Genomic DNA, 72089 nt, shown 5'->3' with positions numbered 1-72089 from the left:
TGTGATGTCAAATTAGGTCTTAACTTTTTCCCCAAAGTTGTCCTAAGAATGTTTGGCTGATTTCAGGTATACAGGTGTAAATCAGAAGTAATTCCAGCCACTGACTATAATTATGCCAGTGGAAGTGAGAGCAGAATCTGACCAGCTGTCTCCTAAAGCAAGTCAGAAATTGGATTATCAGCAGAAGCAGCAGGATTTTCAGAGTCAGGCTATGATGTGGCTTTTTTTAAAGTGGGCCATATGTTCACAGTGTGTTCTGGTATCTTTCTCACATCTGCATACATGTTGCACAATAAGAATGAGTGAATATTATACAAATGAAGTTACACGGATACCTGACAACTGACTTAAGATCATGGGAGTGATTAAACCACTAGACGTGAGCAAGGCATTGGTTGATATGATGATACAATTTTTTGGTTCAGTTGTTGAACCGAAAAACCAGGAAAAGCATTTGTTTGTTTGAACCAAAATTGAATTTTTTTTCTTTTTCTCACTGAAATGAAAAACAAACAAACAAACCAAAAGACAAAGGTTGAACTAAACATTTTGTTCAACCCAAAACAACTTTTGTTGTTTTTTTTATTTTGTTTGGGGAGGGAGTTGTTTTGTTATTGTTTTTTAAAATTAAAAGTCGCTAAATTTCAAAATGAAACATTTTGAAATGAAAAGTCAAAACATTTAATTTGAAAATGTGGAACTGAAACGCTGCAACTTTTTGAATATTTATTTTCACCAAAACTATTGGCCAAAGACGACCCAAATTTGCAAATAGTTTTAGTTGACCCAAAACTGCATTTGTTGGCAAATAAATTATTCATCAGAAAAATTTCACCCAGCTCTATTCACCACTTTTTGGCATGAGAGTGTGAAATGCCCCCCTCTGCAAGAGTGAGAATTCTCCCATACAGGTGGGCAGTTTTGGTGTTTGGACTGCTAGTTGGTGCTAGACATTGCTCACTGAGGCTGGGACGGTCTTACATCATGTATCCCCTCTCTTGGAGTGAGGTACCTAAACCACTTCTTGTGAGAAACAATTACATGCCTGCCTCAGTCCATGCTAAATGGCCAGAGAAGGAGATGCTGCCACCTCCCTCATAACTTCTACCTGGTTGATGGAGCACTCACTAGGGATGTGGGAATCCCTGGTTCAGTCCTACGCTCTGCCTTGTGCAGGGAGGGGATTTAAATAGGAATCTCCCACCTCTCCGATGAGTGCATTAACCAGTGGGCTATGAGATAGTCTGATATGGGTTTCTCTCAATCTCTCCTGTTGAAGCTGTTCCATTTTGGATAAATTGTTAGTCATCGGAGTGGGGCACTGGACCCTTTGTCTCCCATGGGGGTACCTAAATGACCAGGATAGAGAGTCGTTTTCTTGCTCTGGCCTAATGACTCTAAGTATTTATACCAAGTGGAACAGCTTCAACAGGAGAGAGAGAGAGACTCACCCTGTGGAAAAAATAATATATGTTCATGTAATTAACAACTTTATCATAATGCATCCATTATGGATAATGTTCATCCATAATGCACAGGCAATCTGAATTCTGGCATTTCCTAACTTTTGAATGCTTGACTTTACAACCTTAATAATGTTCTTTTAATGTAGTACTTTGGGATGTGATTTCCCAATTTTTAAAAAACACCAAAAACAGACATTTCATTATGTGGGCCCACACTGATGCCCAATTTGGGTCACCAGCAGGTTTGGGATCCACAACGCAGACCTCTACCACTTGAGCTAATGGAGTAGCCAATAGCACTAGAAGGCTGTTGTTATCTATATGGACCAGCCACTAATGAGCAATGAGACACATACTTTGTCATTGGGTTTCACAGATATAGGCATGAAAGAGGAATGTGGGGACTCAGGACTCCTTTCCTCCCTCCATTCCAGGTTTGGGATGTGAGGGCGTGTGCTCTAGTGATTATAAACACTTCTGTTCCCAACCTGTCTCTGTTCCTCTCTGCTCCCATCCACCCCCTGACACTTCCTTTTCAGTAGCTAAAATGTTTCTAAAGGAATATATAGGCTTTTATTGTTATTTATTAATAAAAGATTGGGCAAGTATTGCTAGAACATTGGCTACTGGATGTAGGTGCTATATAGTTTACTGTCTTTCTCACTGCTGGTTCCTCTTTCTTCATTGGTAAATGATCTGAAATGCTTAGGGATAACTTGGGACCAGCTAACCTACAGAAATGAAAATGGAAACAAACATGTTGAAGTCTAGGGCCAAGGGAGAACTTTAGCACACTCATCTTCTATCTGCTGTTATTGATCTTTTGTAGTATGGGAATCAGGCCGTGAATATGACTTATGAAGGTGGCAAACATTTTGAACTTTATTATATTGGCCTGAGATTCAGCTTTCATTGGAACTGAAAGGGCAATTGTTCTGGGGATATGTGTGATTCAAGGCAATTTGTTCACAAAGTGAAGGAAAGGCGAGTGGTAGAAACAAAAGAGGAAACTGAGGAGAAAAAGAAACAAACAAACACCTAAGCCAAAACACCGCTGTTTATTTTGGATAACGTTCAAGTCTTCCACATACTTTAAGTGTATTATAATACCATAGAAGCCTATGGGGAATGTCCTCATGTTCATTTCTATCAGTAAGAATTCCTCTAATAGAACAAGAGACTATATATCCCAATATATGTCTTCTTAATTATTTGTAAATTGTGTTAAATCTCTCATCTTATGAAAATTCAGGATAAAGGGTCTGAGCCAACGCCCATAAAGGAGCTGATTTCAATGGGCTTTGGATCAGACACAAAAATATAGGGCTTCATATTTGTGGCCATATTATGCCGCGTAGGAGAGCCTTTGGGACACCATCATTAAACTTGTGTTCTGTTTTGCACTTAAAGAGGAAGTCCATCTTGTTTTTTGACAGGGACAAAAAAGAGTAGATCTGTCCCAATTTTTCAGGACATAATCTCTGAGTATAGCATGGATTTTTCTTGGGAGTTTAAAGAAAATTGTCTCATTCATTTGAGTTCTAAAGTTCACATTCGGAGTCTCATGATTTTTGGGGGGGCCTCTAATGTAAACTACAAACTGTAGAAAGTTTTTTTAAAATGTACATAGTGGGCATTTGATGGGCTTGCTGGGGCTGTGTAATTTTGTTATTTAACAGAAAGAATTTAAAACAATTCCTGTTATTGGCCATAAATGAATCCTTATGCACCACAGCTAACCAGCAGAGAACAAGGCTTATGATGACTAGGGTCCTCTGAAGGAATGGCTGCTGGTTCAGCAAAGTCTGGGAGCTCTATGAAACTTCAGGAAAGCTCTTGCACTAGCTAAACGGTCTCACAGAACATTAGAAAAGCATCAAAATAGAACAAAAGCAACCAGAGGTGCCAACTTTCGTCGGTGACAGTGGGCGCTTGCGCCCCCCCGACCCCAGCCCTGACTCAACCCCCTCCCTGCCCCGATTGGACCCCTCCCCAAATCCATGCCCTGGCCCCGCCTCTTCCCCCAGTGCGCTGCATTCCTCCTCCTTCTCCCTCCTTCCCAGCGCTTGCGCCGCGAAACAGCTGTTTCGCGGCGCAAGCATTGGGAGGGAGCGGGGAGAAGCAGGACCCAGCGGCCGCTATGGAGAGGAGGTGAAGGTGAGCTGTGGTGGGGAGCTGCTGGTGGGTGCAGACCACCCACCAATATTTCCCCGTGGGTGCTCCAGCCCTTGCACCCATGGAGTCAGCGCCTATGAAAGCAACGGTGTCAATGATCCTGTTCTTCATGAAACTGCACAGCAGCTCAGGAGCTCCTACTCTTAGTGAAGAAAATGACTACCAGTGTCAAAGATCCTGTTCTTCATCAAACTGTTAAGCCAGTTTAGGAGCAGAGTGAACTAACAGGGTCTGTGACAAGGCAACTGCTACGTTGATAAATAGTAGGATTTTTGTGAACACACCCAGCTGGTAGAGAAGCAGCTCTCATCCTTTGTGAAGGGAACCACTGCTGTGTCCAAGGTCCCTTCTTAATGGGTTAGCATTATGTGTAATACTGCATTCCTCATGTGCAATGATGAGTTAATGAAGAACATGAAAAAGTTTCATTTTCACAAAGGAAAGCAAAAAGTGTTGGTTTAGCAAAATGTTGATTACTTTAGGGGAGCAGTACAATATTGCCTCTTCTCATATGCCCTCAGTAAAATGCCCTCCATCCAAATCTGGGGCCTATCCCAGCAGAGGAGAAGTGGGTTTTTCAAGCCCAGCAGCATTAAAGTTGTGTTGTAGAGGAAAAACTTCGATAAAGGAGTGGCTGCTTCCAGAAAGAAAAGAATCTTGATGAAAGTGGACACTTTCACAACAGGATTTTTCACAACTGGACACTTTCACAACAGGATTTTTGTGAAAAACGCCATTGCTGTGTTAGAGGCTTTCTTAAGTTAGAATAATTAGGGGAAATGAATACACACAGACACTGCTGAAGTTGTGTGCATAAGACACCTAACCCCAAACCACCAAAGGCAGTGAAAAGTTAATTTTGGATTGTGGATTTCGTTTTCATGTATATATTTTGTTCCTGACATAAATTGTGGATTAATCCATGTAAATTACAAGAAATATGGATTTCATACCAGCTGGTATCTGAGCACACAAGGAATCTTATCCTCTGTATTATCTGGAAAAACAATCACAGAAATGTAGGACTAGAAGGAACCGTCAGAGGTCATCTTGTCCATCCCTCTGTGCTGTAGCAGGATTACACATCTGTGCTTGTATTGCCAAAAAGTAAAGAAAAACAAAAGCAAAAAACCCAAGGGAATCGCCTCTTTTCTTCTTTAAATATTCTCCTGTCTTTTCTCTGTCTCCTTTCCTACTTCTCTTTACTTTGTTTTCTTTTCCCAGGTCTTCTCTAGCCTTGTGTGGCCTCCTCACTTTATTTTCTGTCATCTCTTCTGGATCTTACCTCTCTTTTCCAGGTCTCCTTCCCTCAACACAATAGCAGGTTGTAAACTCTATGGCAGCGGTTCTCAAACTGTGAGTCAGGACCCCAGTGTGGGTTGCGACCCCATTTTAATGGGGTTGCCAGGGCTGGCGTTAGACTTGCTGGGGCCCAGAGCTGAAGCCTGAGCCTCACTGCCCAGGGCCAAAGCTGAAGCTCAGGTTACTGCCAGCCCCCATCTCCCCGCCCCCCCTCCCCCACTTGGGGCTCAGGGGTGGCGGGGATCAGGCAGACTCAGGCTTCTGGGGTCATGTAGTAATTTTTGTTGTCAGAAGGGGGTTGTGGTGCAACATAATTTGAGAACCCCTGCTCTACGGTTAAGTGACATGACAGAGTCCATATCACACTGCAAAACAGTCCTGCGCAGGGCTGGATTGAGATAGAGGCTTGGGCCCCGGCTCCTGAAGTGATGTCATCACCTCAGACTCTCAGCTTTCATTTGGAAAAAAAAGCTTCTGGCCTCCATGGTTGTAAAGAAAAGCTTGGAAATGGGAATTGAGCGTCACTGATGCAGTAATGTCTGCGTGAGTCTACAGACAGCCTGAAATAATAGCTCTGGGAAGTATGAACTGCCCCTTGCATCTCAATGGGAATGTTTGTCATGCTGTCTGGAGTGCCTACCTCAGGGCAGACTGTCAATGTGAACTACTGGATCACTATGACAGTCTTAGCATGGAGTCACAGACATTCCCCTTAGACTCTTCAGTCTATCTTGCCATTCAGGCAAACTGGACTTAGTAGGGATAAATGATCACTTACACTGAAAATCACACAATGTTCAGGTTACATCCAGTCCCAAGAGACCAGTCACTTACCCCAGATCATTTGGTACCCTAGATCTTACACCACAGACAACTCTTGTAGCCAATCCTGAAATTAACTATTTAACAGTTTAGTAACTAGGAAAGAGAAATAAGAGAATTATTTAAAGGTTAAAGTAAGTGAACATATGTACAAATTAGTTGCAATCTAAATCCTAAGAGTGACAGAGTTGTAATGATCTGTCAATTCAAAGTGTCTTTCAGGGCGGACCCAGGAGATAACCTTTGGGGATCTCTGGCTTCAGTTTAGTGTCTCTTGCCCTGAGAGAGTTCAAACAACAAAGAGATGGAAAATGTTCCTGTGTCTTTGCTTTATTTCCTTCATTCAGCCTTCAAATCCATAGGATGAGCTTCCTTGCATATAGTATTTCCAAGGTGTGATAGGGCCATTAACCAATCCTTTGTATTGCCATGTTCTTTGATGGTCCATTTGATTTTGATAGTTCTTCTGGACTGGTGGGGATGGGGAAACACTCTTCCCATTTGGGTTCACAAGTTTGGAGCAAACATTTTAAAAGTTATACAGCAAAACGTACATATTTCCTTATAGCATGGAGTAAAGACATTACAAATAAGATCAATGCATGCAGCAACTTACAAACATTCTATAGAGTCTAAATAATGAATACATTCTAGGAAGACTAACACCTATTTTGAGCAACACTAACACAAAAGTGGAGTGGTTTGGTCCCCAGTCTGAGTTTGTCAGTTCTTAGCTAATGCCTGCAGCCTGCCAGCATCAGTGTTAACTCCAAGACCCACCGCTCTTGGGCAGATGGGGTGGGGTTGTCAACACTCCACTCCACAGACTCCGTGTGTATGGCAGAAACAAAAGAGTGCAATGGGCCAGCCCATCCACCCAAGCAGATCCACCCCAGTTGCAGAGATAAGTATAGGTGGGGGACCCAGACTGCTTCCACCCCTGCCTCACTGGGGATGGGAGAGAGGATCCTTTTTAATGGGAGTGCTCCTGAATTCCTCACTGGTGCTAAGATTTCATATAGCAGCATCTGCGAATAATGCTTTTATGACAGAGTGCAGGGAGTGAGTAGGTGAATCTGCACTCTGATCACTTGGGGGCTAATTAGTGCCCCAAGAGAAGCTGATCGGGGTAATGATCTAATCAGGCTACTGGGCTGGGTGGAATAAACATTCAATGGTCCCATCAGCCCAGGGCTGATAAAAGAGGCACAGGAAGGACATGAAAGAAGGAGGGTGGAAAAGGGAGAGAGGAACAGGGCTAGCTGAGCCTACAGAGGCTCAGAGTAGGGAGACCTCTGTTATCCTAAGGTCCTGCCAAGAGGGCCTAAACCTCGGCAAAGATTATAACTAGGAGGGTGGGAGCACGGGGGACTGTGGTGATACTGGTGAAGGGAAACAGAAATAAAATATCACTAAGAGCACACCAGTTGGAGTCTGTGTGGGTTCTGCAGGGAAGAGGATGGGGGAGGAGGGAGGCCCTTGTTACCGCTTTCTATCATGTCTTATTGATTAGGAGACTCCATCCCATCCTGATGTACCGTCACCTGCCTTAATTATTCATACCTTCGTCTCCTCTCACGCGGACTACTGCAATGCGATATACCTGGGCATGAAGCCTTTAGTACGTAGGAAATTCCGGCTTGTACAGAATGCTGCAGTGCATTTCCTCAGCACCTTTGGCTACACGAACACAGACCTGTCCTCAGATCCCTACACTTGCTTCCTACAGAACATTAAGTCACGCTCCTTAGCTTCCAGGCACTCAAAGCCCTGGGCCCAGGGTGTCTAAAATATTGATTAAAGCTCTGGGCTGATGACTGTTGATAACTTTGCTCCTCCAGCACAGGGACCCTCTCTGCAATGACGGTAAAGCTCATCTGTACAGCTGACAGAGCAGTCACTCAATGCACTGCTGGAAGGTGCTCAGATACTACAATGACAAGTGTGGTACAAGAACCTATATAGAAGGGAGGAGGCCCTGTTGCCATTCCTCGAAGGAGAGAAAGGGACTCCATTTTGCTGCTGCTATCCCTGCCTCTTTGGGAGAGAAGCAGGGGAGAGCCCTACCACCACCACTCCAAGTGGGGGCAAGGGCCATGCCATCGTGACAGAGCCATGGTGTGGTATGGCTAAGTCCCCAGGCTGATTTAATTCAGCCCTGGTACAGCTGTGTCATACTTACAGGTTTATAGAACTATTCCTTGGTGTTCTCTGTTTGAGCAAACAGGGCCAATAGTTTACTTTAAGACAAAAAATAACACACACTAAAAATAACAAAAACAGGCCCCCGTCATCCTAACATAAACTACAGTAAGAAAGGGTGAGTTAATGATGGAGATTCAGCTTGAAACGCTGAATTTTTCAGAATTTAAATCAAACCCTCACCATCACTTTTGCGTATTTTATTGTTCACGACCATTACCATGTACGGTACATTGGCCATGGCTGCCCATTTCTTGCAGCTGCCACCTATTCTATTGTCCGTTGCTTTGCAGACAGCATTTGAGAGTTTCCTGGAGATGTCAGGCCCACTGCACACACAGATCAAAACTGCATTTCTCATCAGTCATGGCCTTGCCTCAGGCCTGTGGACACAGAATGTCCACTTGGGCCTAAGCAGTTGTGCGGCCACTGCTGACACAGTGATAAAAAAGAAAGGCGACCATTGCTCTGTCTGAGATTGCAAGGGTTATGTGGGGTGGCTCCAGCTTTCCTCACACCACAATCTGTACCCAGGAAAAATCGTGGCCCGTGTGAGAAGTGACAACAACCGTCCCTTGCCATAAGGTGTGGGATCAGATTGGCTGGCAGTGCTGATATTTCTAGACGTTGGGGTGCTCTCAAAGATGTGACATGTTAGTTCAATTGGCAGTGGGGAGGTTCAGCTCTATCAGTCTTTTATAACCCATCAGATGACACAGACTGAAGCTTTTGACGTATTTCCTATAAAAAGTGCACAGACCGCCAACCCAAAGGAAGGGGTAGTCGAGAGTGCATGAACATTGGGTGGCAGAATACATAATACTTGCCATACTAGAGCAGAGTATTTGTCCAGCCAGTGTCCCTCTTCTGGCAGTGGCCTCCTCCCTGATGTTTCAGAGGTGAAGGATGCTAAATAAATGCTAAGCATCTTTATTCTCCCATAACAGACTTCACCAACTGGTCAGTGCTTCTTACTGGCAGATTCATCCATTTTGAGCCCTGCAGATGATCCCCTTAAGCCCTAACACAAGGGTTGATGTCTCCTGTGAAACTTGGGCATAGCTTTCTACCTACTGTTGCTGTTTGGTTTATAAAATTCTACGAAAGTATCTGGGCCAAATCTTGTTCCTGCTGAAGCCAATTGCAATGCTCCAGCTTCAGTAGGGCAGGGTTTGTCTCTGCCTGTTAATTCTTGTAACAGTGAATGAGCCTGCAAGTCTTCTCACGCAGCTCAGCCAATGGCCTTTTAGCTTCAAGTGCAGCACATTGTAGTGGTTCTGTCTCGGACCCCCGCTGAGCTGCAATGATATTGCCAGTGGTCCATGAGGGCCTAGGTGGGTAAGGACTAGTTGCAGAATTGACCCCCCACATCCCTTATACCACCCCACAATAAGGCTCCAGCTCTGTATAGGGATCAAACCCTGTGAACTCCTATGCCTGAATGGAGTCCCACAGAATTCCACACAGGTCTAAGGGTATGGACAAGTTGATCCTTTTTGCAGGATCAGGACCTAATGCTTCATTATTGGTATTTACCTCCTTCCATTATTTATAGCGAATTATCGTAGGTATCATGCAAACAATTCTGGGTGTAGCACTTACTGTCAGAAGTAGTCCCATTGAATTCATCAGCAGGACCATTGGCAATAGAAGCTGTAAGCCCAGTTAATGTTTGCACTTACTTGGCACTTAACCAAGGGGTACATACTTAGCTCTTTTAATCTTTCCTCATAAATCAATCTCTCCAACCCCATAATATCATCTGTTGCTCTCTTCTGAACTCCCTCCAATTTATCGATTTCTTTCTGATATTGAGGTGCCCAAACTGAATTTGCTATCTCGGTTGCAACACACATGATGGCGGAGCAGGGGCGGGAGGAATGATAGAACACTGTTTATGCAGAGCAAAGCATAAAACAATAGAAGTAGAAAATTAGCAGAAACTAAAAAGTCTCATTTATAAAATACATAGTGTAATAACTAGTTAAAAACTCAAACTATTAACATCGTTCAAAAGGTAACGTTTGTAGGCCTATCTACTGCTATTTCTAAGGCAACCAACAGCATGATGGATTTTTAAGAACAGGTTAGACAAACACTTGACAGGATGGTCTAGTTGTTGTTTTGTCCTGCCTTGAGTGCAGGGGACTGGACTAGATGACCTACTGAGGTCCCTTCCAGTCCTGTACTTCTATGATTCTATGATATTTGAGCTTTACCATCTTAAAATCAATCTTCCAGTCTGCGATCAGTAACACCCACATGTTGCATCTTTTCTGAAACTAGATCCTGCTGAAAATCTGCTCTGGTGGATCCATAACCCACACTGAGTCCCATTTAGGTCAATGAGGAGCCGCACTGGGGCAGGGGTTCACCCCATGTTCAAGGTGTGGGATTAGGACCATAGCATGTAAACTTTTCAAGCAGAGACCATATCTTCACAAGTGTTTGCATAGCACATATGGGACTCCAATACCTACAGAGCCCTCTGGCTACCACTATCATAGTAACAATTATTAATAATAACAAGCCTTAGTGTGTTTTGTTTAGGGCACATTTTAGGAGAAAGTTACTCGAGAACCTTTTTAAATTTGACATGTTTTAATTGGTACTCTTTATGTCCCTCCTCTTGCAAAGCCAAGTCGCCATAGTTCCTGTATTCTATGGGCTGCATTATGCAGGAGGTCAGCCTAGAGTACATGATCCTAACAGTTCCCTCTGGCCTTAACTCTGTGAATTGATATGCTGGTCTTGGAGTGACTAAAAGTACTAATAAACTAATGTGACCCTGTCAAAATGATGTAGGAATAGTGTCAGCTCAATCATGAACCACCAGAATAAAAGCAAATGCCTATTACTATTAAAAGGAAGGGATCCCAATCCTTGTGCCAAACAAAGGCCCCATTTCTAGTCTGCCAGATATTGTATATTAAAACTGTTACTGGTCCAGGACTAAAATTTATCCATCCTAATTCTGAGACCAGTGTAGTTTGGGGATGTGAGGAGGATAGTTCTCATTTGGGAAGAAATTTTTGTGACAGGTTCCTTTTATTAAATAGGGCAGATGTTTGAAAGCCTTTAAGATATTTGAAATGTCATAATATACCATTTAAATATTTAGGGCCAGATCCTCAGTGCATCAGAGCTGTGCTTGCTGCACTGAAAGTGTGTGTGAGAGCATATATGGCTTTCTGCCACTCTTCACACCACCTCCTCAACCCTGTTTCAGTCCCCAGCCCAAGCTGGAGAAGCCTCAGGACTGCTCTAGTTAGTGTCAGTAACACAGCTCCCCAAGGGGCTATTCTGCCAGCCCAGCATAGCCAGAGTACAGTGTGTTCTGGCCACGGTTCCTCCCTGTCCTCTGCAATGTGGGGGAGCAGGCAGGAGAAAGAGGGAAAGACTTGGCTACACCGGTTCTATGGTACCCCTTTATAAAGGGAATCCTCCGCTGGCTGTTTAGGCCAGCTTTCTAGTTCCTTTGCGATGCTGGAGTGGGACAAAGGAACTGGAGTGGAGCTAGAGATCTGCCCAATATCCCCGTATCTGTTCCTTTTCTGATTTACTTTTCTATAACACTGAGCTCTATTTTCTTTTTCCAGGATATTTCTGATGTAGGTTGGAAAAAAACCCTATTCAAAATAGTACATGGACACATCATGACTAAAATGGTACATCTTTATATTTTGAAGAGGATGCAATAAATGTTTTATTCATCTTTTTATAGTTGATTCTCTGAGTGAACAGCAAACAGAATAATAATGTCAATTTCTCATTCTTTCCCATGCAATGGATGTCTTTTAAACTGAAGTGAGCCTAACACAGGGCTAAATTCATCTCTAGTGTAACTCCACAGACTACCATGGATTTACACCAAAGAGGACTTTGGCCCATTATGTTTTTGCATAGTGAATATGGAAATTAGCATGCAGTGCACTATGGCATGTTAGTATTATATTTATTGCATTTGTGGCATAGCAGCCTCTTGAAAATGTAAGTACGCTGTGACCCTGAAGTCACATTTCCCAATAATCTGCTGTATAAGATAAACGGTTTCCTGGCTACATTGGCTTGTTTTGCAATTAAGAAATATAATATTAATTAAAAAAATACCCTACTATTTTAGTAGCTATCTGGAAGGTATAACATGCAGAGGTCATGACACAAAAATAGTCTGATGCAAAACTGCAAATCAGTTTAGAGGGCCAGATCCTCAGCCAGTGTAAATTGCCACAGCTTTATTGATGTCAGTGGAGCTGCACCAACATACATCAGCTCAGGATCTGGCCCAGAAACCTGACTCACCCTTTACATTCTGTATGGTTTGAATAACTAGAACTATTAATATGCTTTCAAGTATCTCAGCTAACTTCTGTCTTGTTACTGGGGCCTGAAAGAATGTAGGAAACTGTGTTTAAGCCTTCTAGGGTACATCTACAATGGAAAAATTGGGACCCAGGATTCTCCCTGGGTGCAGCTACACTCCTCATTGCAACAATGGAGGCCATAGTGTAGACAGGGGGCAGGCATTTTCACCAATATAACTTCCACCATAGCTAGCACTGATGGGGGTTGTATAGGTGGTGAATAATGATTTTGAATTTTTGCAGTGTAGATGCACCTATATTGCTTAGATTAAGACATGCTCCTTGTCTCAGTGGCTCTGTCTACATTAGGAAAACTGGGACCCAAAATTTACTACCATGGCAGCTTCAGCAGTGGTAGCACCAGTGAAGGTTCCAATGTACTCAGGGATCAAGTCTTTTTTACTACTGTGTCATAGGATCCTGATGCAGTGGGTAGTGGTTTCTGATATGTTCACAGCATACACACAGAGAAATCAGATTAAAAACAAATACTTTTGCTGGAAGGTTGCAATGTAACACTATATTTTCTTAGAATTCAGAATCACACACAAGAATCCCAAAATGGAGAGAGACAAAACAGGCTACTCCCTAAAACAGAGCCACTGTTCAACCCATCTTACTCTAGGCTGGATGTCTGACTGCTGGTAGGCCCAGATCACACAGTTTACTAAAGATCTCACTAGCCTGCACGCACGGTCACAGATCCCCTCCCACTCTTGAAGCTCTCCTAGCTGGAATTAAAATATAGTCCTTACACCATTGTTTTATTCAGAGAACATGCAGAACCCACAGAACCAGAAGAAAAACCCACACAGAAAACCCACACAGAGTCCTTTGACTATGATAGCTTTGCTTAAGCTTCCCTTAGCTGCTGTCTTTGGGATACCCTCAAGAGGGTTTTTCTAATGCAGAGGGTGTCGTGGCATAGTTATTACATTCTCAGGCTGCAATAACTTTCTGTTGTTGTCAGTACATCGCACTGGTCCTGACTGAGCTCTTTCTGAGAGTGGGGTGGCTCCTTTCCCTTCCTCCCCTCCACACTGGAAATAATGGGAGAATGACTGGGCTCTGTGTTTCTAGATGGAGATGCTAGGCTGCTAGTAAGGGGGCATTTTGATTTAATCAGAATGATGGTGAGTTTCGTGTTCTTAGCATCAACCCCTGCTGCTTAATCAGGAATGGTGCACAATTCAGCTTCCTGGATCAAATTGACATGGGACTTGTATAAAGACAGGGAAAGTCAGATAAATTGGTTGAATTAAGAAAGCAATATTAGATCACCAATGACCACAATATTTTTACTTTAACCTTTCTAGTAAAAGGCAAACAGCAAATACCATGGTAAAGTCAAATACTATGGTACAGTAAATGTTAATTGTCTTATTCCTTGCAGTGTACAGGGAAACCTAAGGCTTTTGTGACAGTGAAATTTAAACACTGATCCCCAGCTGCCAAGTATTTCAGGAATGGGCTAGATTATTTCACCATGGACCAGATTGTCTGAACCTGCAAGATCTGAATCTTTCCCCACAGCTAGATGGGAGCTGTATGGGGCTGGAATGCCTGCCTTTAGATGAAGGTACCCCAAAACAAAGAATAAAAAATATTGTCTGATATGGGAACAAGAGAGCAGCAATTCTAAGCTGATCACTCTACTGATCACTATCACAGGGTTGGTATTTCTCAGGAGCCTAAAGTATTGATTTTTTTTTTTGAGCCACTGAACACAACACTTTAAATGTGTCTGTTTTTGTAACTCAGAACGGATTCCTGAAGAAATTCACAAGGTCTGTGGGGATCGGAGTACTAAGTGGAAGCATACGCTTCCTGCACAGGAGATACTGACTAGGAAAAGTGCCTAAACTGAGAGATTCAGATCTGCAGGACTATGGAAGTTTTAAAACAATGCCTGATCCTAGTATCATCATCACGGCAAAGCCAAAAGGGTCATGACCTCCTTGCTGATGGAGCTCCAGCTGGACCTTTTGGGATACTGAAATGGTCCTTTTGCAAGGTTTCATTGGTCATTTTTGCCTCAGCGGCAGAAAAACTCCTGGCTATTTTAGCTACCAGACTATTGCAGCTGGTCAGCTTCAGTATAAACTCCCTCAGGACACAAATATACTGACCCCATAGATCCTAGATCTTAAATGTCATCAATGTGGAAAAAGAGGCCTGGGGATCGACAGTGTAGCTGCCACAAAGGGTGCAATTGCATGGGCTGGAAGAGCTGTTCTCGGTACCATAAAAAGGTATTCTGCTATGACAAGTAACTCCCCATTTTTTTCTCTCTCTTGCCTGGTCCTTCAAAACATCTTGGCAAATCTTGTCAACCTTGATGAATTCTGTGTGAGAGGCTGTAACTCCCATGGTAAGGTGAGGATGCTTAATGGAAAGGTTTTATGCAAGGTGGAATATATCTCCTTGATGCATGACAGTAGCCATCTCACTAATGTAGGCTTTGAGCCTGGGAGTCCAAGTATAATTTGTTCAAATCAAATAAAATGTATTAGTCTTGCCAACATTCACATTGCTCAATATCAACCAGATCATGTAATCTAGCCCTCTCTCATTTACTAGAACGTTTCTTGTTTCAAGGCGGCCATGGAAATGAGATGCTACTTTTAACACAAAGAACACAGGACAGAAATAATATGATTACCAATATCGCACAGCTTATGGCAGAGTAGCCTGTGAGCAAGGTCTGCAGGTTTTTAGGAGGAAAAGGAAAGTTGCCGCCTGGAATGTAATTCAAAAGAATTTTATTAAGGAATCAAACTCTAGCTCCATACAAACCTGTATTAGTCCTATAAAGACAGGTTTCAGAGTAACAGCCGTGTTAGTCTGTATTCGCAAAAAGAAAAGGAGGACTTGTGGCACCTTAGAGACTAACCAATTTATTAGAGCATAAGCTTTCGTGAGCTACAGCTCACTTCCTCAGATGCATATCGTGGAAACTGCAGCAGGCTTTATATATACACAGAGAATATGAAACAATACCTATTCCCACCCCACTGTCCTGCTGGTAATAGCTTATCTAAAGTGATTTCCAGCACAAATCCAGGTTTTCTCACCCTCCACCCCCCCCCCCACAAATTCACTCTCCTGCTGGTGATAGCCCATCCAAAGTGACAACTCTTTACACAATGTGCATGACAATCAAGCTGGGCTATTTCCTGCATAAATCCAGGTTCTCACATCCCCCCCACCCCCATACACACACAAACTCACTCTCCTGCTGGTAATAGCTCATCCAAACTGACCACTCTTCAAGTTAAAATCCAAGTTAAACCAGAACATCTGGGGGGGGGGGTAGGAAAAAACAAGAGGAAACAGGCTACCTTGCATAATGACTTAGCCACTCCAAGTCTCTATTTAAGCCTAAATTAATAGTATCCAATTTGCAAATGAATTCCAATTCAGCAGTTTCTCGCTGGAGTCTGGATTTGAAGTTTTTTTGTTTTAAGATAGCGACCTTCATGTCTGTGATCGCGTGACCAGAGAGATTGAAGTGTTCTCCGACTGGTTTATGAATGTTATAATTCTTGACATCTGATTTGTGTCCATTTATTCTTTTACGTAGAGACTGTCCAGTTTGACCAATGTACATGGCAGAGGGGCATTGCTGGCACATGATGGCATATATCACATTGGTGGATGTGCAGGTGAACGAGCCTCTGATAGTGTGGCTGATGTTATTAGGCCCTGTGATGGTGTCCCCTGAATAGATATGTGGGCACAGTTGGCAACGGGCTTTGTTGCAAGGATAAGTTCCTGGGTTAGTGGTTCTGTTGTGTGGTATGTGGTTGTTGGTGAGTATTTGCTTCAGGTTGCGGGGCTGTCTGTAGGCAAGGACTGGCCTGTCTCCCAAGATTTGTGAGAGTGTTGGGTCATCCTTTAGGATAGGTTGTAGATCCTTAATAATGCGTTGGAGGGGTTTTAGTTGGGGGCTGAAGGTGACGGCTAGTGGCGTTCTGTTATTTTCTTTGTTAGGCCTGTCCTGTAGTAGGTAACTTCTGGGAACTCTTCTGGCTCTATCAATCTGTTTCTTTACTTCTGCAGGTGGGTATTGTAGTTGTAAGAAAGCTTGACAGAGATCTTGTAGGTGTTTGTCTCTGTCTGAGGGGTTGGAGCAAATGCGGTTGTATCGCAGAGCTTGGCTGTAGACGATGGATCGTGTGGTGTGGTCAGGGTGAAAGCTGGAGGCATGCAGGTAGGAATAGCGGTCAGTAGGTTTCCGGTATAGGGTGGTGTTTATGTGACCATTGTTTATTAGCACTGTAGTGTCCAGGAAGTGGATCTCTTGTGTGGACTGGACCAGGCTGAGGTTGGTGGTGGGATGGAAATTGTTGAAATCATGGTGGAATTCCTCAAGGGCTTCTTTTCCATGGGTCCAGATGATGAAGATGTCATCAATATAGCGCAAGTAGAGTAGGGGCTTTAGGGGACGAGAGCTGAGGAAGCGTTGTTCTAAATCAGATTCTTGACATCTGATTTGTGTCCATTTATTCTTTTACGTAGAGACTGTCCAGTTTGACCAATGTACATGGCAGAGGCGCATTGCTGGCACATGATGGCATATATCACATTGGTGGATGTGCAGGTGAACGAGCCTCTGATAGTGTGGCTGATGTTATTAGGCCCTGTGATGGTGTCCCCTGAATAGATATGTGGGCACAGTTGGCAACGGGCTTTGTTGCAAGGATAAGTTCCTGGGTTAGTGGTTCTGTTGTGTGGTATGTGGTTGTTGGTGAGTATGTCAGAATAAATACAGATGTCAGAATAAATACAACCGCATTTGCTCCAACCCCTCAGACAGAGACAAACACCTACAAGATCTCTGTCAAGCTTTCTTACAACTACAATACCCACCTGCAGAAGTAAAGAAACAGATTGATAGAGCCAGAAGAGTTCCCAGAAGTTACCTACTACAGGACAGGCCTAACAAAGAAAATAACAGAACGCCACTAGCCGTCACCTTCAGCCCCCAACTAAAACCCCTCCAACGCATTATTAAGGATCTACAACCTATCCTAAAGGATGACCCAACACTCTCACAAATCTTGGGAGACAGGCCAGTCCTTGCCTACAGACAGCCCCACAACCTGAAGCAAATACTCACCAACAACCACATACCACACAACAGAACCACTAACCCAGGAACTTATCCTTGCAACAAAGCCCGTTGCCAACTGTGCCCACATATCTATTCAGGGGACACCATCACAGGGCCTAATAACATCAGCCACACTATCAGAGGCTCGTTCACCTGCACATCCACCAATGTGATATATGCCATCATGTGCCAGCAATGCCCCTCTGCCATGTACATTGGTCAAACTGGACAGTCTCTACGTAAAAGAATAAATGGACACAAATCAGATGTCAAGAATTATAACATTCATAAACCAGTCGGAGAACACTTCAATCTCTCTGGTCACGCGATCACAGACATGAAGGTCGCTATCTTAAAACAAAAAAACTTCAAATCCAGACTCCAGCGAGAAACTGCTGAATTGGAATTCATTTGCAAATTGGATACTATTAATTTAGGCTTAAATAGAGACTTGGAGTGGCTAAGTCATTATGCAAGGTAGCCTGTTTCCTCTTGTTTTTTCCTACCCCCCCCCCCAGATGTTCTGGTTTAACTTGGATTTTAACTTGAAGAGTGGTCAGTTTGGATGAGCTATTACCAGCAGGAGAGTGAGTTTGTGTGTGTATGGGGGTGGGGGGGATGTGAGAACCTGGATTTATGCAGGAAATAGCCCAGCTTGATTGTCATGCACATTGTGTAAAGAGTTGTCACTTTGGATGGGCTATCACCAGCAGGAGAGTGAATTTGTGGGGGGGGGGGTGGAGGGTGAGAAAACCTGGATTTGTGCTGGAAATCACTTTAGATAAGCTATTACCAGCAGGACAGTGGGGTGGGAATAGGTATTGTTTCATATTCTCTGTGTATATATAAAGCCTGCTGCAGTTTCCACGATATGCATCTGAGGAAGTGAGCTGTAGCTCACGAAAGCTTATGCTCTAATAAATTGGTTAGTCTCTAAGGTGCCACAAGTCCTCCTTTTCTTTTAGTCCTATAAAGGATCTCAAATACTTGTAGGGTGGGAGTAGCTTTTGCTATGTCTTTTACGGAGGAATATTTCCTTTAGAGAAAGACATACTGTAGTGAATCTGACCTGGAGGCGTTATTAAAACTAGGGCTGTCCAGCGATTACGAAAATTAATTGTGATTAATTGTGCGATTAAGCATGCTGTTACACAACAACAGAATAGCATTTATTTTAATATTTTTGGATGTTTTGTACATTTTCAAATATATTTATTTCAATTACAACGCAGAATACAATATGTACAGTGCTAACTATATTTATTTTTGATTACAAATATTTGCACTGTAAAAAACAAAAGAAATAATATTTTGCAATTCCCCCATTACAAGTACTGTAGTGCAATCTCTTTATCATGAAAGTTGAACTTACAAATGTAGAATTATGGAATTATGTACAAAAAAACTGCATTCAAAAATAAAACAATGTAAAAGTTTAGTACCTACAAGTCCACTCAGTTCTACTTCTTGTTCAGCCAATCGCTCAGACAAACAAGTTTGTTTACATTTGCAGGAGATAATGCTGCCCGCTTCTTGGTTACAATGTCACCTGAAAGTGTGAATAAGTGTTCGCATGGCATTATCGTATCCAGTGTTGCAAGATATTTATGTGCCAGATGTGCTAAAGATTCATGTGTCCACGCTTCAACCACCATTCCAGAGGACATGGGTCCATGCTGATGATGGGTTCTGCTCGATAACGATCCAAAACAGTGCAGACCAATGCATGTTCATTTTTATCATATAAATCAGATGCCACCAGCAGAAGATTGATTTTCTTTTTTGGTGATTCAGGTTCTGTATTTTCCGCATCGGAGTGATGCTCTTTTAAGACATCTGAAAGCATGCTCCCCACCTCGTCCCTCTCAGATTTTGGGAGGCACTTCAGATTCTTAAACCTTGGGTCCAGTGCTGTAGCTATCTTTAGAAATCTCTTTTCATTTTGTCAGATCTGCTGTGAAAGTGTTCGTAAAATGAACAACATGTGCTGGGTCATCATCTGAGACTGCTAGAACATTAAATATATAGCAGAATGCGGGTAAAACACAGCAGGAGGCATACAATTCTCCCCCAAGGAGTTCAGTCACAAATTTAATTAACGCATTATTTTTTTAATGAGCATCATCAGCATGGAAGCATGTCCTCTGAAATGGTGGCCAAAGCATGAAGGGGCATATGAATGTTTAGCATATCTGGCATGTAAATACCTTGCAGTGCCAGCTACAAAAGTGCCATCCAAGCATCTGTGCTCACTTTCAGGTGACATTGTAAATAAGAAGAGGACAGCATTATCTCCTGTAAATGTAAACAAACTTGTTTGTATTAGCAGTTGGCTGAACAAAAAGTAGGACTGAGTGGACTTGTAGGCTCTGAAGTTTTACACTGTTTTTGTTTTTGAATGCAGTTATGTAACAAAAATTATCTACATTTGTAAGTTGTGCTTTCACAATAAAGAGATTGCACTACAGTACTTGTAAGAGTGCAATTGAAAAATACTATTTCTTTTTATCATTTTTACAGTACAAATATTTGTAATAAAAATAATAATATAAAATGAGCACTGTACACTTTGTATTCTGTGTTGTAATTGAAGTCAATATATTTGAAAATGTAGGACACCCAAAAATATTTAATAAATTTCAATTGGGATTCTATTGTTTAACAGTGCAATTAAAACTGCGATTTTTTTTGTGATTAATTTTTTGAGTTAATCGTGTGAGTTAACTGTGATTAATCAACAGCCCTAATTAAAACATATTTTAGATATTTAAAGCTGGATGAGCTATTTGAATGCACCAGTTTATTCAACAAATCTATCACTTTTCTTTGTTTCTGGATTGTTCAGTAACAGCTCACTGTTTTGGCAGATTTGTTCCCTCTTCGTAATTTTTCAAAAAACATTCAATTAAATGGGTGTGCTTGGTAACATTTTGAGACTGTACAATGTGTTTATATTATATATATATATATATTTATTGTGTATACGTATATACCACCTTTTCTCCTAAAGGATCCAAGATCCCTTTATATCTCAGACCCGAAAAGCAGCACAGAACACATTAAGCTCTAAGGCGGAGGGCAGCAGCCAGTATGATGACAAGTGCGCCATAGAAGACTGCAGATGAAGGTCAGCTTTGGACAAAATACCAGAGAAAAGCTCCGACTCTTACAAAATGGACCTAGAGCACTTTCATATTCAAACAAGAGGACTTACAGAGCTACTTTGTTTCAGTCTGTAGCCGCAAAAAGAACAGGAGGACTTGTGGCACCTTAGAGACTAACCAATTTATTTGAGCATGAGCTTTCGTGAGCTACAGCTCACTTCGTGGGATGCATGCCGTGGAAAATGCATTCCGTGGGGAGATTTATATGCACAGAGGACATGAGACAATGGGTGTTACCAGACACACTGTAAGGAGAGAGATCAGATCAAGTGAGCTCTTACCAGCAAGAGAGCGGGGGAACCTTTTGTAGCGATAATCAATGGCCCACCTTGATTATCACCATAAAAGGTGTCCCCCCCCCCCCGCGTGTCCCTGCCTCCCCCCCCAGCTCCCCTCCTGTCCCTAGTCCCGTCCCACTCCTGCCCCACCCCCTTTGAAACGCTGACGCTGCGCCCCACCCGAAAAGGGCCCAGCTCCGCCGTGGGGGAAGCGGGTGTGCCCCTGTTTACGGTCCCCCAGGGGAAGGCGGCGGCGGCAGCTCTCACGCCGTGCGTCTGAAGCCCGGCTTCTCCCCGCGAAGGCAGCTTCCGGAAGTGGGGCCGCGGAACCCGTGTTCACAGCGCCAGCGGGGCCGCCCGGGCGGGATTAGTGGGACACGCTGCGGTCAAGATGGCGGCCGCCATGGAGGGTCCACGTGGGGTCGGTACAGCCGCCGTCGCCGACTCGGCGGAGGAGAGTGGTAAAGGGCTGATGGCACCGGGTGGAGCCCTGGGCTTGGGGCGGGGGGTGTAGTTAAAATAAACTGCGGCTTCGCTCCGGCCGGGGGCTCTGTGCGGTGGGGGCAGGGCATCTGCAGCCCAGGGGCTCCGCGGGGACATGTGCAAATCCGCCGGTGTCTTCTCCCCAAAACAGCTTTCGTTCCCGTCCATCCCCCCCCCCGCAATACCTTTCGCTTCTCGCCGCTGCAGGCTCCTAATGTTCCCACTTCCATTCTCCAGGCTCTCCTCCCCCCACAGGTTTTTCATAACCGCTCTTTGTTTCTCCCCACCCGCTGACGCTCTTCTGTTTCTGCTCCTCGACCTTCCTGTGCTCTGACCCTCCCAGAGCCTCCGCACCAGCCTGCCGTGTTCCCGTTCTCCTCGCCGCTCCGCCCTGTCCCCAACCCCTGCTGCTGCCCTTAGAGCGATCTCCGTTTTCGGCTCTCTGCTGCCCAGGAGAGCCGCACGAAAAGACAACGATAGGATGCCCGGGGAGGCAGGCAGGCAGTAACTGATCTACTGGGGTAGGCGAGTTGTGCATCTCCCTGTGGAATAACAGTCACTTATCTTTCCTACATGACCCCCACGAGGGGCGTGAATAAGCTTTGCCTGAGGTGGAGAAGGCCTGTGATAGCCTGTATGTAGTCAAGGCTCAGAGAAGGCCACATATGGGAGCTTAGTTACTTCTTTTCATGTGAGAAATATCCCTTGGTGCCTTGGTGTTTGATATGGAATATGGTGTGGGATGGGGAGTACAACATTTTTTATTTTTATTTTTTGGCGGAGTCCACACTAGGTGTAGTGCTGTAGTGTGGACACTATCTACGTTGACAGGAGCGGTTCTCCACTACCTTGAGAAGCGGTAGGTAGGAAGAATTCTTCTGTTGACCTAATGCTGTCTACACTAGAAAGTTAAGTTGGCTTAACTACATTGCTTAGGGGTGTGATATAGTGATAGCCGACTTAATTTGAGCTGTAGCTCACGAAAGCTTGTGCTCAAATAAATTGGTTAGTCTCTAAGGTGCCACAAGTACTCCTTTTCTTTTTGCAAATACAGACTAACAAGGCTGCTACTCTGAAACCTTAATTGTCTAGTGTAGATCAGGCTTAGATAGAGCGCAAATAACATTTGAGACCTTGTCTACACTAGAACTTAACTTCAGTGTAATGTCATACCGAGAGTGATGTAAGTTATACTGACCTAAGCACTGGAGTAGATGGTGCTACGTTGGCTGGAGAACTTCTTGCATCGACATAGCTTCCGCACCCATGGGAGGCAGAGTAATAAAGCCGATGGGCACTCTCTCTCTGGTAGGCTTGGAGTGTCTTCACCAGAAACACTACAGTTGCGCCGCTTGTAGCGCTTCTAGTGTAGATGCAACCTGAGATCCTCCATTTAGGCTTTGTGGTTGCCTTCTGCTGCTCTTGTATGGGCTTTTGTGTGGTCCCTTCCTCATCACTCCCCACCCCATTTTCCTGGCACTACAGTAGCTCTAGTCTTTGCAGATTCCTGGATGTGTAAACCCCTTTGAGAGAACATTTTCATGCTCTGAGAACTGCAGTACTTGATAGCATATGTATCCTGTGTACTGCTGTTTCTTTCCAGGAAGAAAAGAAAGTTTTATTTTTATTTATTATTGTCAAGAAAAATACATGAAACATCTCCATCTGCTGCAGGATCTACAGAAATCCACTTGAGGCAGCACAGAATACAAATGCGCACAAAAGCAACCAATATAGATTAACTCAACACCAATTTACTAATATGCCTTAGTGATGTACGTTTCATCCTCTAGTGATTATCTTCATCCTCTAACGTGTTGTTGGCAGCATTCAAATACTAATTTACCTGATTAATCATCTCTTAAAAATAAGGGCAAGGAAAAAAAGTTTTCTTCCGAAGAAAAATTGTCCTCTTTTCAGCCTGGGAAGAGGTATTATGTCACAAGATAAAGTATCCTGAAAATGTCAAAGTAGCCTATGTCAGAGCCCTGCTTTAGGGTGGTCTTGTTTGTTTCAGAAAGAGAGAGGTATTTTAAGAGAGGCAAAACTAGATCCTGAGAGTTTGATTCCTGTTTAAAGTCTGTGCATATGTGGTTACGGTATTACTACCATGGTTTGGAAATTATGCGTGGATAGAATTCTTGTAGTTCAAGATAGAGCCCCAAATACCTCTTTCGATAGAATTGAATTGCTAAAACTAAACACTCCACTTTAATTTAGTCTGACCTACCTATGCTTTATCCTGCATTTTTAAGAGATACTTCAAGATGCACAAAATTAATAATCATATGTTTGGTTGAAAAAATTTGTTTAGTATACAAAACTTGTCTGGTAAGTAGGACTAGCCTCTCTAGTTACTACTGTGGGCTATGGGAACGTCTCTAAATTATCTAAAGAAGAAACATCACTTGGACTTTCATGATACCACATGTGATTTTTAGCTATAACATTCCCTTTGGCAATTTTCAATTTCTGTAGTAAAGTCTTTGATTATGCCTATACTGTGGAGCCTGTGTTGGCATAGCCTGCTCCTGTAGATGCTGAAGGAGTTGTTCTGTCAGTGTAGGAACACCACCTCCCTGAAAGACATTAGCTATGTTGACAGAAGCACTCATCCATTGGCATTGCTACATCTACGCTGGGGGTTTTGTTGGAATAGCTGTGTTGGTGGTGGTGTTTTTTCACATCCCTGAATGATATAGCTATGCCTGTAAAACTGTTAAGTATAGACCAAGGGCTTGTCTACACTACCGGCCGGATTGACGGGCAGCGATCGATCCAGCGGGGGTCAATTTATCGTGTCTAGTATAGACTGCCAATCGATAAATCGACTGCCAATCTCTCTAGCATTGACTCCGGTACTCCACCTCAACGAAAAGCGCAAGGGGAATTGATGGCTCCCGTCAACACACCACAGTAAGTAGATCTAAGTACGTCTACTTCAGCTACGTTATTCATGTAGCTGAAGTTGCGTAACTGAGATCAATTCCCCCTCGTATTGTAGACCAGCCCCAAGACTGTAACCTCAAGATTTGGAGCATAACTATAACAGGGTTTAAAAGAGAACTGGATAAATTCATGGAGGTTAAGTCCATTAATGGCTATTAGCCGGGATGGGTAAGGAATGGTGTCCCTAGTCTCTGTTTGTCAGAGGGTGGAGATGGATGGCAGGAGCAAAGGGAAATGTCACTAAATCAGCAGTTTCCAAACTTTATTGGTTCGTGTACAACCACCTTCAAAAATTGTTTTGAAGAGAATGATGGAACATTAAGCTCATCTACACAGACCACAGTCTGGGAAATGCACTAGGTCATAGCTCTTTGCCCATTTCAAATGCTGAGTCAGACCTTAGTTCAGCGGTGCTTTGTATGTGTCTCTTGAAGTGGAACTGGTCTTTGTCTGAGGATAAAACTTTGTTCTCACACTAATCTAAGCAATGTGTAGTGTGTTCGGAGTTGACTCCAGTTCGCTGTAAATTAAATTACAGAACTGGAAGCTGCAAGGGTAGATCCATTGTTGGTTTTAATTTTTCCTGACTTCACGATCAGCTTGGTTCTGCTTTGATTTGGCTCTTCTAAATCTAGTGCTTTTAAAAGTCTGAGCCGTGAGGGTACACTTGTGTGATGTTTTCAAGCTTTTCTTCATAACTAGGAGGGCTAGAAGATTTTTTTTAATGAAAGCTGAGATTCTTACATAATCGTGTGAATCCAGGAGCTGGAACTTTACATCAGATCTCACCAGATTTGTGATCAGGTTGCAAGAGTTGGCAACATGAAGGCTGTGTCTAGGATTCCTGAGTTTTGCTCATGACAGTGCCACTGACTCACTCTGACCTGCAGTAAGTACGTTTACATCTGTGGTCTGTTTCCCCATCTGTAAACTAGGAATAATACAAGCCTAGTTTAGCTAATGCTGGTAAAGAGATTCTCAGACTAAAGTTCCTGTAGAAGGGCAAAGTCAGAGCTGTGCTATTGCTTGAAGGTCTTATTTACATGAGAAATTAAAGGTGTGATTTTAAAACTGATTTAGTTGAACCAGTTCAAAAGGCTGTGTGGGCTCTCTTAAACCAAAATAAATCTCAACACTGGGGTTTTCACTGATTGAACCACATTGGTTTAAAAACCCATATAAATTAAACTGGTCCAACTTTGAGGTATAGATGAGGTCTAGAGTAGAATGCTGAATAATTGGCAAATTCTTTGTGTTAGGGAATAGACAACAGCTATGTGATTCTCCACTCTCACATGTCTAAAAACCTGCTGGTGACTCAAGATAGCAGCGTGAAGATGTCTTGGTAGCATAAGGACAGTGCATCTTTAAGAAATTACTAAATAAGATGGGATGATGGCATAATAAGCATCTAAATGAGAGTCTTCCATTTTATCATTGCACTTACTCCAGGATCAGCACTCATGAAGTTCTTTCCTCCTCTCATGACATGGACACAGAACACTAATGGAATTTGTATTCTGTGGCTTAAATAAATAAACTTCTCAGAACACAGCAGTTTTATTCTATCTGAATGCTGACTGTTCACAATAGTGTTCATATAAGCATAACAGGGCCAGATCATGATACCTTTACTTGTGTTTTATAGTACCTTGCACCGTGAGAAATTCCATTGAAGACAATGAGACTACACATGGAGTAAGGTATCCAGTGAGTGCAATGGTACTGCAGTTTGGTCTGGGTTACTGAGGGGCAGCATGGTTTTGTGCTTAAATTATGAGCCTGGGCTCAAGTCTCTTACGTTCTATTCGTGGCTTCATCTTGCTTTGCCGGTGATCTTGGACAACTAACTTAACATACCCATTTGCTGGGCTTGTAAAATTCACTAACCACTTGGCCCTGTGCAAATAAGAAAATACCCCTCAGAAGCGGGGTGGGCTGATTCTGACTCTGGAATGAAATAGTTCAGTTCTTCAAAGTCTTTTTTTCCCTTCCTTCAGCTAGGTATTCTGTACAGTTAACTAAACATGTGTTAAGGATTTGCTTTCATTAAAAGTGCATGTACAAAAATTCCAGTTGTAAACTTTGTGAGCCTCGGTTCTGACTGTGTGTTCTCCCTTAGGCCTGACTCTTTTTATTGCTGTCCAAATGGAGCATTTTGAGAACCGTATAGTTGGGGACATGGTGTGGTGATGGGGATTGTAGGTTAGGGAAATGGAGGGTGAAAAATGAGATTAGAGAAGGGAGGAGGAAGGTGAAGGGAAAATGCATGCTGGGCACTGTTTTATGAATAGGCTCTTCTGTGGTTCTGCTTGCTGTAGAATCTGTCTGGAATGTGAGGAAGAAAAATTGTCCTGTTGAGGGTGGGGTGTGTCTTCGTTTGGAATACATCTGCTGGAGGTTTCATGAAGCCAGCAGTAAAATACCATTAGAGTATCTTAATATTATAGACAAAAGGTATTGCACCCAACATGAAGTAACTCTACTTTGGATCTCACTGTGGGGAATAAATCACTGGACTGGAAGTTTGTTGTTGCTTAGGAGCCAGTGATCATGTCCTGATTATATTCAATAAAGGCAAACAGAAGACCATCTTAACCAACAATAAATATATTTGCTGCTTCAAAAAGTGTAGTTTTCCAAAGCTGAGGAAATTTATGAGTGAAATTGACTGGGAGGCAAAATTTAGACAGAAAAATGTGAATGAAAATTGGGCATTCTTTAAGAAGCATTTTTATGTATTAAGAAAGAGGACAACTTTGGCTAAAAACTCATCTTGTGAAGGCTGCAGTCAGAAATAAAAAAGCAGTATATTTACAAATGGAATAAAAGGGAAAATTGATAGCAGTCAATATTAATGAGAAGTTATGAAATGAAGAAACTTGTCAGGGAAGCTAAAGACAGTAGGGGAAGATCCATGGCTGTCAGGGCTAAAGACAATAAGTTTTAAAATATACTAGGAACAAAACAAATCTTAGTAATAGTAATGGCCCATTAGTAGCTGGAGATGATAAAATTGTTAATGATGGAGAGAAGGCAGAAGTGTTCAATAAACATTTCATTTTTTTATTTAGATAGAAGCAGGATGAAATATGCATATCCTAAGGACTTTCCATTTCATTAGTAACTGCAAACCAAGGATGACATTAAGTACAATAAACATTTTTTTTAAATCAGCAAACTTGGAGAACTTGTACCCAAGAATCCTGAAAGAGACGGCTTGGGGAATCTCTGGCCTGTTGGCATTAATATTTCGTAAATCTTGGAATACCAGGGAAATTCCAGAAGACTGGAAGAGTGCTAATGTTATGCCTATATTCAAAAAGGGCAAGCAGGAAGACCCAGGTAATTATAGGCTAGTTAGCCTGACATCAGTCCCAGGCAAAATAATGGAAGCGCTGATATGAGAGTTAGCTGAAAAGAATTATAGTATAGGAATATAACTAATGCCAGTCAACATGATTTTATGGAAAATAGATCTTGTCAAACACACCTGATTTCATTCTTTGAGGAGATGACAAGTTTGGTTGATAAAGGTAATAGTCAAATAAATTAGTTAGTATCTAAGCTGCCATAAGTACTCCTGTTCTTTTTGTGTAGATGTAATATACTCAGATTTTGTAAGGTGTTTGATTTAGTACTGCATCATATTCAAAGCAGCAAATTGGTTTCTAGTAAAAATAAAACAAGTTTATTAAACAAAAAGTCATGGGTTTAAATGATAACAAGTATAAGAAGTAAGGAGAGAAAAGATTAAAAACAAATGAAAACACACTTTTAAAACTAAAGCTTAATTTCAGCAAATAACAATCTTTGCCTAAGCAGGTGTTTCACTTATCAGTTCCCAGAGTCTTCAGCCTATTGGTTGAAGGATACAAAATTCTGTGATTTCAAGAGCTCGGGACTCTTTAGTCCCTCAAAAAATGGATGCAAAAATGGCGTTTTCTTCCTCCATAGCTTCGATCTTCCCAGAGTTCACTGACCCTGCTTCAAGAGGCACAAATGCTTCATCGGAGCGCAGTCTCCATTCCCTGCAAGATTGTTTATTAGTCATCTCTCCCTACTTGCTCTCTTGATGCCTCTGTTTACCTTGCATAAAGGTGGGGTTTTTTTTTGGTCTTTGGTCACAGCTTGCTTAATTTACATGAGACACACATTCCTTTGTCTGGAACGGGTGTGACTTAGGCACTGCTTACCAAGTACATTTTAAGAACATATTTGCAGCACATCTCTCTAAAGTCCGTTATGGGTTTTACTGTACGTACATCATGCAAGAATATTAATGATCAGTGAGTTATTGGTTTTCCAGTGATATACCGAAAAGGTGGCATGTCATAAATAACGTAACAGGGTGCCAGCTAATACTGGGGTGCTATAAAGGTCCTAGATGTTTCTAGTGGGGTTCTGAAGGGGCTAATATTAGGCTTGATGCCATTCAACAATTTCATCAATGATCTGGAAGTAAATATAAAATCACTGCTTATAAAATTTGTGAATGACACAAAGATTGGTAGATAGCGATCAGGACAGGACAGGGCAGCCATACAGAGTGATCTGGATTGCTTGTAAGCTGGGTCCATTGAAGTAATACAGCCAGTTGAGGGTCATTGATATAGCAACAGTGTTTGCAGGCCATATGTACAGAGTGAGGGACAGTATGCTATAAAGCAGTGACTGAGTAGGCGATGTAGGGGTAGTAGTGGACAAGCCACTGAACATGAGCTCCTAGTGCGATATTGTGGGGGAAGAAGGGTCAATGTGATCCTTAGGTGCGTAGATGTGAGAAGGAGTGGGGAGATTGTTTACCTCTGCATATGGCATTGGTGAGACCAGTGCTGGATAGTGTGTCCAGGTCTGGTGTCTACATTTTATAAAGGATGTTGTAAAATTGGAGAGGCTGCAGAAAAGGGCCACAAAAATGACTCTAGGGCTGGAGAAAACACCTTACAGTGAGAGACTTAAAGAGCACAGTCTGTTTAGTTTTTCAGAAGGAGTTTTGAGAAGTGTCTTAATTAGTGTGTAAGTAGGATCTGGTATTTCCCCGTGAGGGTAAAGAGTTCTTTAATCTAGCAGGGAAAGGCATAACAAGAACCAAGGACTGGCAGCTGAAGCCAGACAAATTTGAATTTTAACCTTGAGGATGATTAACTACTGGAACAAGCTACCCAGGCAAGTGGCTTATTTTCAGTAGCTTGATATCTTTTAATCAAAACTGGATGACTATCTGCAAGTTGTGCTTTAGCCAAACACAAGTTATCGGGCTCAGTACAGGGCTAAGTGGATGAAATTCAATTGCCTGTGGTATACAGGAGGTCAGACTAGATGATCTAATTGTTCCTTCTGGCCTTAAACTCTATAAATCTATGAAACAATGCCCCTGTACAATAGTGAAGTATTGTCTCAGTTGTGCAGATGGAGAACTGAGGCACAGAGAGAGACCTTTACTCTTACTAGGTAGTACCTTATTCCTCAAATAGTCCCATTAACTTTATTGAGTTACTTGTTACCCTTACTCATGTTGGGTAGCATCTGGCCCTTAGTGACTTGCCCAGGGTCACACAGAAAGTTTGTTAGAGAGGAATTAGTTCAAGCCTTCCTGAGTGGCAGACCAGTTCATTAACCACAAGGCAGTCCTTTTTCTGAGGGTTCAAGCATGGTATGAGAATTAGAGCACCTGAAGCAGCTGTTACCAAAGTCAGTGCAAAAAGTGAAGGGGTTGCCTAGATGTGCTGGGAAAGATCTCTCCTTGTTCCCAGGTCATTCTTCAAATCTGCTTGCAAACTGGGGAGAACTGAAACTCATTAAGGGCAACCCAAGAGGTAGCTAACAGAACTGCTGTCCCACATGTTGCCCTCCAAAGAAGGCTTCATCAGTCTGCTTTGGTGGTTGCGAGATGTATATCTGGGTGGGGGAGGGGGACTGGTGGCCCTTTCTCTCTCCCCTCTTCTCACATGCTGCTGCTGTTTGTTTTCAAAATCCAGTATTACTCTGGGCAAAAGAAAGAAGTAGGTATTACCCATATTCTCAGGGGAGATGTGAGCATCTCTTTGTGACCTAGGAGCTCAATGTTCTGGGAAAGTTTGAGCATTCTGGATCCTAGAGCCACAAAACAGCCCTCCGGATACTTTCTATCTGCCTAGGAAATTGTGCTTTGAGGGTCTTTTACTTTAATGTGGCTTGTGCGCTAATCTGAATTAGCTTTGTGTATCTGTGGGTAAATGTCATGCAACCATTAGGCTAATCTGCCTGGTTCTATTTATTTAAACACTAGGTGTCAGTGTTGCGGTTTTAATATTTTACCAGAAAAGCTTTTTCTCAGAAATCTGCCGCTTTTAATCATCAAAATGTTCATTAATCCCATAATAAATTGTCACTGCTCTCTTCTCTTTCCTCCCACCCCAACTTCTTAAATCATCACTCAGAGGAGCAAATGCTTACACAATGTACTTTGTAATAAATTCATTATAGTGATGTATGCCCCACTGGACGTCGTCTTGAGGAATTAGTTGTAACAGGAAATGGTGCGTGGTCCTGAACTCTTGTAACATTTCAGCTTGAGAGGAATTCTCTTAGTGGTAGGATATTCAGAAGCAGGGATTCTGACATCTTCCCCCTTTCTTCAGGTTCTGAGCGGAGTTCAGAGCTCCCAGAAGACGACTTCTCTTCAGAGGGCGAAGCATTAGACGGTGACGATGAGGATGAGGCGATGGCCCATGCCAAAATGGATGAAAATGAAGCAGAATCCCAGGCTGGCCCAAGTGCGGGTTGGGCGGAGGCCATGGCGAAAGTGCTTAACAAAAAGATTCCCAAAAGTAAATCCACCATATTGGTTAAAAGTAAAGAGCTGGAGAAGGAAAGAGAGAGAGAAAAACAAGAGAAGCTAGAGAAAAAGAGGCAGGTGAGAAAGAGACCGTCTGTGATATCCCTGTGCAGTACTGCCACTCCAGCACTTAATGGGGGCTCCTGAGCTGGAGCACCCTGGTAGAGATGGGGAAGCTGCTGGTAGACGTCCTCCATGAGGACTCCTCATCTCAGAGCCATAACAAGGGCATATTTGCACCCAGGGTGAGCAAGCATATTTGCATCCCCTACTGTTTCTTTTTCCCCTTCATTTCTTCGCCCCATTTTTCCGCCCCTGTGGCTATGTGCCCTGGGCGGCTGCCCCCACTTACCCTGCCCTGGTTATGGCCCTGCCTCACCTTTGGGATCCGTTCACTCATTTGAACTGAAATAGCCTGAATCTGCTGATCTTCAGGACATGCTGAAGACCTGTGTCTTTACCCACACAGGCTTTTGGGTCGCAATAAGGTCTGGTGTTTGGCAATGGGAGTATTGTGTTTGGATTTTGCTCTCATTTTGGATTAAGTATGTGTTGTTGTGGGGGAGTGAAAAGCATCTACTGGTTCACTTTTCTTAAGACTATTTTTAATATGTGGTATAGGTGTGTTCTGGAGTGTTACAAACCGAAATAAATGTGAAGTTCCAATGTCTTAGTATCACAGAAGCTAGAGACAAAAAAGTTGCCTTGGGCTAAATTCTGCTGTGACTTATGCCACCATTTGACTTCTGTGTGTAAATCAGAGTGGAGCTTGATTACCTGGTCTAGTGGATCACGCTGCCAGTTCAGTTTCTTTCCCAATGAGTATTTTTTCTCATGTTCTGTCTACGGTTGTTTTAAGCATCCCAGGTTGTATGCAGTTTTGAAATTGTTAGGTGACTAAAACAAAATTGTGTAGCTGATTAAGTAGGTTAGCTGCTTTTCCTATGAAGAATTGTGATTAAAAATAGAAAATTGATTTACCTTGCTATTAAAAGTACAGAATAGAAACACTTAAAACAGTATTGTTAGGCCAAGGCATTTAAATGGGATGACCCAGTCAGTGGTTTGGTTAGCTGGGACATACCATGGTGGTTACAGCCCACCTTTTAAATGCAAAGCATTGCAGTAAGCAATCTAATCAGTTACCGTTCACGCTGAATACCTCGTGTTATCCAATAAATATGTGGGGTACTGCAAATTAGTGGTGGGCTGTGAGGCTGTAAACTGATTTGTTCACCCCTGGATAAACTTGAAAACAGTCTGCCTTTTATTAATTCCATGCTGATGGAAGCTAGAATAGGGTAATTCTTTTGATCAAAGGCCAGAGCATGGTCATAAACTCATGAATTCATAGTAGTCTGCCTGGAATGATAAAGATAAGGACTCTAATTTCATGAACGAGTTTTTGTATGATACAGACTTAATGTAAGATCCCTATGACTAGAACACTGTTAAATTGCTTTTAAAAAAATGATGCAAACTTGTTCCTGAAACAGGGGTGGGGAATACAACTTTCCACTATCATAGTGGAAATAAAAACACTATTTACCGCGGCTGATGATGATGGCAGAAAATATGGTTAGGCTGGATTTTAAAACAGCGAGCTTCAAAAGAAAACTGAAATGTTTTATATCTCAGCTCTTTTTCCAGTGGACACAATGTTCTCCCTCTTTGGTCCAAATTCTTTCCTTTATAGCTTTCTTCTTGCTATGTCGTTGCCCATCACAAAATACAGTGCATTGTATGATAGTCTGTTCGATGGAGAACATCAAGTAGTGTAGGCCCAAAATGTGACACACCTTTATTGGCTGAATATTTAACTTAAACTTTTTGTCTACTATGCTGTTCCTACACTGTGTGATGAAGAATATGATTTTTGGGGTAGGGGTGGGGAAGGATTCCTTTTTGAATAATTTCCTCCTGGTTCGCCACTCTCTTGCTGAAAAGGGATGAGCTGAGTTTCCTCCCAGACTCCATTAATCCTTCTAGGTCACCCAGAAGATTTTCTGCAGGGGGACTCTCAAGGGCTTTTTATCTCCTTGTGGGGACAAGAGGCTGTTTGAGAATCTGATTGGCATCCTTGTGTGAGTGTGGCAAACTTATCCCAGGACCTGTTGTCCAGCCCCATAAAAGTACTATTTAGAAGTTTCCCTAACCCTCATCCAAACTGACTCCAAATGATTTATCATCTTTGTCGTCTTACAGAATATCCTATCAAAGTATGTTACATTTTAAAATGCCTAATGTTTTTTCACATAACAATATTTATAACCTAGCTTGATAAAAAGCGGGAGTGGGAAATGATGTGCAGAGTGAAGCCAGATGTTGCCAAAGACAGAGAAAGGGAGAGAAATTTTCAGAGAATTGCTACACGGTAAGAAAGTGTTTTTGTCGTCGTCTTCTTCTTTTTTTTTTTTTAAAGCAGATATAAAAGCATGTGTGGGTAATCTGTTTCCAATCAGATAGAACTCTTAAGAAGTGACTCGTGGGAGCCAAGTGATTTATACCCAGGTTTGCCTTGTACAGTATTGAGTTCAACAAACTAGTTCAGAAGTCTTATAAGAACATAAGAATTTAGGCAAGAATTTAATGTGTTAAGTGTTTGCCCAGCATGAATGTGGTGCCTGAGCTTGTTGTTTTGTTAATTCTGTACTTAAAAATATGTAGATCAATCACATCTACCATGTTCTTTTTTTTTTCCTCTACAGAGAGTTCACCAAATTCATTTTTCTCGTGGTCAGATCACTGTCTCACATTACCTCAGTGCGGTATCACGTGTCTTTGGCAGAACACATTGCTGGTGTTCGCTCTATATTTACTTTTATTTTGCTGAGGTCACTCTGATACTCCTTCCCCTTTCTGACTTGATAGGTGGGAGTGGCAGGTGATAGATTTGGGGGGCGGGGTAGAGCATTGTCCTGTGGTTGACTCCAGCACTTTGTACCATCCTTCAGCAACTTGATGTGACTGCTCAATAACCTGTTAAGAACTCTGGCTCTAGTTCAGTTATGCATGTGAGTAGCCCCAATGACTTCATTGGGACTATCCATGTGCTTAAGTACCTTGCTGAATTGGGTTCTATAGCAGTAGATGTCTGTCTGGTTCATAGCAGCAGGTGTGAAGAATGAGGTGCATTATGATTACTTGCTCTTTAGCTGTGTGAGAGCCTTAAGTCACTGTTTTTGAGAACAGTAGTTGATGGTCTTTTTAGCATTTGCACCAGCACAATGTTGTTGGAGTGTGTGTGTGTGTGTGTGTGTGTATCTATAATGACAACCTGATGCAAAATGCAATATCATCTTTCTTTTCAACCCTAGGGGTGTTGTGCAGTTATTTAATGCTGTCCGGAAACACCAAAAGAATGTTGATGAGAAAGTGAAAGAAGCAGGGAATTCCAATAGGAAACGTGCTAAACTGATGTCATCTGTTTCAAAGAAAGACTTCATCAATATGCTCAGAGGGAATGAAGTTGCTAAAAGAGAACAAAGTATTTCTGGGAAGACCCTGAAAAGCAAACAGGTAGGCATGGTCTTGCTGAATTGACATGAGGGGTTCTCTTACTGTAGTTGTTTATCCTGGTTTTATTTGATGGTGCATAAATACTTCTGCCCTTTAGCACAGTGGTTCTCCAAGTATGATTTTTGTGTGTGGGCTGCTTAGACAGAGAGTGAGCGTCTCTAGACCCATCTCCCCTCACATCGTAATCTTTAGTCAATTCTGTGAAGCTCAAGGTAGACTTTGATGATCCATTGATCACAGTGAGTACATTTTGCTTTAGTGATACGTAAAAGTTGGACTCATGCTTGGTACATAATCAGAGACAGTAATAGAAACTATTGGATTTTAATGGCTTGTGACTTGATTTGAAGTCTCATACAGTAGTAAATGGCTGGGACTTCCCTGTGGTAACATGTGGCACAGTGATCTGTTCAACTTGCGCATTCACACAGGTAGTCTCTTTGTACTCTCTTGCTCTGAAATGATTATCAAACTTGAAAATTAAGGGCTTTGCACAGGTGTGAGGGTGATTATTGTTATGGAAAGATATACTATATTGGCAGGCAATAATAAGGGTATTTAGAGACTTTTTTAAAGATCAGATGTGGGGGTTTTGTTCACTTAATTGTATGCACGTTAGCCAGGTTTCAGAGTTGGTTAGGGCATTATGCATTTTTCTTTCCTAGAGTTATCAAACAAAATCACATGGTCATTACAAACAGATACTGGAGTGACACAGATTTTTTTGGATTTGCCAACCCTTGGACCAATCCTGTGAACCCCTCAAGTATCTAGGGTTTAATAACAAGTTGCTCAGACTTTTCTCTTGCTTTCTGAACTTTCAGAAGCTGCCCCATTTTTAAGCATATTTGTGCTTGTGTTTGAACTTTATGCTTGGTAGCGGGTGGAATACTTCTCTTGGCCAAGATCCACACAAGCTAACTAAGTGCTTTTGTGTGCCAGGAAGAAATATTTTAATCGGTTGGGAGACAACAGTTTGTCATATGTTTTTTGTTTATGTGCATTTAGGGAGCGTGTTGAAACACTCCATGGCATGAAGAGCACTTAGAAATTTCACTCAAGTGTGGTATTAAAGTATTTTTAAAACTCTTTGGGTAATTAGAGCAAGTTAGCTTGGTGCTGACGCTTTATTTTTCTTAAAATCTCTGTAGCTTGCGTGATTTCAAATAGCAAAAAAAATATAGCTGGTATAACAGCAATGCCCATTAGTGCTGCTGTGGTTAAGAGTCTGACAGTATTATAACTCCATGGGCAGGGGAGATTGTACATCACCCTGCAAAAATATGGCAGGCTGAGATTGGGCCAATAGTTAAGGAATTATTGAGGGTTTTTTTTATTCCTATCCAATTGTCGAGTGGCAGTTTTCTTCTAGTGACAAGGTCACAAAATGTAGGTTTCAAGTGCCTCTTTGTGACCTTATATACACTAGAATGGCTGACTTTGAAGAAGTCAGCATGGGCATGTTCCTTTTCTGATGCTTTGGAAAATCAAATATAACTTTCTGGATGCTGAATGGTGGTTTGTCTTTTTTCTAGCTTTATAGCTGATGTCATCTTTTCCCCCATCTGAACAAATTTACAAAGTCCAGGACTTCCTGAGTTGGGGCATGAAATTTGGGGGTTTTGCAGCTTGGATTTGGGGCCAAATTTGCACTTTTATAACAGCCATATCTTCTCTGTAGATACCCCAGCTCTTCTCCTCCTGTCATTTCCTTTTGTCACCATGGTCCTCCAGCCAGGACTGAACCAAGTAAGAAACTTTGTTCAAGCTGCTCTTAATCAAGTCTTGTTTTCTCTTGGTAACGTAGCTCACCAGTTATGGAAACTCCCAGTTCGTACCTTGATGAGAGAGACTGAGGCAGGTATCTAAACCTAGGTTTTCTCATTATTAGAATATAAATGTTCTGCCACTGAACAGGACTTGTATCTTTTCTCACATCATATCTTGCTGTTTGGAGTTTGTGGATCTTTTGGGGGATTTTGAGTTGTATATTGGAAAGAGCAGGAGATTTTTAGCTTGTGTGTAAGATCTGAAGGCAGGTTTTGGTAGCAAGTTGCTGTGCATTTCAGTGTTGGAGTGTATGGTCTTTACTGTTCAAAAAACGTGAATATGTTTATTTCAACATAAAGAAAAGGAGTACTTGTGGCACCTTAGAGACTAACCAATTTATTTGAGCGTGAGCTTTCGTGAGCTACAGCTCACTTCATCGGATGCATACCGTGGAAACTGCAGAAGACATTATATACACACAGAGACCATGAAACAATACCTCCTCCCGCCCCACTGTCCTGCTGGTAATAGCTTATCTAAAGTGATCATCAAGTTGGGCCATTTCCAGCACAAATCCAGGTTTTCTCACCCTCCGCTTCCCCCCACCCCCCTCAAACTCACTCTCCTGCTGGTAATAGCCCATCCAAAGTGACCACTCTCTTCACAATGTGTATGATAATCAAGGTGGGCCATTTCCTGCACAAATCCAGGTTCTCTCACTCCCTCACCCCCCTCCAAAAACCACACACACAAACTCACTCTCCTGCTGGTAATAACTTATCCAAAGTGACCACTCTCCCTACAATGTGCATGATAATCAAGGTGGGCCATTTCCAGTACAAATCCAGGTTTTCTCACCCCCACCCCCACCCCCATACACACACAAGCTCACTCTCCTGCTACAGGAGAGTGAGGGTGTGTGTGTGTGTGTGTTGGATTTGTGCTGGAAATGGCCCACCTTGATTACCATGCACATTGTAGGGAGAGTGGTCACTTTGGATGAGCTATTACCAGCAGGAGAGTGAGTTTGTGTGTGTATGGGTGTGGGGGGGTGAGAAAACCTGGATTTGTGCAGGAAATGGCCCACCTTGATTATCATACACATTGTGAAGAGAGTGGTCACTTTGGATGGGCTATTACCAGCAAGAGAGTGAGTCTGGGGGGGCGGGGGTGAGAAAACCTGGATTTGTGCTGGAAATGGCCCAACTTGCTGATCACTTTAGATAAGCTATTACCAGCAGGACAGTGGGGTGGGAGGAGGTATTGTTTCATGGTCTCTGTGTGTATATAATGTCTTCTGCAGTTTCTGCGGTACGCATCCGATGAAGTGAGCTGTAGCTCACGGAAGCTCATGCTCAAATAAATTGGTTAGTCTCTAAGGTGCCACAAGTACTCCTTTTCTTTTTGCAAATACAGACTAACACGGCTGTTACTCTGAAATATTTCAACATAAACAATCTAAAAGATGCCAATCCCACACTATGGGCACCCTGCCATCAAGTAGAATACAGTCCATAACAATTAACCACCACTACCACCCCACCCACATAAGCAAGAAGTCAGCAAGAAGAACATAGCAGAACAAACTCTCCCCGTGAAAGCCAACCTTTCTTAAACCAATCCTTTTGGTATGCAGATAGTTAGGCTACACTCAGGAGTGTATCTGCTGTAAGTTGCAAATGCAGCGAACTGTGCACTCACGAACTGCCATGCCCTGAGGGAATGCTAATTTTTCTCCTCCCCTCCAATATCCTGGTAGCTGATCTTTGGAGAGGCACTGATGGGAACTTTCAGGGATCATTAGTATCTACTTTTTGCTGTGATTTGCTTATTAACGCATCTGTGTACAGATCTGTGCGTGTGAACATTTTGGAACATAGAAGTCCACCTGTGGAATTGGGATTTATTTCAGTAGCATAACCACCCTTCTAATAGGGTTTGCGGTGTTCCTTCTTTACCCTTACAGCTTGGTATCTTAGTTAGATGAGGGATTACTTGTACCTTTCCTAGAACTTTATTTGTTGTATATGGTCTTGTATACTTGCTTTATATCCATGAGCCTAAAATCTTTTCAGTGTTTCCTTTTTTTCCCTAATACAGCTACAAAAGGAGGATCCATGGGCTTCTGTTAAATATTTGCTCATACAATTTAAAACTGTAGCCCTTTTGCGGGTTGTGTGTGCCCAGATGGGAGTAATTACTTTTCTGACTTGAAGCCAAGGGGCTTTGCCTTTCATATCATTAACTGTTTATCAAGATATTTCTTAATCCTGGCTGAGCCAGCTAGCTTGTGGAATATTTTTTTTTTCCCAAGGTACTGTGCACAATACTTGTTTCTGGGCAAGATCCCCCACCTTATCTGAAAGCCTTTCTACGTGGGAGAAGAATGTAGTTGTTGAAAAGTACTCCAGTTTTTTGAGCATTTCTTTTACAGTGAGATGTGTTTTGTTTTGAAGTCCTTCTAGAACAGCCTTTCAGTACAGTGCATTGTTTGTCTTTCTCTTCCGCCCCCCCTTCCTTCCCTCCTGACCCCACTAAAACAATAATATAATCTGCAGTATCTACAATCTTTTTTAAAAAAAAAAGGAAAAAAGTGCCCGTGAAAGGTGCTATATTGCCAGCTCTGGGGACAGAAATCCTCTGTGAATCCACAGAACAGGTACAACGTGGATAGTGGCAGTGCTGGGAAGTGTGCCCTGCTCTCCAGATAAGCCTCAACCGTAAATTGGAAGGACAGCCTCTAGGGTGGGAAAAGTAACTTGTCTTTCATGCCCATTCAGTCCTTGACCTCTGAGATAGACCTCAAGGGAGTCGATTTAGGTAATGAACAAGTGTCTGTCGTAAAATTAGCCACAGGTGCTCTGAGGCTACAGATGCATTTCCCAGAGCCCCCCAGACCACAAATGTGATAACTTTGATTAGTAGGAGCCTGGCCCGGATTAGAAGTGATGATCTGGAGGTGAATGGTAATGGGGTACAGAATCCGCATAGTTCTCTCTTAGGAAACTTTGTCTTGCTTTCCAGGGCCCTTTAGGTAAAATGTAAGAAACCTGTTTTGTCTACCAAAGACTTCTTGGTGCTTACTTCTTAAGGATACATTTCAGAATGTGGTTACTGAGACACTAACACAGACCATCGTGCCTAATTTGATGCAGGTTGAATTAAAAGAGAGTCCAATCCATCTTTTGTGAAAGTTCAGTGCAAAAACTTCAATGAGATTTAGATCAGATTCTTGCTAAGTAAGCTACATGCCAGGTGTTCTTAACACATTGTTATGAACTGCTGATATAAGGGAGTTAGGTTTATTTCTGTTTCCAGGACTAGTTGAGGGTTCCAGTACTATTTTAGACTGGCAGAGACGTGTAGTCAGTAAGGTACATTAGTCAACCTTAAGGCACGAAAGCAAGGAAATTCAGAGTTAATATTCCCAGGGCAATCCCAACTCTGTCCCTTTACCAGTTACAAAAGAGTCTTTCATTATATGATTGCAGCAGAAGCATTGGGGTCTCTGGAACAAATGATTAAACAATCAGTTTGTAAGCATCTAGAAGATAATATGGTTCTAAGGAATAGCCAGCATGGATTTGTCAAGAACAAATCATGCCAAACTAACCTAATTTCATTCTTTGACAGGGTTACTGTCCTAGTGGATATGGAGGAAGCAGTAGATGTGATATATCTTGATTTTAGTAAGGCTTTTGACAGTCCCACATGATATTCTCATAAGCAAATTAGAGAAATGAAATTATGGTAAGGTGAGTGCACAACTGCTTTAAACACTGTACTCAGACTTGTTATTGACGGGCTCGCTGTTGTGCCCTCCCAGTTTATCTGGTGGGACTTTGCAGGGGTCAGTCCTGGGTCCAGTGCTATTCAATATTTTCATTAGTCACTTGGATAATGAAGTGGAGAGTATGCTTATAAAATTTTCAGATGACACCAGGCTGGGAGGAGTTGCAAGCACTTTGGAGGACAATATTAGAATTCAAAATGACCTTGACAAATTAGAGAATTGGTCTGAAATCAAGAGGGGAATTCAGTAAAGATAAGTGCAAAGTACTGCACTTAGGAAGGAAAAATCAAATGCACAACTGCAAAATGGGGAATAATTGGCCAGGTGATAGTACTGCTGAAAAGGGTCTGGGAATTATAGTGGATCACAAATTGAATGAGTCAGTGGTGTGGTGCAGTTGCAAAAAGGTTAATGTTCTCGGGTCTGTTAACAGGAGTGTTATATGTAAGACAAAGGAGATAAATGTCCAGCTCTACTCTGCACTGGTGAGGCCTCATCTGGAATACTACGTCCAGTTCTGGGCACCACACTTTAGGAAAGAAATGCACAAATTAGAGAGAGTCCAGAGGAGAGCAACAAAAATGACAAAGGTTTAGGCTTGTCTACCCTGGCAAGTTTCTGCACAGTAAAGCAGCTTTTTGCGCTCAAACTGCAGATTTGTACACACTGCCAAGCCACTTTGTGCGCAGAAACTCCTCAGTTGCAGCGCTGCAAAAAAAAACACCTTGACGAGAGTCCTAAGGCTATTTGCACAGAGCCTCCAGCACTCTATTGCCAGTGTAGACACTTGATTGCTCTCTCCGCTGTAATTGACCTCTGGAGCATTCCCATAATACCTCAAGTGACCACTCTGCTGCTTGTTTTGAACTTGGCTGCCCTGGAGACATATGGCCCTCCCCTTTCAAAGCACCATTTCTGACAGCCTTTATGTGCTGTGCTGAGCTGATCTGCTCTGGGACACAAAACAAACCATTAATGCGGAGTGCTCATGTTGTTGAACACAGAGGGGTGTGTGTGTGTGTGATTGATTGCTGTGCAGAGACCCCAGGGAAGGAGGCAGGGGGCTGATGTTGGGATTTTCCCCTCCCCTTGCCTCAGGACTGGTTGCTTCCTGCTACTGTCTGAACTTACAAGACAGCATGCTGACACTCTCTCTGTCCCCCAAAACACACGGTCTTAAAATATGATTGGGGTGTTCTGAAGAGAATGGCGATCAATTGTTCTCTGTGTCCACTGAAGATAGGACAAGAAGTAATGGGCTCAATCTGCAGCAAGGGAGATTTAGTTTAGATTTAGGTTAGTTAAAACATAAATGTTAACAAGTAAATATTGTATAAGTACATTAAAAGCAAGAGGAAGATCAAGGACCGGGTAGGCCTGTTACTCAATGAGGGCGGAAAACAATAACAGAAAATGTGTAAGTGGCAGAAGTGCTAAATAACTTTTTTGTTCCTGTTTTCACTAAAACAGGTTTAATAGCAATTGGACATATAACTTAATGAATGTTGGTGAAAATGAGGTAGGTTCAGAGGCTAAAATAGGGAAAGAACAAGTTAAAAATTACTTATACAAGTTAGATGTCTTCAGGTTACTAGGACCTGATCCTAGAATACTCAAGGAGCTGATTGGGGAAGTATCTGAGCCATTCGTGATTACTTTCGAAAAGTCATGGAAAACTGGAGAGATTCCAGAGGACTGGAAAAGGGCAAATATAGCACCAATCTATAAAAAGGGTAATAAGGACAACCCGGGGAATTACAGACCAGTCAGTTTAACTTCAGTACCTGGAAAATAATGGAGCAAATAATTTAATCAATTTGCAAACCCCTACAAGATAATAAAGTGATAAGTAACAGTCGGAATGGATTTGTCATCAATCATGTCAAACCAACCTAATAGCTTTCTTTGACAGGATAGCCTTGTGGATGGGGGGAAGTGGTAGATGTGGTGCATCTTGACGTTAGTAAGGCTTTTGATGCATCTCACATGACCTTATATACAAACTAGGGAAATACAGCCTGGCTAGAACTACAATATGGTGGGTGAGTAACTGGTTGGAAAAGCATTCCCAGGGGGTAGTTATCTGTGGTTCACAGTCAAGCTGGAAGGGCATAACGAGTGAGGTCCTGCAGGGATCAGTCCTGGGGCCAGTTCTGTTCAATATTTTCATCAATTATTTAGATAGTGGCATAGAGAGTACTCTTACAAAATTTGCGGATGATGCCAAGCCCTGAGGGGTTGCAAGTCCTTTGGAGGACAAACTGGAGAAATGGTCTAAAGTAAATAGGATGAAATTCAATAAGGACACAAATGCAAAGTAGTCCACTTAGGAAGGAACAATCAGTTGCGCGCACACACACACACATACACACAATGAGAAGTGACTGTCTAGGAAGGAGTACTGCAGAAAGGAATAAGGGGGTCATAGTGGACCACAAGCTAAATATGAGTCAATAGTGTAACACTGCAAAAAAGCAAATGTCATTCTGGGATGTAGTATTGTAAGCAAGACACACGAAGTAATTCTTCTGCTCTACTACGCACTGATTAGGCCTCAGTTGGTGTATTGTGTCCAGTTCTGGGCACCACATTTCAGGAAAGATTTGAATAGAAGTCCAGAGAAGAGCAACAAAAATGATTAAAGGTCTAGGAAACATGACCTATGAGGAAAGATTGAAGAAAAAAAAAAAAAAAAAAAGGATTTGTTCTCTCTGGAGAAGAGAAGGTTGGGAGGGGGGACATAATAATTTTCAAGTACATAAAAGGTTGTTTCAAGGAGGAGGGTGAAAAATTGTTGTCCTTAACCTCTGAGGATAGGACAAGAAGCAATGGGCTTAAATTGTAGTAAGGCGGTTTAGGCTGGACATTAGGAAAGAAATCCTAAATGTCTGGGTAGTTAAGCTCTGGAATAGGCTTCCAAGGGATGTTGTTGTAGAATCCCCATCATTGGAGACTTTAATGAAAGGTTGGACAAACCTTTGGTTTAAGGTTTACTTGATCCTACCTCAGCACAGGGGCTGGACTTGATGGCCTCTCATTTCTTTGCATTTGTACTACTCACAGTAAGATTGTCTTAAGTGATAAGAGGTATCCCAGTGGTTTGTAATTTACATGGGAGTTGTTTAGAAATATACTTTGTAACAAGCTTCCTCTGTATTGGTCAGCCTTATTTTGAGTTAGAGGTCTCCTGAGTGTGATCTTCTGAGTCTCCTCTGCTTGCTTTAACCAACAAAACTATTCGTTTTCTGTAGTTTTTATTGCAGAGCTGTTGCAATGGTGATGTGTGAGCAGGACTCTCTTCTGCCCTGTTTACAGTGAACTACACTGTTAAATTTTTATTCTAGAAGCTTCATTGGTGACTATACAAATCAGTAAAAAGCATAATTTGATTCTTAGACCTAATTGACTGTCCTATGGTGACAGCTAGGAAAATCGCTTTGGCATCTAAACAGGGTAAATTTGCAATGACATACAAAAAAGTGAAAAACCAAGGTGCTATTTTCAGCCATCTTTTGGCCCTAAGTGTAATTCTAAGTCCTCGGTCTGGAGTTGTATCATGGGCCTCAGGAGATGGAACAGCTTTGCTACCAAGATTTCTTCTTCCCTCTTACTTTTTTGGAACTGAGGTACATTTTATGAATGCTCCTGGTGATTAGTAAGCAAATCACAAGTGCAGATGATTGCAGGAGCAGATTGGCTGGGGAGTCTAAAAAGCACAAGCTTTGTTTTTGTTTCTTTGCCGTGTCCTGGTTTTTGAAAAGTTTTAATCCATAAACATGGAAGTTCTGAGTAATAGCTTGCCATTAGTATTTTCTTTTGCTTCTGAGAATGTTAGTTTGACACTCTTACCATGACTGCATCAGATGCCGGATCACAAATAGATGCAAGTTTTTGGGTTGTTTGTTTTTCTAATCAGGTTTGAGGAAAACAAAATCACATGATAATAGAAAAACATTTTTCAGGAGAAAAGTCAAATATTTTTTAAATAGGTGCAAATTTTTTTTGTTTCCGTTTGGTCTGGGGATATTTTGTGGTTGTTTTTGTTCAATTACATAGCTTTATGGGCTTTGTCAAGTCACGTTGCTTTATTCAGGGTCCTGAGAGTACAGATATGAAAATAAGCTCCACATCCAGACAACTTGTTGAAGTGGCAAGAATCTCTAGGGCTTTTTGGGTCAAGTAAGGTCAGGAGGCTCATAACAGTGTTCAAAAAGAACGAGATAAAGTCATGGAGGATAGGTCCATCAGTGGCTATTATCCAGGATGGGCAGGGATGGAGGTGTTTGCCAGAAGCTGGGAATGGGTGACAGGGGATGGATCACTTGAAGATTGCCTGTTCTGTTCATTCCTTCTGGGGCACCTGTCGTTGGCTACTGTCAGAAGACAGAATACTGGGCTAGTTGGACCTTTGCTCTGACCCAGTATGGCCATTCTTATGAGTGTTGATGAAGGCCTAGAACTCTGCTAGCAATCTGGGGTCGCTTGAAACCTGTTTTGACCTTTTAAAAAGCAGTTGCTTATGCAACAAGAAGGCACAAATATTGCAGAGTAGAGTCTGGTGCCAGATCACTGCTGCAGATGTTCGTACTGGCATTTGTTTTCAATGCTACAGCCACTGGCGGTTCTCTGCCGAGTGTGGTGCAAGCATACCGTAACTGTCCGCATGTAGTGCGCTGGGCTTACAGAAAGCATTTTAAATACAAATCCAGAGTGATAGGAATTTGTTGGGAACAAATAATTTGGCTGGATTTTCTGCAACATAATGTCAAGAGTGGCAGCAGCAAGAACTTATTGCAAAAGACTAGTATTTTGAGAGGAAATAACAGTGTATAGTGGATGCCACTTAAAAAAATAGCAGGAGTTAACACATTGAGTGTTTGACTTTATTGTGTATTGACACTACTGTGGTATTTCCTACCTGAAGTATCAGAAATGCCACAGTAAAGTCCAATACTGTAACATAGTAACCCATTGGTTTTTTGGAGGAGCGCACCTATGTTTTAGAGTGTTTAATAGTCAAGTAAAGTTACAGAGTATGCAACTTGTCCAGGCACTGAACTGTCCCCTTTAGCCCAGTTGACCATGTTGACAGCTGCAGCAAACTCCTGCAGTAAAGTGAAAATCTCTCACCATCCTAGTTCATAGTGATGGTCCTAGCATTAATACGTGAGGATTTTTCCATATGAATTTTAGTTTAGGTTATTGTATAAATCCTTTTATTTGTTTCAATTTCTCTAGCTGTACATATCTTTGATTATTGCTAGTCCACCTGCTGGATCATTTTTGAAGCTCACTTATATTTTTAGTCTAGGTTTTTGTTACAATGGAATGTGATCATATAATTAAATACTGTATTATAATGCACAGGTACAATGATGCTGAATCAAGGTTGCCTGTGCAACCTTAATTCTGGCATTTCCTAACTTCTGTGTGCTTGACTTTGCAACTTTAATGATCTTTTAACGTAGGTTTTCTTTGTGTGTAATTTCATAATTTTTTTAAGCAAACTGGAAAAAAATGAAATCCTGTCATGTAGGACCATGATCTCCACCTTGGGTTATCAGCAAGATTGGGATATTTACATCCACAGTACAGTCATCTGGTGCTTGAGCAAATGGAGTAGTTGGTAGCAGTAGAAGGCTGTATTCTTCTGTGTGAACCAGACAGGGAGAGAGACAAACTTTGCCAGTGGGTTTTATAACTATTTGCTAGACAACAAAGCAATGTTGAGGCTCAGCATCTTGAGTTCAGTTCCAGATTTTGGAGGGGCATGTGTTCTAGTCGATACAAACAGTTCTGCCACTGTCCCCACCCCCTTTCAGCTATCTTTTCCCCCTTCTTGGCTCCTGCTTCTCCCTCCCCTCTGCATTCCAGTCAAGCTATTTCTTCCTCTCTATGCTGCCTGGGCACCAACAGGGGGAGCATTGAGAGTAGGAGAGAGAGTCTCCTTGCTTTCAGTTTTGATTCCTAACACCAAAATGACCCCAGCTGCTGGGAGAAGGAATTGGAGGGAAAGTCCTGCAGCTGTGGGATTGAGCATGCTTAATTAGTTTCCTTGTGGGGATGGTGCATGTGCAGTCTGATCTCATGTGAGAGCTGTGAGGGATTGGAGCAATGTCAGCGAGGACCGACTATTTGGAATTTTTATCTGCCAAACTTTAACAAGTCTCTGCTTACCATGTGCAAACTGAGATTTTTTTTCAGAGGCTTATAACTTGGCCAAATTTGAATGAATCTTCATGAGAACATCAGAAGGCACATCTCTGGCATCAGGGTGACCCCCTAGCAAATTACAAGTCCATGCTCCAAAGCATGGGGGAGTCTGAGCTTCTTAACAATGTGGTTGTAAGAATTTTTTTTTATCATGGGCAAAACAACATTTTTCTCTAATCTCATTCTCGATAATAGCAGAACTGTTTTAACTGAAACTTTGCTTCAAGTTGGACTTTTTGGGGAGGCACCTGGCATGGAAAATTTCAGCCCAAAGGGTTTATTTGACAATATTATAAGCAACTGAAAACAGGGTCTTATAATGGGTAATGTTGGGCAACTTTAACTATAGGCAGTGCTATCAGCTCCACCTATAATATAAAAATTAAGTATTTGAGAATTCCATGCCTTGATGCACATTCATTAGTAATACAAAGGGAGCTGCTTTTCCCAGATGTTGCTGCCAAGCTGGATTTCAATGAAATTGTGTCTAAAACAGCCACAGGGAGGGGTGCATTTGAACAATTTGTGGTATACATCTTCTTTTGATCTTCTGTAAATGCACAATGCATAGACATCTAAAATGTCTAATCCTATTAAGACTGCTTTATTGAACTCTCAAACTATGATCTCCAAAGCTATTTTAATGGGAAATATGTCTTGAAGAACTCAAATTGGATGTCTAGTTGTTTTGGCTGAGGCTTTAATAGCTCATGGTGTCGTGTTTGGCTTAGTTGAAGCTTGTCCTTTTAATTTGGACCCTTTTTTCCCCAACATTCCTTATTTGTTGTATGGGTAGCAGAAATTTGTTCCTTTGTGGATAAATAACTGAGATCCTTTTTAGGACGTTTATCTCTTTGTAAATTCCAATTCTTTCAGTTATGTTTGTTGACAGACTTTCTAAACTGTCAAATAGCTCCTTCTCTTTGATTGCATCAAATGATCTTCTGACCATTGGCTAAACTCTAATTGGTAATTACGTTTTTCTGGTCACTGCTTATATGCGCTTAGCACTGAGTCAGTTTAAAGCCAAGGAAGTTCAACATATTGGCCCAAACTCCAGTGGTAAGTAAATCTCAAAAGGTTTGGAGTACGGATTTGATTTTGGTTAAATCTCCCAAAAGCAGACTTTCCTTGAGAGTTTTCTGTCTTTGTTCATAGCAGTTATTGGCAGGACAATGTATGTAGAGAAAAATATACATAAATACTTCCGAACTTTATATAAAGATTTTTGTTCGGGGAAAAAACTGAAGATTTGGTGTAGTTCTTTTATCTGAACTAGTTTGGTTCACCCCATCTGAGTGCTGTCTTTCACAGATTACCTTGCGGAGCAATCAGCTCTGTATTACTTGGGTTTTTTTGGTGTGATGTGTTCTGATTTCTATTTACCATAAAAGAGCATATATGTATTATAAGTATGACTTCTGTGTGCACCTGCTCTCTCTTTATTTATGTGGGTAAATTGAAGAGCTCTGCAGTGTAACAGATGGTGGGTTAAACTGGAAGAGCAGTTGAAAGACTGAGCTAAATGTTTACTATCATCAAAGAATTTGACCAGTTTTTAATGATGGTTTCTCAAAGGACACTGGTGATTAAAAGAGAAATCACATAATTGAGGTCTTTTTTCAAAACAACTGTTATGGAAAACACCAAAGATAATTTTAACTGAAAGATTAGAGAGCAGTTAACCCTTTTCCAGTTTGTTTGAGCATGTGACACTATTCTGTGTATAGTCAGTTTAGTTTCCCCCTTAATAGCCAGTTGGCTTTCCCCTCTTTGCAGGGTAAAAGACCCCCACAAAAAAGAAACTTCCCCGCTCCCCCTCCAAAAAAAAGAAAAATTGTAACCCATGAGAATGGGGTGGAAGAGTGGAACAATTGGAGGCAACAAAAGAGAGGGAGGATGGTGCACTACCTGGGGTGGTAGCCTGGAACTCAGAAAGCCAGGATTAAATTCCTTGTTCTGCTCCAGACTTCCTGTGTGACCTTGAGTAAATCACATAGTCTCCCTGTGCCTCAGTTCCTTCTTTGTAAAATGGGGATAATAGTGGATAATTCCTACTTCACAGGGGTGTTCTGAGGATAAATATACTAAAATATGTGTGGCACTCGCCTCCTGTGTTAATGGGTAGAATAAGTAGGGGGCATATTCTCAGATAAATAAGTGGGGGATTTGGGGACAAAGTGTAGTGCCATAAATTACTTAACTTGTTTTTAAAAACAAGTTAATTTCAAATTAATGGCATTCCTTTTAAACAAATCAAAGTCCTGCACTAGCCAGACACTTTTCTTTAAAGGAGACTTGTCTTTATTAGCTATGTGCCCAGGATTAAAAATTACACTGGTCGAAGGTTTGCTATGTTAGATGCTGGACCATTGCAAAAATAGCACTTCTGCTCAATGCCGGTTTTAAGGACCATTTTCTCACAAAACACCCGGGCGAGATGTACTCAATTATTTAGAAATTTGGTTGTCTTTGAATTGTGAACCTTGAAAAATTCATGATGTTGATACTCTTGCGGTTTTTTCTACACTTCAGTTCCAAACTGAGCTTAATGGTTGCCATCTTGAGGATTGTAAGAGCTGAAATGAGTACTGTGCATCATCTGAAAAAATCCTTTGTTTTCCACTTTACTTAGTATTTGTAACTCCTGAAGGTGGAGGCACTGTGACTGCTTTTATGATGATAGCAGCAGCATAGGACTGAAACAGACGGACAAGCTTTATTGGGAGAGGGAACTACAGTGATAGTCCAAAAAGACCTCGATCTGCAGACCTTCAAGATGTCCTGCCAAAGCTACGTGTAGGAGGAGGGACCAGATGGGGTTTTGGGTGGAAAAGATTTGCACAGCTGTCAAGAAGTTTCCAAGTTACTCACTTACAAAGATTTTGAAACAATAGATTGGGTGATTTTCACTCTTGAAATTCTAATATTTTATACCTTTTGGTAGACCAGTAATCTCATTTCAGGATCCATAAACGTAAGCATTTGCCCTGGACTAGTGATCGGAAAGGAGGACCTTTTCCAAGCCTGGACCCATTTGATTGCTTTGTCAGGTCACTTAGTTACCTGAAATGCCAAAGGAACTGTCATTACTTTAGTCTTCACTGAATGATTAAGGTCCGTCTATTTAGCAAGTCTGTCTGGGATTGACTCTTCTGTGTTTATTGGTCAGCCTTATTAAGAATGGCGGTTGGTATTTGATTATCATTTGCAGAGAGGTTTTAGTGTTTCTTTAGCGTTTAGTGTTTCTTTCATTTCCACTGGTTAAATTCATCACCCTCAAATTGTCTGAAACTCTGCAGCTTGTGTGTTTACTCTCAGTTGGATCCAGATAATGCTCTTCTTCACTGTGTTCCTGGCTGACTCCCGTTTTCATACAAAGCCTGTACCTTATAGTTTCCAGAAAGTTCTTGGCACCCAAACCAATCTGATGATGCTTGAATTGCACAACGTTTGACAAAACACATGAAAAAATTCTAATCTGACTCTAGAATGTTTATCTAGATAAGATTTAATTTTAAAAGCAATAATACATATTTTTTGTATACGGTAGTGACTGGAAGCCCCAGTCATGGACCAGGTCCCCTTTTTACTCTGCAGTTATTTATTTATTTATATTTATTTTTCAGATCTATCTTTATGAAGCAATCTGTGCATTGAGAGGTCACATGGGGGATGCTATATAAAGTTTGGGTTCACTGTTGATCCTTGAACTCTAATTCTGGCCTAATTTTAACTGCCACTGTAATCCTTTATCATTTGATCCCATGACACTTAGAGTAACATACTCATGAAATTACTGTGTACCCATCTTGCAGAGCATTAGTTTCAAATATTAACAGAAATAGGAACTGTGATACATCTTCTACCTCTAATGCATCTTATATACCTATAAAATATCACATTGCATTTCACTAAATCAGACTTGTTTTCAGGTATTTCTGCATTGGGTACATGAGATTAATATAAAAAGAGCCTGATTACATTTTACTAGATAACTTTCAAATGTCTTGTGGGCTATTTTGTTTGTAAGTAAAATGGTTTGTCATGGAAGAAAAGAGAATTACAAGAATATTCAACCTAAAAATACAGTTTAAAGGGGTATCAGCTTAAAAAACACTTCTTAATTCTTTTTATCCAGTATTGTTACATGTAACACCTAAAATGACTATAATTGAAAGAGACTGAGAACAGCATCTGTCCAATTGTTTACAATATATTTTACTAACTTTGTATATAGTCCGTTTCACGATATCTGCTCCTCTTTCCTCTTTTCATAGTACCTTCCCTTCCTCATTGCAGCAAGTTTGTGTGGGGGTTTTAAACAGCAACACAAGGGAGAAAACCATGTTTAAAATCAGAAAAGTGACTGTAAAATCACGAATTTGCAGAAAATCTATTACCTGAAACTGCTTTAAATGCTTTCTTTAAACTGATTTAGATTTCATGTTGATTATGTTCCTTTTAAAAGTCATATGCTTTCCAAAACACACGTACATTGTGCATAGTATAATCTGGAACCCAAATTTATGTTTTTTCCTGGGCAGCTCCTAGTGATGATACTCCCATATCTTTCTCCACTACACTCAACAGGTATATGTGAATCTCTTTGCCAACATGTCTGTCTGTTGTCTTGCAGCAGCATGTGGTAAAATTCTTCTTGCAGTGGAAAGAATTCCCAGATGGCTGCTATCAGAAATGGAATGCCCCAAACTCTGCAAAGCACCAAAACTTCCAGGCAAAAACCAGGCCCCTCCTAATTCTCTGTTTTTTCTTTTAATGTCTTTTACATCTTGTGGTACAAATGCTCTTGAAACTCATTGGGTTTCTTTTACCAGGACTAAATAAAGCTGCTTTTTTGTTTTCCCACGTAAATGGCTCAAAATATAAATGACTTCTGTTACATCTCTTTACAGTCAAGTATTAAGTAATGGTATTAGAGAATGAGGTTGCTATTAATTTCTTTTTTTCACTAAAGCCAAGGTGAATGTTTATTTTCAGAATTTCTGTAATTCAATTCTGGGCTTTATTAGGTTAGTGTGTATTCAAACCTCTGTGCGTGCCAACCCAAGCATTCCTTCTCATTCACACATCCACCATGGCAATAAACCCAAGAGAAGGATGTAGGGATAGCAGGATTACTCACTCAGATTGCTAAACTGTGGGGTGCTCTTCCAGTTGTGCCCAAAATGCAAATCAATGTTTGTTGAGCCCAAGTTGCCCCTCTGTGCAGTAACTCCAATGTTTTACCTAATGTAGAAGTTGAATATTAATGGCTGGAATCCAAATGCTGTAAACAATTGATTGTAATGGTTGTTTACTGGAACTGGCCTTATAGATTCTAGCCTATGCAAGACTCCTGGGTAGAGCTGTGACTAAATGAGATTGTGTATTGCTCCTAAAGTCAACAGCATAGATATCTCTCAAATATTCAGTTGCATTTCAATTTAGTCCCTCTAACTTGAAGTCCAGGGGAAGTGTGAATGTGTGTTGAATGACATGCTTATCATTAGGAGTAAGTGTTTGTGAAATTACCCTGGAGCAGAACAGGCACCTGTTGTACAATCAGCATGTTCTACAAGCTTTCACTTTAAAATACTTTCCTAAACCAAATGAATATGAAGTGTGTTGTTCAGAGAATGTAATTTACCCTGTTACGACAATTTTTATGTGAAGGGAGTGTTTGTGAAAGTTGCCAGATTGAGAGTCCAAGATGCTAACAGGACAGAATAACATAAAACATAGTTTATAAAGTTTTCAGAACAGGGATGTTACTTCTGTGTCTGTTCAGGGCCATGCATATTTATGGTGCTTTGTTATAGATGAAGTTGGTATCAACACCAATATTTTTCCATTATAAGCCTCTGTTTTCAATTGCTGCTTATATTGCCAATTTTTAACTGCTTGGGCTGCAATTTTCCTTACATGTTCTCTGCCTCAGGAGAATTTTTTTTAAAGCTTCAGAGAAAAAGCTTAGATATTCCTGAGAATAAGGTTAGAAAGAGTAGATAGTTTTGGCAATGTTTAAAAAAAAAAAATGTTTCCAACTGTTTCTTTGAAGAGCTTTAGCACTTTAGATGTTGGGAGCAGGAACTTGAAATTTAGCAGGGAAATTGTTGTCAGAGTCAGAAGTGCCTTTTATTATTTCCTTGGAAATCCATCCAGATTTATCCCAAGTTAAACGCATCTGAAAATCACCATTTGCACTTGTTCAATAGAGCTTATTCGAAGTTGGCTGCTAAAATCACTGAACGTTCTAGCCACATGGGGCATACTCACCTGCCCCAGAGTTGGACTTCTGCGCAGGAACGGCAGCATCAGCTAGCCCTTTTTGCTTATGGGAAGGAGTGCTGGGCCAGGAGTCAAGAAGAGACGATGAATTTCTCGGGCTTGTCTACACTTAAAATGCTACAGCAGCACCACTTTGGTGTAGACACTACCTGTGCCGACGGGAGAGATTCTGTTGTCGGCAGAGGTAATCCACCTCTCTGAGAGGTGGTAGCTAAGTGGACGGAAGAATTCTTCCATCCATCTAGTGCTGTCTATTCGGGGACGCAGGTCGACTTAGGTACGCCATTCAGGGGTGTGGATTTTTCACACCCCAAGCGATGTTGTTATGCTGTCCTAATTTTCTAGTGTAGACCAGGCCGTAGTCTCGGATCTTCTACTTATTGGTGGTCATAATTCCGTGTACTTACATCTCTTCATATTGAGCAAAGTCTCAGATCCCTATCTTGAAAGTCAGGTAGTTCTAATTCCTCCCATTTTACAGATGGGATTCCACACAAGGTCACTTTGAACAGAGCTTATAATAGAATATGATCTCCACTATAGCTACCCAAGCCTTATCCACTCAGCCGTACATGGCTTTTCAAAACAGGTGGCCTGAATTTATATGCTTAGGTGTGCTGTCATTAATTGCTAGACCCATTCTCTGGAGCCAGGAGTGGATCCCAGTATTTGATTTCCAGCATTCTACTGCTATCTAGCAAAATGTGTCATGTTCCCCTCAAGTGACTGGTCCATACAGAGGTTAACACCCTACTGCTGCTTCAGACACTCCTTTACCTGAAGTGGAAGGGGTTTTTTACTGTAATGTAAAGGTCCTGGGTTCCAACTCTAATACTGAAAGACCCAGAAAGGGGTTCAGTGTGGTTCCATATAAGGGTATTTCCTCAGTTTTCTGGTTTTGGTTTGGGTTTTTTTTTGTTAAACCTTAAAATAACCAAAACCAAATCTGTATTTAAAGGAATATTGCAACTGCAAAGTCGAGCACTCGGAAATAAGGAAACATGAGTATTAAGGTTGCCTCTGAAACCTCAATTTGACCAGCTTGTGCATAAGCATTATGATAGTCTTGAATTACATGATCTTTACTTGTTCCAGTGGGATGCCTGCCTCATTCAATGCACAATCTGGACAGTGAATGAGGCAAAGGGTTGTAAGAAAAGAACAGTGTTTTTCTGTGGTAAAGGCAATGTGATTTCTGATTCTACCACATACTTTCTATGTGATGTTGCACAAGACTGTCGTGCATTGGTACAAGTTAAGATTGCATAGACAACCATAGTACTGGTGTTGCCTAACTTTAGAGTGCTTGACTTTGCAACCTTCATTTTCTTAAAACATAGGCCCTTCTTTGTATGTATTAAGCAACATGGCACAGGTAGTGTCCGTGCAGACTTTCCCACACTGCACTGTTGATGTCCCTCCTTCCTATCCAGGAGCAGTTCCTCTGAGGGGATAAAAGAGAAATTCCAGTCTCCTTCGCCATTCAAAATTTTGCCTGTCTTAGACTGCCAGCAGGGTGCCAGTCATGATGGTGGTTACTGTGGAGTGTGTATGTAAATACCAATTAACCAGGAAAGCTTTGCCACAGTGAAATACTATTGAAATAATAAATGCTAGTTATTGATTGTGTTTCTAGTTTTATTGCCAAGTAGAAAATAATTTGCAAACTTCTCTCCAGCACTCCTATTCTACCAGGACCCCAGACAACACAAGATCAAGATGGTTAATTCCAGTAGTGGATGCAGAAAGGTCAAACGTATCAAATTACTTTTGTCAATTACATTTCACAGTTCTTTCATGGCAGTCAGTGCCTCCTATGTTTCAAGCTTTCAGACTGCTGTCTTGAGCTTAATGGGTGCAATTGGAGATGTAGTTTGAATTAATTATGCTTTAAGAAAAAAATGTAAAAAAAAAAAATACTCTAGACATAAAGCTGTTGCTTAAAAATGTTTACATTAGAAATTCCTTCCTTGCGGTACAAGTAAACACTTATTATAGGTGAAAGGTAATGCAAGAGTGAGGTCAGTGCAGTGTCTGGTAGTTCATCTATGAGTATAAAGTGAAGGCAAGGGAAACCCAGTATGTTGGTTATAATTGCCAGGCTTGCAAAATCCCTGCAAACTTCTGCTAATGTTCTACACTTCCAGACAAGGGTGTCAATATACTTTACACCAGGGTTGGGGAAATATTGCTCAGGCATGCAGGAGTGAAATCAGGAAGGCCAAATCACACTTGGAGTTGCAGCTAGCAAGAGAAGTTAAGAGTAACAAGAAGGGTTTCTTCAGGTACGTTAGCAACAAGAAAAAAGTCAAGGAAAGTGTGGGGCCCTTACTGAATGAAGGAGGCAACCTAGTGACAGAGGATGTGGAAAAAGCTAATGTACTCAATGCTTTTTTTGCCTCTGTCTTCACGAACAAGGTCAGCTCCCAGGCTACTGCACTGGGCAGCACAGCATGGGGAGGAGGTGACCAGCCCTCCGTGGAGAAAGTGGTGGTTTGGGACTGTTTAGAAAAGCTGGATGAGCACAAGTCCCTGGGCCAGATACGCTGCATCCGTGAGTGCTAAACGAGTTGGCGGATGTGGACGTGGTGTTCCTTGATTTTAGCAAAGCTTTTGACATGGTCTCCCACAGTATTCTTGCCAGCAAGTTAAAGAAGTATGGGCTGGATGAATGGACTGTAAGGTGGATAGAAAGCTGGCTAGATTGTCGGGCTCAACGGGTAGTGATCCATGGCTCCATGTCTAGTTGGCAGCCGGTATCAAGTGGAGTGCCCCAGGGGTTGGTGCTCAGGCCAGTTTTGTTCAATATCTTCATTAAAGATCTGGGGGATGGTGTGGATTGCACCCTCAGCAAGTTTGCAGATGACACTAAACTGGGAGGAGAGGTAGATACGCTGGAGGGTAGGAATAGGATACAGAGGGACCTAGACAAATTAGAGGATTGGTCCAAAAGAAATCTGATGAGGTTCAACAAGGACAAGTGCAGAGTCCTGCACTTAGGACGGAAGAATCCCAAGCATCGCTACAGACGAGGGACCGAATGGCTAGGCAGCAGTTCTGCAGAAAAGGACCTGGGGTTACAGTGGACGAGAAGCTGGATATGAGTCAACAGTGTGCAGTTGTTGCCAAGAAGGCCAATGGCATTTTGGGATGTATAGATAGGGGCATTGCCAGCAGATAGAGGGACGTGATTGTTCCCATCTATTCGACATTGGTGAGGCCTCATCTGGAGTATTGTGTCCAGTTTTGGGCCCCACACGACAAGAAGGATGTGAAAAAATTGGAAAACATCCAGCGGAGGGCAACAAAAATGATTAGGGGACTGGAACACATGATTTATGAGGAGAGGCTGAGGGAACTGGGATTAGTTAGTCTGCGGAAGAGAAGAATGAGGGGGGATTTGATAGCTGCTTTCAACTACCTGAAAGGGGGTTCCAAAGAGGATGGCTCTAGACTGTTCTCAGTGGTAGCAGATGACAGAACGAGGAGTAATGGTCTCAAGTTGCAGTGGGGGAGGATTAGGTTGGATATTAGGAAAAGCTTTTTCACTAGGGGGGTGGTGAGTGCATTACCTAGGGAGGTGGTGGAATCTCCTTCTTTAGAAGTTTTTAAGGTCAGGCTTGACAAAGCCCTGGCTGGGATGATTTAGTTGAGGATTGGTTCTGCTTTGAGCAGGGGGTTGGACTAGATGACGTCCTGAGCTCCCTTCCAACCCTGATATTCTATGATTCTATGAACCCTTTTTGTGTCACGGGCCATTGACGCACAGAAAAAATCAATGGTAGGCCGCGCACGTTCAGCTCACCTGCCGGGGGGGGGGGTGCAGAGGCTCGGGTCTTCTGGCGAGCTGGCACTCATGGCTCCAACCCTGCGGGTGGGAAGCCCCAAGCCTCTGCGCGCACACACCCCCTCCCCCATGGGGCTGGAGCCATGAGCACCAGCTCGCCCCACCGCCGGGGGGAAGCCTCAAGCCTCTGCACCCCCCACGGGCTGTAGATTGCCCACCCCTGCTTTACACACACAGCCTCACAACTTCCCTGTGAGATAGGTTATTGTTTTCGCAGATGGGGACACTGAGGCAGATAGAAGTTAAGTGACTTATCAAAAGTTTCAATATGAGTTAGTGGAAGAGCAGGGAGTAGAACCAATATTCTTACTCTGTCATGGGTTCTCACTACAGGAGTTCACTCCCACCAAGAACTATACTTTTGCTGATGTTGTCTCATCCTACAAGGTTTAGAATGTTTCCTTTCTTTCTCCTTTAAAAATACTGTGTCAGTTGAATGGCCGTGTTTTCCTCCTTCACTTAAACTTTGTTTCTGGCACACTAGTTATTCTAATCGTGTTTTCCAAGAGAGAGTTACATAACACGAATTGGTACAAGCAATAAAAATAATGGCTAAAAACAGAGAGGGACGCTCAGTTCTAAATTCCAAAATTACTTCATCACAAATATACAGATCCCAGCTGTGGTGGCATGGGGGCTTCACAGAGCTGGTTACTGCGCTGGCCCCAAGACACCCCCAAAAATTAGATGCCAAGGCCATATTGCTGTGTTGTACTGTACAGAGTGACATCCATTAATGATTATGTCCTCCTATTGGACCGTTTTACTCATTTTTCAAGACTTGGCTGGCAAGATTCAGCTCACTGTGTGTGAGTCTTAGCTCAGGTGATTGGCACTCATGGCTGGTTCACGCTGGGAACTTGCGTCCACATGGCTGCGTCCCTCGAGGGGCGGGGGGAACCACACCCCCTGAGAGATGTGTATATGGTGCCCTAACTCCAGGTGTTAACAGTGCTGGGTCGACAGAAGAATTCTTCCATCAACCTAGCTATTGCCTCTTGGGGCGGTGGTTTAACTACGCTGATGGGAGAACCCTTCCTGTTGGCCTAGGTAGCGTCTACACCAGGGATTGGCAACCTTTGGCGTGTAGCCCACCAGGGTAAGCCCACTGGCGGGCCGGGCTGGTTTGTTTACGTGCCACATCCTCAGGTTCGGCCGATCGCAGCTCCCACTGGCCGCGGTTCACCACTCCAGGCCAATGGGGGCTGCGGGAAGTGGCACAGGCCAAGGGGTGTGCTGGAGCGGCGAACCATGGCCAGTGGGAGCTGCGATCAGCCAAACCTGCAGATGCGGCAGGTAAACAAACCGGCCTGCCAGGGGGCTTACCTATTGCCCCCTTACCAAAGGTTGCCAATCCCTGGTCTACGCTGAAGCGCAACAGTGACCCAGCTGCTGCATTGCAGCTGTGCTGTTGTAGCAGTTTGTGTGGGCATTCCCTCAGACTTAGCCTAGCCCAGGTGGAGCATCCTCTCTGCAAAGCAGACCCGTGTGGTTGTATCCACACAAGTAGTGTGCTTATGCATGAGAGGCTCTTGGAAAGATGTGGAGGGGGTTGGCTGTCTTTTAGTGTTTTGCAAGTGACCGTAAGCACAGCTGCTGTCTTGGTACAAAAACATATCTGGTTTTGGGAACAGAATAGGGTTAGTCTGGGTGCTCTGGTGAGATAGAGGTCATCCCAGAGCAGTAAGAACGGCTGACCTAGCATGTGTCCAGTCTGGTGTTGGCTGCCCAGATGTATTGTTCTCAATGCTTCAAGCCAGTGTGAACATTTATTTTTTTTTGCATGTCCGATATCTTTTATAATGTGCCCGTGTTGTGCAAGGAAACAAGTTTCCAAGAGATGCTGTGGATTAGATTGCTGTTATCAATTAACCCATGCAATACTTCTGAATATTATCGGTGAAAATATAAGAAGCCATCTATGAAATGTTCTCCAGCCTCTTCCATCTTTTAAAGTGATAGATGGAATTAGCCATCAGGCCCCTGTTGAAACTGTGGAATAAAACAAAATAACTTGAACATCACTAGGAAACAGCGACTCTTCAAACATTATATATACACGTTGTTCTAGTCTCCTGAATGTCATAACCTGTTTGAAGAACAGTTTGCTCTACACATGTGAAGCCCATGGCATTTTACTCTTGCCTTCCCAAAACAGTCCTTTTGTGTAGCACTACACGCTAATGTTTACACACTTTTTTGTTTTCATTTGGGGATGTTCAGAAGGGACTTCAATACTGTAATAAAATCTGGAAGATGTGGACAAACAGCTGAGTGAAAGCTCAAAGCAATCATGTGGAATGAAAGCTGGTTTACTTGGCAAGTGCCAAGAATCAGTTTGTTTTTACTTAGATGAAACTAGATTATGGTATTTAAAACCCTAGGACATGAACATTCTTACATAGATAAAGCACGTGGTGAAATTAAACATGAACTAACTGCTAATTAGATGCACAGATTTACTGCACATTTTCCTAGTACTTCATTTTGTTTGTGTGATATTACAACACCAAATAAGTCAGTTTTGTATTTTCTTCCGTCCTAATTCATTGACCCCTTTGCTTTTTCCGTTCTGCAGTAGAAGTGCCGCACTGTTAAGTGGGATGAACATGGGTTTTCTCCTTGTGGTAATATATTTAAAACTGATAAACCACCTGAAAGTAAATGCTCATCTTCCAGATTGAGACCTGATGCTGCTTTCTAACGCTTTAGTTAATGCTTGCACAGGTCTCTAATCCAACTTTACATGTAATTCATTTACACAAGAGATGGTCGCTTTACTGAAGTTCAACATCTGGTTTTTGCTGAAGTCCTGTTTTCCAGGTGTTGCTGAGCCAAAAGGAGGCCCACTGGCTTACTGAAGGTCAGATGATACTGACTTTGAATCCGTGGCTGCTTTCCTGGTTCCTAGCCCTTTGCTCTAATCCCCTAGAACTCACTGCTGCTGCCTCTTGTCCTTTATCTTTTTAAACGCACCATGTGGATTAAAATGTAGTGATCTTTTTCTGTTGCATTTTTCTTTAGCAAAAGCAGCTTATTGGAAAAACAAGCTGGATTTTTTCAATTGAGTATTTAGAGTTTTACTTCAGTGTTATATCCAGACTGTGGTGATTATTGGGTTTAGCAAAGAAGGGTTTGTGAGTGTTTTCTTTCATCATTTTAGCCTCTCTTCCCTGACAGGGTAGATGATGAGATATAAAACAGCTGGGGCCCAGTCAAGTCCCATTATCTCAGCAACAATTTTCTTTTTAAACTGTTCTTGTGCATTCTGGCTATCCGCCAAAGGGAACGCCACTCTGTCTTCTGGGCAGAGCTCTTCTCCAAGCAGCCGTAGAGGAGCCCACCCTGCATGCAGACCAAAGAGACTCCTGGTTTGGCTACTAGAGACTTTTATTACCCAGAGTTCATTGATGTTTGTAGCCTTGAACAAACATTTGCAAAATATCCACATTAGCCTTTACCAACATGTTAACTGTTTTTGAGTTAATTGGAAATCATTAAGGCAAGGTGAAAAAGTCTAATGTAGACAAACGCTGCAGTAGGTGGACGTCAGGCTTCGTGTGCACACAGTTTTTGTACTAGTTTAATTGTTAAGAGGATGATTCTTTTACTGATCTAGTTATACCAGTAAAATCCTTAGTTGTGCTGGGATAAAGGGGCCTATTCCCCTTCCCATATGGGAAAAATGTATACCGATAACTGAGCCCATGCTGTGGGGGAAGCAGGTGTTACCGGTTCCATACTGCAGTGCAACTTCTGCGTGGAGCCAAGCCCCCTGTGGAGTTAATCAAGTTCTCTGGAGGCCATTTGGTGGAATCTGAGACACTGCTGTTGGAGAAGAGGGTGTTGCTGATTCCGTGGTGGCTGGAGATGGGAGAACTACTCCTTGGAACAGAAAGTGGCGGAAGTAGCTGTAAAGGCCAGGCAACCCGTAAGAAGTCTAAGCAGCAGCTGCACAGGGTACTTTTTTCGGGATTGGGCTTTTGGGAACTCTTTTGAGAAGGATGTAAAAGAATAAAATAACCAACCCTATGAGAGGCATCATTTTAACACAAGTGCAGGACAAGTTGTAATTCTAGATGAAAAAAGAAAAGGAGTACTTGTGGCACCTTAGAGACTAACCAATTTATTTGAGCATAAGCTTTCGTGAGCGACAGCTCACTTCATACTTCATCGGATGAAGTGAAGTGAGTCTCTAAGGTGCCACAAGTACTCCTTTTCTTTTTGCGAATTCAGACTAACACGACTGCTACTCTGAATTCTAGATGAATGCTTCTGTTTTTTGACAGCTATTAGCTTAAAGATCTCGCTCTTTATGGAAACACAGGTCTGGCCCAGAACTTGTATTCATTATGCAGAAATGCTTTCTTGCTAGTCTTTTTATATGTTTGCTCTTTACTAATTGACCTGAGTTTTCCAGTCTCTTTTTTTCCCAGGGCACTAAATCCTTATAATCTCTCCCTGCGATCACATGAAAGTAGGCTTACACATATTGCGTTCTGTACTCTTTAATGTATAGCATCTAGAAATGCACTAGAACAAGGAAAGGCATGCATAAATGTGAAGAGACTGACTATGTGCAGTAGGCAGAGCAACAACCGTCAAGGTGTTTATCTCATAGTATTCTCATTTCAATTAATTCCTTGTGACAAGATTCATTTAATAAGATAGTATTAATCCTGACATATCCCAAAGCACGTTACACCAAAGTTATGTGTACGCGCTGTACACATCATATAGCATCACGAAAGTGTAAGTGCTTCTGGGGTGACAGTTTACTAGTCAGTGATAGCAGTGCAGGGGGAGAGGATACTTTTGGCCAGGAACAGCAGGGAAAACCCCTACTTTTTCTGTTTGTCTATACAGTTTCATCTCAAAAACCCTTCAGTGGTAAACTGCATGTTACTTCATTCATCTGCCTTCCAAAGGTGAAGCAGACATTGAGCCATGTTGTTCCTTGAAATATTTCACACCGGAGGCTTAGATCACTAAACTACCACTCTAGTACATGGAACAGTTTTGAGTGTTTATCTTCAATAATATAATATAGGTAAAATTCGTATAAACTGTATTGCTTAAATTATTTCCACAGGGTGGTGCTGTTGCACCGTCTGTGTTTTACCACGTAATCTTTGGAGATCTGCTGCCTCGCAACACATTAAATGATAAGCTAACCAAAGCTCTTTGTCACCCTTCTTTTTATTAACCCCCTGAGCCTTTAAATATTGCCTTAGTTAAACCATTTTCATGCAGAAGCAAATTTGGAATCAAGGTACTGTTGGCTTGCTGACCATAGATCAAATTTCCATTTCTTTTGGAAGCATCTTTGTACCATATGTAGGCCCAGGTAGTGAGGCAATAATAACCCACATAAAGGGGATTTGGTTCACAAATCACAAAATATGTTAAATGTTAAATTTGTTTTTTACAAAGCCTTTATTAAATCCATATTTGTATTGCAGAAATGTGCCAAAAATGTTCTAATGAAGCAGCACCTGGGGGTTAATAAATGATATCATGAGTCCATTTTGATTGCCAAAAATGATTTTACTAAAGGAAGCCATGCCCAGGGTTGACTGTTTAGTCCATGAAAAATAATTGTTTTGTTTCCATATTTCTTTTATTGCTTTGTCAAGTTTTTTTATAATTCGCTTGCATGCTTGTTTGCACTGAAAGCAAATGAAGTCAGCCCTCAGTTTGTCTGTGTTTTTTCATGCATTGTAAAAGTGGGTTTTGGGAGGTGGAGGGGGTATTGTGGTGGCTCAGAATCCTCCACACTGCCTGATTTCCGCATTCACCTTTTCTGTTTTTGTTTTATCCTATTCAGGGTGAAGTGAAATCTGATGAAGAGCCAGCATGGAACATACTCCGTGACGATTTCATGATGGGAGCGTCTATGAAAGACTGGGATAAAGAGAGTGACAGGGAAAGCAACACTGGACAAGATGATGGACTAAGGCAGGATAGTGAAAGTGACTGATGGATGAAATAAAAGAATATTCAAGATAAAATGTTAGTTTACTTGAATAAAAAGCGCTACATTCTGTGAATGCACAGCTTTTGGGGATTGTAGAGATGCCTATTTTAAGGAAAGCAAAGACTTTCTTAGATTTGGGTGTGGCTTCTTTCCTCATTAGCTTCAAACTTTTATTTACCAAAACTTCACTCCCTATACTGAAATCCTGAAATATTTTCCAAAACATGTATAATTTTCAACATCTTTCCAAAACATTTTGTACAGTCAAAATAGTGGCACCTGCCCAATGAAAGATATGTTTTGCCAAGGTCATTAAAAGTGAATACATTGGTCATGGCTATTGACGTATTATTGTGCCTGCATTTCCAAAGCTAGGTTGCACCTTGAAAAGGTGTTAGCAATTTGTAATAGAAATGGCTTCCAATAAACACAGAAATTCCATCATCTTGTAAAGTTATTGGTCTCTTGTAGAGTCTGCAGTCCTTTGGCCAAGAAAGATTTTGTAGATAATAAAGAAAAGTTATGTTATGTTATATGACTAATGTCATAGTACTGGTCTCTGAGCATTGATTTGGTGGGAGACAATGGACACTTAATTTAAAAAAAGAAACTGTGCCTTATGACTGATGTCATCTCTTTATATTTTCTTTTTTTTTTTTTTTCTTTGCAGGTCTTAAGTTAATTGCAGTACAAGACTGGTAGGAGATGAAAGGTGCTCTTGTGGGTTGGTTTTTTTTTTGTTTTTTGTTTTTTTTTTTTACAATAAATAAAACTTCAGGGGGTGATGTTGAGATTCAGATATTCCACATTCAGAAAGGAACTTCACCTGTGAGGTCCATGGCATAATTGCTATGACAACTGTACAGCTTGATTGATTAATGGTTTTATAAAGCGCTGTCTGTACATGATGTTGAATTGTGTCAAGGAAGGGTCACTGCTCTGAATTGCTTTTAGTATGAAGATCAGATTCTCAGTTGGAGTAGATGTGTCGCTCTGTTACTAATTTACCCCAGTTGGTAATCCGTTCCTTAAAGTACAATGGGTAGAATACATATACATGTAAAGAAAGGATAGTTGTGTGGATAAGGAAGAAAAGTAATTCAGGGGACTGAATTCTGTCGCCCCACCCCGCCCATCCATAGGCTTGCTGTGAGAGCTTGTGTAGGTCAGTACCTCAGTTCCCCAATTGTAAAATGAGGATAATACTTCATGGGTTTTAAGGCATAATTCATTGATATTTTTAAACCACTTTGAGATGATCTGGAAGCTTTTACAAAACTGCCAAGTATTCTTGAGTCTGCTGATTTCTCATGCACCGAACTATCTTTGCATCTTATTATATGCAGGGCACTAAGGAGTGCCTTCACTAATTTAAAAAAAATACTCTTAAGTATTCCCTTATTCGGCATCTAAGTGAAAATATAAAGGACATCATTGATGTAGTAGAGACAAACTATAAATGTTAAATTGGATTTAAATTTCTTAAATAATATGAGTGGAGGGATTTGTATATATTATACCATGTAAATATAATATACATATATAATTCATAAAACCAGCCCCTAACAACTGGCAATAGTTCTGTTATACTGTAGCCTGTTAACGCATCTGTTATATATTGTAGCATAACTCTTTGAGGAGAACTCGAAGCTAACAGCAGAAATGTTTACGATTTCAAACTGGTTTGAGTGTGAAGTGTATTAGATATCTAAGGCGACATTAGCTTGTGGCCTCATGATTATTATCACAAATGAAGGCATGTACCCAAAATATAAAGTGGCAAAACCACAAAAGTTTGATGTACATTTATCCCAACTTCTGAGGATTTGACATCTGTATAGTTATTAAATTAGTAGAATTGGCATCTCATTTATGCATTAATGTAAACAAATATTTTTTAAATAAGATAATATAGCTCGAATCTTATAAAGTACCATTATAGTTTCATATCACATTTCTTGGTTGCTGCAGAGTTTAATTACTTTGAGTAAAACCTCCATGGGCAGCCTTAAATCTATAACTTTACTGAACAAAGAGTTGATGATGCTGATTTAAATTTTCTCTGTGGTTTGTTCTTAAGGCCAGGTACTGACTTACATCCAACATCTAAGTCCTGTTTGAGATCAGCAGTATTTGGCTCTGACCAGTGGCTTACTGAGAACAACTACTTTAAAAAAGATGAATTTTTCCTACCAGAAAGTTGCTTGAGAAACTATAGTATATTTTGAAATGACTACATTTTATAAAATTATTTTTAGCAAACATTTCCATAATCTTTGTTTTCAGAACTTGTTTGTATGCACTTAGGTTTTTGCAGTAAAGTTATAAGTGACCAAAGCATTGAGTTGCCATTTATAAGTGTTTTTAAGAAAAACACGGAGAGATTATACATCAAAGATAACGTCTTAAAAGCTATAATTTTAGATGGCACATCAGCAGCTGAGCGTTGTGTGTGTAGGCCACATGTATTGCCTTTCAAAACCCTTAACGTACATAACTCTGACCTTTTTTATGTACTACTTCACAGACTGCCTAACCAACCCTCTCCTATAAAGCCTCCTTGCTTTTTCCTTTGGGTTGCATACAATATGCTGATGAATAATTAAAATCTAAATCTGAGCCATGTTTTTTTAAATTAATCTTAAATAGGTGCTTTACTTGAACTGAAATCTGCAAAGCATCAGCACATCCATACGCTGTTTGAATTGCTACATTACTGACAGCATTATTGTCTAGCTTTCAGTGAAGTACGTATATGTGAACTTCAATCCTGCGACTTCGCTGGCCAATACATATTTTTGGGGGACATGCAAATATTTTAATATTTCATCAAAAACAAATTCTTCCTCCCACCACTTCTTTCTCCATCCAAAGTAATTCTGAAACATATTTCAAGGCACGGAAATGGTCCACTTAGCTTAACCCAACTGCCTTCTACCTTCTCTGTACCCGAAACATTTCTGTGAACACAAGTCCTGCCTTATAATTTGGTATTGTGGTTAAAGCCCAGCTGGAGATTTAAATGTGTAGTAAAAGTAGATTCCTGTTGTATAGGAGCAACTCTGAGACTGATTTCCTTTCTCAAGAGGGCAAGGATGATCAGACCCGTGGGCTCAATAGATGCTCAACACCTCTGGAATAGTGTGGAAGAGACAGAGCTAGAACCCACGTCTGCTGACTCCCTGCCCTCCCTAGCAGTGCCCTCTTCCTCTACTATCGCAGAGAGAGCAGAACTTGGTTCTCCAGATCAGTCTCCTGCTCCCATGAGTATCCAGGCTTCAGAAGAGCTGTGCTACTGCCTGACAGGAGAAGTTCATGATCCTACTTATCTTTATATGGTGTCTTTTTACATCCGCAGAAATAAAGACACCTAGGGCTGGTTCCAGATGTGCAAGGCACCAGGTAGGCTCCATAATATGCACATTGGAAAAGGATTCTTGGCTGCATGGATTGCAGAAAATAAATTTTCATTGCGGGGAGGAGCAGTTCACCTTAATTTGTTGGTTACTTTTGCCTTCATCTTCCGATCACCTTTCAGCTTCTCTTTCTGTGAGGAAAGGACCATCTTCCCCTAGCAGTGCTTCGGGTCTGCCCCGGTGGGAGAACTTTTGGTGGGCTGTTCTTGGGGTTTATAGAATATTCTGTACTAATTCTACTGGGGCGTGCACAGGCTCTGGGAACTTCCCTGCCATGGCTGCTTGAGTGGGGAGAGCTGCCTGCCTGCGGTGCCTCTCTGTGGCTGGTGATCTCTTGGTTCGGGCTGAGGAGCGTCTCCCTTCTGAAGTTGTATGCTCTGACCAAGATGAGCAGAGTGAACCAAGCATTCCCTTAGTAGGAAGCTGCTGATTGTGGGCCCTACCTGTTTTCTAGTGAAAAGGGGAGGGGTTTTTTTGAAAGAATGAAACTGTTCTGGGCAGGGTGAGGCTCCTAGAACAGGCTGACCTGTGTAGCTGAATGACCTGCATGTCCCTTGAGCTATCTCTGCAGTCACCACCAGGGAGGAAGGCAGTAGTCATCTCACCTCTAGCTCTTTGCACAATAGTTAGAAGAAGGACAAACCCTTAACTCTTATTAAATTGGTCCTGGCATCCTTAACAACCAGACTGAGCAGTCATCAACTTTGCTTTCTTACAGCCCGTGCAAACCGATCAATGACTTATCCAGGACTTGCTGCAAGCTAGAGGCAGGGGAAGGCTTGAAATGTCAGGGAGCCTTGAGATCTTGTTAAATTTTGATCATACTTGGAGCAAATGTGCAGAGATCCTAAAGCCAAATGAGGTTCACATTAAACACATAGACAATGAACAGATGCTTACAACCTTAGCCAGGGGTTTTGCATTCTGCAGTAGTTGGGAGGATTGTGAGGATTCCAAAAAGGCAGTTGAAAACTTGGTGACTTCACTCCCCTGCTTTCTGATGTACAGGGGAGATGCTTGAAGCAGAATGTTCTGAATAAGATAATAAATAATACCACAGGGCAAATACTGTAATTAAAGATTACAGTTGGGGAATGAGGGGATAGGGGCTAGCTTCCTTAGCTGTCTTACAACAGGCATTTGCTTTCCAAGGCAGTTGTTTCTTATCGCTCTTATCTTTGGGTACACATTGACTGAATAGAGCTTGACTCAAAATGCGTAGCTTCAACACTGAATAAAATACTTGCTTTTAGCCTCATGCAACATTTCAATCTTTAGAGTGAGTTCAGTCACCCTAACATGTACATAACTTGTGTGCTGCCAAATGCTTTAATAAGTTTAAAGGGGACCTTTTCAAAAGCTCCTAAGGGATTTAGCATCACACGACTTTCAATGGGATTCTAAATCTTTTAGGTGCTTTTGGAAATCTTCAGATAAATCAACAGTATTTTGTTATAGTATCATAGTTCATCCATTCTAGTGAGCTGACCAATAGCCTCTTCCCTCACTCCAATGAATGGCGGAGATTCTCATGCACCCGCATGCAGATTTTCAGTAATAATCTCAAAGTTCTATTTTCAGCATTTCTATTGGTCGTAAGATTGCTAAATAGGTCTGCATCCTGCAAAAACTTACACCTGAGGGGTCTCATTCTGTAAATTGCATATATAAATCTTTGCAGGCTTACAGCCCTAATAACTTTAAAGGATATTAAGATTCCATTTATAAATGGTTAGTTAATACATGATGAATAGATGTTATAAGCATGTAACAAACAGGAGTAGTGTGTGTCATAGATGGTTACAAGCACATCAGTAGAAGGTGTTGTCGATAGTTGTATACCATGGTTGTAAACAACATCTTGACTATCCGAATCCATAAAATGCATTAAAACATCTGTTAACCCATTATAAGCTCTCTTATAAATGTCATTTTAATATGACGTGTGGCTGATGTGGTTAGTTTGTTGAGTGAGTTTATCTCTTTGTCAACTGCAATTCTGTTATCCCCATCTGGAGAGAGACAGTGCAGTTCCTAATTCGAATGTTTCTGAAGTATTTCCTTTGCCATAATCTTGCCTGGGATGGGCAGGAGATATAGTGTCATTAATTAAATGAATGTTCCTGATTATTGCTTGGCATATCCGTGCGTCTAACCACATAATGAATTTTAGTTAGCATATGTCTTATGAAGTCATTTCTTTACATGAGAGAAGTAATTCATTTTTTTTGTATGCGATGTAGATGTTAAATACATGTAAAACATGTGTATGTTACATAATCTATTAGAAAAGTGCAGACGAGGGTTTAAAACAAGACACAAGGATCCAGGAATTCTAGCTTTTATTCACAACCCTGCCACTAATTAAGTGACCTTCCCAAACACCTCCAAGGAATTTTTAGGGACAAGAGCTTTCCCCATTCTGTTACCAGCACCACATGGGCAGATCCCGGCACCCTGTGCAGAGGTTTTCCATGATCAGAGCCTTAATAAATATTTCTGAAGTGTTTTTAGATTCAAGGATAAAAGATACTATGTAGCAGCAAGATGTTAATAATGTTCAGAAAGTGTGCCTGGTATGCTTTGTATAATAATTTTTTTAAGACTGAATGAAATATTCAGTAACACCCTGTTAATCTCTGTGCTATTTTTTATTTTGCAGGCACATGACTTAATATTTCTTTATAAAACATGTGGTTTCAGAAAATTCCTTTAGGCTAGAAGTTTGCAAGTGGTGCTACTGATTAGCATCATATCACAGTAGGACCATGCTAATGTTAGTGACTTAAGACAACAGGATCTGATTCTCACATACATTCAGGCCTCTTCACAATGCCAGAACAGGGTGTCAGAGCCACAGAGTGTAAGCACACACATCAAATAATATTTTAAAACTGACAACAGTGAAATAATACATGGAAATTCAGTCTTGGAACTTTGGGTAGTGAAGGCCCCAGTTCTTGCAAGGTACTCTTCTCTCCCATTGCAGCACCTTGCAGGATCATGTGTGAACCTGCCAACTCCACACCTGTTTGTCATCTCACATCAGCTCAACAGAATTATAGCCTTTATTACATGGCTAGTTTTCTGTGATATTATTTAATTGCCTGGGGATTTTTTTGTTTTCAAGTTTTTGGTGCCAAAATGAAGGATTAAAAAATTAAATTATGTGAAATGTACTTAGTATGTGAAGAACATTCCTCACTAGATTGTAACAGTTTTTAGGTAGATCAAATAGGAAAATCAACATACTGGCTGTGTCCTTTTAAATTCAAGTCCCTTTAAAGTTTGCTTTTTGTGAGGTAAAAAATGATCAGATGTCCGTATGACATACATAAGGCTAAAGGCTTGATGCTGGTAGATACACGGCACCCGCAGACTTAATTGGTTTCAGTGGGTGTTGAAACATTCTGCAGGATTGGGTACAACACACATAATCTAGACTTGGTCCAGGAGACAAATTGTTTTCCTGTATAGGGTCACAGAACTCAATATTTGGCCTCCTGTACGGTGCCATACCAAATCCAAGGGCTGATTTGTATCCTTCCTACATCATGGTAGCATACAGTACTGGTAGATGGGCTCCAGGGCTTGTGATGGGGTGGGCAATATTATCAAGGGGGCAATTAGTCAAGGTAAATTGATAGCAAGGCTGACTTTGGGAACTTCCTTGTGCCTGTATATAGCACTCTCCTTCCTGCAGGTTGAATTTTGGCAGCTGGGTGTATGATTCTGGCTAGCTACTTGAGAATAAAAACCATAGACTGGCCCCTTGAGACTTGAACACACACAACCCGTCTGATCTGCTGCTGATTCAGTAGGCCAAGCGTAGGGCCAAACCACGATACAGCGTGCCAGTGATCTACACTGGTGAATAGAGCTTTATGGGACGGATGAGCTGTGGCCAGAGCTCTGGAAATGACACCCAAGGTGACATAGGCAAAGTCACTTCACCTCTCTGCCTTAATTTCCCCCAGCTGTAGCATGCAGTTAATACTTGGCCCTGTTTGTAAAGCAGTGGGGAATTACATCTGGATGTACAGCAACCTAGGCCCAAAATGTTTATTAAAAACTAAAATATAATGAAGAGGTTTATAAAATTGCTGATTCCAGCTCTGTTTTAGAGTGAAAGGGGGACAGGCGTCTGAAAGGAAAAGGATTTAGCTCATGCAAGATGCTAGAGCAGAAGGTCTGTTGACTGAAGTCTGTTTATTGACACCAACAGGGCCAGAGGAGGTTTCTGCCACACTGCCTTGCCATTTGAGCTCCGTGCCGCATTCCATCCTTGGCCGTTCTGCTCAGACAACTAGCGCCTGTGTACATATGATAGGTAGTTCTGTGAGGTGGAAATCTGTGCACTCCGACCATTAAGCTTATTTCACCCAGGATGTTCAGACAACTATTAGCAGTTAATAATACTAGCAACGTGTGTTGCACTTAATCCAGCAACCTACAGGTGGCTAAAAATCCATTTTAACTAGCTACCCAATACTTTCAAACATGATGAAAAAATACTTGGAAGCATGCACATTGATGCAACCTAACATATCAATTCCAATGGATGTCTTCCTAATTAACCTTTTTTCATCATCATCGTAAAGTTATCCAACCTGCTGCACACATATAATTCAGTGCCATCTGTTTCTCACTTTAATACATGATTTATAATTAAGTTTTAGCCAGATTTTCCAGCAAGATAATACAAATCTACCGGTCAATGAGACTAGATGTAAAATTGGTCAACACAAGGGGGAAAAGGAAGGAAGAAATAATTGAACAGAGTTTGGGCCAAGATTCGAATGAAATTAACAAAATTAAAAGAAGACACTCTGAGTAGCCTCCATCCAGCAGCTGTGTACAATGCTGAATGGACCAATAGGAAAGATGCAAAAAGGAAAGGTAAAGCTACAAGGGGGAAATAAATGTCTGTACAAGGAGGTCTGTCAGACAGATTCCTCTGAAGTCTAAACTTTTCATAAATTGGATCAGGAACGCTCCAGATAGTTAGGAGATAAGTTCCTATAATTAGATAATGGCCAAAGGGCAGATAATTTAATATGTATTAGCGCAAAGAGAGGGTCCTTTTCATGGTATTCTGAGTCCTGGGTCCCAGTGGTATAGAAATCCAGTTTGCACAGCCTCTTTGTCTCCATATAATTCTATTTTTTGCAAAATGTGCTAAGAAATCTAGGCTTCAAAGATTTGCAAAATATGCTACAATTATTTTGGTCGTCTTTATGGATTTAAAGACCTGGCGGGGTCTCTAATCCACAGCCTGGTTGGGTGGAAGAGAGGCCTGGCCGAAGCTGGAGCTCCCAAGGGCATTTTATTTGACTCAGTTTCAGTGCCTCTGGGGCAGGGTGTGTATATGCTCTGCTGTGGGAGCTCCACCACCTTTTTACAGGGTGCTGTATGTACTCTCCCCCATGTTTGTTCCCCTCCACTGCGGGTGGGGTGTGGACAGAGGAGCAAAATCCTCATGGTCTCCGGGACGGATTGTCTGTCTGACAGGTGTGCAAGAAGTATTGACTTCCTAGTGCCCTGTTTTCTTCCTTCTATACCCCAACTGTGAGCACCCATGCAAGACTGGCTACCATCTTGCCCTATGGGTGCTCTTCATTGAAATTACTGGACTCTTAGAGTGCTAGACTAGGAAGTGCTCTGTGACCAGACAGCCTAATTGCTATGTACATCTCCTGAGCTGCCTGCTTCTGCAGGCCTCAAAAATTGGAAGAAAGCTCCATGTTATAGTCTCCACCTGCTGCAACACCAAAATAGAATACAATGAAGGACACAGAGAAGGCAAGGAGGAAGCAATAGGTGGGGCAGTCCTGCTCTTATTGAAGTCAATGGGAGATGGAATAGATAGAGCCTGGAGGCCCTTAAAGTTTGCATTGATGCGGAATTACCTACTTTAATGGAAATAACATTTTCTGTAACCTCTGTTCCTTGATTCTGCATGTATGATGGAATAGGCTTACTGTAATAAAAGAGGCTGCACCAAATTTGCATGGGAGTGGGGCAAATGTGAGTTTAGAAACAAGAACAGCTGAGAGTTACATCCCTGTGTGTGGGTGGCCTTTGCAGCTGCTAATCCATCCTAGATCGGGCTTAATTTGGAA

At 41.7% G+C, this 72089-nt stretch overlaps 1 protein-coding gene across 6 annotated transcripts; it reads left to right on the top strand.

Annotated features, from left to right (window-relative positions):
* The first annotated feature begins 21252 nt into the window (after window positions 1-21252).
* Window positions 21253-67880, top strand: RRP15 (ribosomal RNA processing 15 homolog). Of its 6 annotated transcripts, XM_073338871.2 has the most exons (6): window positions 26229-27666; window positions 30945-31219; window positions 33418-33515; window positions 34459-34660; window positions 62402-62586; window positions 63222-67880. In XM_073338871.2, exons 1-5 carry the CDS (start codon window positions 27414-27416, stop codon window positions 62552-62554), a joined length of 981 nt encoding a protein of 326 aa, XP_073194972.1. In that variant the 5' UTR covers window positions 26229-27413; the 3' UTR covers window positions 62555-62586; window positions 63222-67880. The 6 variants fall into 6 exon arrangements, with proteins under 6 accessions (XP_073194974.1, XP_078708392.1, XP_073194975.1 ...); XM_073338873.2 differs by lacking the exons at window positions 26229-27666; window positions 63222-67880 and adding an exon at window positions 21253-21350 and having other exon boundaries at window positions 62402-62881; XM_078852266.1 differs by lacking the exons at window positions 26229-27666; window positions 63222-67880 and adding an exon at window positions 21604-22231 and having other exon boundaries at window positions 62402-62881.
* The last annotated feature ends 4209 nt before the right edge of the window (window positions 67881-72089 follow it).

Source organism: Lepidochelys kempii, chromosome 3 (genome assembly GCF_965140285.1).
Source record: "Lepidochelys kempii isolate rLepKem1 chromosome 3, rLepKem1.hap1, whole genome shotgun sequence".
Classification (NCBI taxonomy): Eukaryota; Metazoa; Chordata; order Testudines; family Cheloniidae; genus Lepidochelys; species Lepidochelys kempii.
The sequence above is the reverse complement of the archived record's forward strand: the minus strand, read 5'-3'. Positions and strand labels throughout refer to the sequence as shown.

Excerpts from the sequence above, each read along its gene's own strand:
- RRP15 (XM_073338871.2), top strand. The coding sequence starts at position 27,414 with ATGCATATCCTAAGGACTTTCCATTTCATTAGTAACTGCAAACCAAGG. Across the intron at positions 33,516-34,458 it reads TTTCAGAGAATTGCTACACG|GGGTGTTGTGCAGTTATTTA; the intron begins GTAAGAAAGTGT and ends TTTCAACCCTAG. Across the intron at positions 34,661-62,401 it reads AGACCCTGAAAAGCAAACAG|GGTGAAGTGAAATCTGATGA; the intron begins GTAGGCATGGTC and ends TATCCTATTCAG.